Consider the following 65,217-nt stretch of genomic DNA (forward strand, 5'->3'; position numbering starts at 1 on the left):
CCCTTTAAGTCCAAAACATTCGGCCACATGTTGGTTTGGACGCTGGGGGGGCCCTAGTTGTGTAAACAGCCCGGGGTCCATTGGACACTTAATCCGCCACTGACTATAGCTGTGAATTGACCCTAACTCCACTTAGTGGCCAAGAAAAGTTGTCACGCAAGCCCTGTGTTAAAGGATTGTGAAACAAGTTATAACATATTTACAGGATAGGTAAGGATAGGTCTGCTTAGGGGTCCATCCGAGAACAGGGTCCGGTCTCCCTCCTGCCTCATCAATTTTATATGGAGCTAACTGAGATATAGCCTGATGGTGTCCTTAGTGCCCCTTCAACTCCTGTCACAGTTTAGTCCTCTCCTCCCCTCACACCCTCATATAATGGTCCCATCATATTCTATACCACCCTCATATTGTGCCCTAGCCCCCTCCCGATACTGGGGCACATTTACTTACCTGTCCCGTCGTGATCCCCGAGGTGCATTCTCCGACAAGGATTCGGAGCTGCCGCAATTCACTAAAATCGTGCGTCCAATTTCCTGCATGTGTCGTTTCCCCGCTCAGGTCCGCTGGAGTTTACCTTCTTCTTCCCGGTGCATGTAAGTGCATGGCTTGCGACACAATTTTGAATGTTAAATCCTGCTCGTTGTCCGTATCCGTGGGATCGTCCGACGGACCGCCCCCGATTTGTGTTGCGTGAAAGCCGGCGCCGATGCACCAAAATCAGTTTGTGTGCGACAAAAAGCCCTTCAGATATTCCGATGATAGTGCGATCCGCGGACCCATTGTGTTTCCCTCTTATAATGTTCCCCCTTTCGGCTTTCCTTCATATTTTGCCCTCCTAGCAGCTCCCCCTTATATTGTTCCCTCCTCAGGAAAAAAATACCAGGATACCTTTCCCTTTTCCCCCGCTGCAGCTTTCCTTAGCTTTTCCTCTAATGCAATTACAACTTCATATATAGTGATGATGTACAGGGCCGGTTCTAGACAAAGTGGGCAAAACTAAAAGTGGGGCCCAAAAATAAAACTATTTTATGGCTGGTCACAGTCTTTAAGAGGCTCCATTTAGTAGGGTAAAACAAACTGTAATATGGGAGAATATGGGAATATGGAAGTCAACATCTTGCAAAGAGTTTGTATGTTCTCTCTGTGTTTGTGTGTGTTTCCTCCGGGTCCTCTGGTTTCCTCCCACACTCCAAAAACGTACTGGTAGGTTGAATAAACTGTGAGCCCCATGGGGACAGGGACTGATATGGCAAGTTCTGTGTAGCGCCGCGTAATCTGTGTGCGATATATAAATAAAGGAATTATTCATTATAACTAATATGATAGAAGATAAATATGAAAGATGATAGAGATTTCTAGATCATATATACAGTAAAAAGTAGAAGATCCAGAGCAGCACAGCTAGCAGTGGGTGCAGAAGCCAGTGATCCCTTGGCCAGGGTCTCCAATATAGGTTTAGTGAAGAGGCAGCACTCCTTGTAGTGGTGAAAGGGGTGAAGATTGATAAAGGTGTAACGGTACACCGAAACGTCGCTTTTTATGGAATAAAGCTTCACCCCTTTCATCACTACAAGGAGTGCTGCCTCTTCACTGAACCTGATATATACAGTAGATAGATATGAGAGATAATGTTGTTTATGATTTTTACTGTTTAGATCAGTTCTAGGGAAAGGGGGGTATTTGAGTTTAGGGTTTTTTTATTATAATTTTTTTTTTTTTTAACTTTTTTTTATTTTTAGTATTTTTCAGACTCCCTAGGGTACTTTAACCCTAGGGTGTCTGCACGATCCTATATGTGTATTTTACTACTCATACATTACAATGTGCTGATGTGAGACCCGAGGCTACCATGGCGACGGATCGCCGCTCCCCGATGACGTCACGGGGAGCGGCGGTCCTCGAAAAGATGGCGGCGCCCATGCGCCGCCATCCTTTTTGAAGCTGCTGGCGGCGATCAGCAGTATGCAGCAAAAACTTACCGGCTATGGAGAGGACTCGGCCCGCGAGCCCTCTCCATGCACCCGCGACCGACCCGTGACGTGCTATTACGTCACGGGTCGTGAACAGGTTAAAAATATATCACACACAAAATAAAAAGCTCATATTCTGTCCAAATCTAATTTTTCCAGAAATCACCATGTAAACAAGAATAACTGTTTGCAACTTTGCAGCAAACACCAATAGACTTACCGTATATTCCGGCGTATAAGACGACTTTTGAAGACAGAAAAATCTTCTGTCTTCTCTGGGGTCGTCTTATACGCCGGTAATCGCGCCCGCCATCGGGTTGCGCTGCATGGAGAGGGCTCACGGGCTGAGCCCTCTCCATAGCCGGTAAGCCTTTGCTGCATATTGCAGCAAAGGCTTACCGGTAACACCCGCGATCGGTGCTAGCACCGATCGCTGGTGTTTTCACAGCCTCAAAAAGATAGCGGCGCATGGTCCATCTCCATGGTAGCCTCAGGTCTTCCGAAGACCCGAGGCTATTTCGTTTTAACCCCTTCATTACAATGTGCTGATAGCACATTGTAATGAATGAGGAAAATCCCCATATACTGCTGTAGTATGGCAGTATATGGTAGGATCGATCAGACAACCTAGGGTTAAAGTACCCTAGGGAGTCTGAAAAATAGTATAAATAAAAATTAAAAAAAGTTTAAAAAAAAATTATAATAAAAAAACCTAAAATTTCCCCCCTTTCCCTAGAACTGACGTAAATATAAATAAACAGTAAAAATCATAAACACATCAGGTATCGACGCGTCCAAAAATGCCCTATCTATCAAAATATAACGGTTTTTCAATGCATTTAACCCCGTAATGGAAAATAGCGCCCAAAGTCGAAAATGGCACTTTTTTGCCATTTTGAAAAATATAAAAAAAATCTATAAAAGTGATCAAAAGGTCGTACAGTCCTAAAAATGATATCATTGAAAATATTATCAAATTTTGCAAAAAATGACACCACCCACAGCTCCGTACACCAAAGTATACAAAAGTTATTAGCGCCAGAATTTGGCAAAATCAAAAAAATAATTTTTGTACAGAAGGTTTTAATTTTTGTAAATGTATGAAAACATTATAAAACCTATACAAATTTGGTATCCCCTTAATCGTAACGACCCAAAGAATAAAGTAGACATGTCATTTGGGGCACTCAGTGAAAGACGTAATATCCAAGCCCACAAGAAAATGGCGCAAATGCATTATTTCACCATTTTCATTGCATTTGGAATTTTTTTCCCGCTTCTGAGTACATGACATGGAATATTTGATAAAATAAAAATTTAAGGTACAGTATGGTAACATTTACAGTAAAATGGACGATGGTAATGTTGTTGTTAAAAAAAAGGACCATGTTAAATTCAAATCTGTTTTTTTTTTTTTTTTTACCGGTGTTTTGTATGCGTTGGAAAAGGGGTAGTCTTATACGGCGAATATATCTTAAACTCTATATTTTAAACAGGAAAGTAAGGGGGTCGTCTTCTTTGCCGGAATATATGGTACGTCTTTTTCTGGCCTTATATACTATGATACTATGACCTATCAGTGTATGCTCCCTTACACAACGGTAACCCAAAAAAATAACTATACATCCATAAACCAAGCTAATGAAATAATAAAAGTCACTTTTATATGTGCGTCATTGTATTATCCACACAATAACAGAACCCTTCATGCTTCATAAGAATTTGAGTGAGGTGTAAATAATGGAGGATAAAACTTTATTCCGGAACATGTCTGTGTAACTTTATGGACAAGTTCTGGGTCTTGGTGTTAGTATGTAGCGTCATTAGGCGAAGAAGATCGAATGTTCATCGTATCGGTCAATTTTCAGCAAAAAAAAAACTATCACGAAATAAAAGGCAATAAGAGAGTTTGTTCTTAGATAGTTCGGGATAAAAACATGAATATTAGTTGATAAAATCCCTTATCAGAATGTAGTAATATATAAAGTGAATATTTCCATTATCTGTGAGGTGCAGCAGCTCCTGTGTGCAGCATTCTCAGAATTCTCCCTGCAGCCTGCAGAATCTGGAGATGGGGGAGACACTTCAGAGGGCTGTATCTCTGGCTCTGTGACACATGGAACCTCACTCCTTTTTTCCTAAGAAGGAGACAGTCTCTTCTTTTAAATGAATCTTGTTTCTAAGCGTCAGATACGGAGATAATAACTGTTAAAATGCAGTCGGGAATGATTTTTATATATAAAAATCACACCTGATATTTTCACTTTAAACCTGAATATCTTTGGATCCATGGCACCTAGAAACACAATTTTAGATTCATTTGACGAGATTCTCCTCTTTCAGGGAGAGGGGCCCTGGGAAAATGCCCACTTTGCCTACCCATAGTGCTGGCCCTGATGATGTCCCGGAACCTACCTCTAACCTCCCGGAACAGTAGGACAAAGCCCAAAATTCGGCACTGTCTCGTTGGATCTACAGTGGATTCTCAGAATCAGTAGTGCCCCAAGCAGTCATTATGACAAATAAAAGGTTTATTCGCCTTTAATTTATCCTGCAGATTTTCAGGTAACATAGCAAAACCTGGCGCAATCGAAACACAGTATCGGATCTATATTCTGTATCAATACAGATCTTACTGCTGACTCCGCATTTATATCCAAACTTTTAACGGTATATGTTATGTTTAGCTGTACAGGCAGTGCCGGGTTACATACAAGATAGGTTCCGTAGGTTTGTTAGTTTAATTTGTATGTAAGTTGGAACTGTATATTTTATAATTGGGACCAAAAAAAATTGTCTGGAGGTACAGAGACAATTGGATTTTCTAAATTTTTTGCTGTAATGGGACCAAGGATTATCAATAAACACTTTACAGCTGATCATTGCAGTCTGGGGTTATAGTAAAGCATTCAGAGAACTTCACCAGAGGTCACATTTGTCCGTCTTTAAGTAGGGGTCGTCTGTAAGTCGGGTGTTCTTATGTAGGGGACCGTCTGTAATCATCAAACAGAATGTTTTCATGAGCTCATTTTAAGTTTCATAAGGTGATCGGCTTCTTTTTCATATTCGGCACAGTCTCAGTACAAAAGGGATCAGTAGTGCGGGGGCAAAAGTCCAGTCATTGACCATGAACCTTATTCAGAGTTATGACAACACTATCTCCAGGGCTGGGGGAATCGATAATTGTTGGACCTTGAAATAATTACATAGTAACAGCCTCGTGTTGATAGAAATCAAAATTACAAATATTTTACATGTGGAATTTGTAACACCTCGCAGCGCTCACCCCCTCCTCTTCTCCCGGGTGCCGAGGTGTACCCGCCGTACTACAGTACAGTAGTTAATATGTGATTATTAATTATAATTCATACAAGATTTATTTTCTTTTGCGGCTTGTTTGGGGCCCTATGGAAATCTGCTGTATTGTGGAGATAGCAGTATGTGTATATTGCTGGATAGGTTCAAACCTTCTGGATACACCCAGGATGACTAAAATAAAAATTTTGATAGCCACACAATAAATGTCTGTTTCATTGAAAAGTGGCCATTAAATGAAACCTGTCATTAAGGTGTTAATTTTTACCTGGTTCCAACAGTCTATTTCAGGCAATTCAAAAATGCCTTGACTTGTCAGTATTATGAATAAATCCAGAGCCTTTTAATCAATTATTTTACCTTACCTGGCTTCCTGCCCCTGGCTCCCTCTGTGTGGTGAGTCCCATGGAGGGGCAAACGGCATGAGTGGTCTTCACCTCAATCCCTGCTCTCCTCCTCCGCACAGGGGGAGTATGGAAGAGGCTGAGGGATGTGGAGGGAGATTCATGAGCTGAGAGGAAGGGAAGATAACTTGTGACGTTTGAACTTCCAGTTTTCACAATTAACATGCCATAGGCTATTGGGACCTATCTTCAAGTAAAAATTACCTCCATGCTGACAGGTTGCCTTTATTGGTGTCTGTCCATGTAGACAACTTAACCCCTATTTACATGACATCAGCTTGTATGTGCCTGTGTCTCCTCATGCATCTTTCTCTACTCCACATCATCCCCGCACTCCCTCCCGCCCCCGCTCCCCTGCCTGCTTAATGCACATGACAGGAAATGGTGAGGGAGGAGGGAAGCCCAGGGACTCACCACATGCTGCTGGCAGGGAGCCAGGTTATGTGAATTAAACTAATATAGTAGTACTAGTACTGAAACAATTCAGAATGCTGACAAAGGCATTTTTAAAATCAGCATAGCATAGGCTACTGGAACCTGTCACCAGCTTAAAATCACATTCCTGCTGACAGGTGCCCTTTAAAGTCAACAACAGTAAAGAATTGCGAGAGGGAAGTGTTTTGATTTATTAGAGTTTGTTGAACAGTTTAAGGTTTTACAGTTAAGCTTAACCCCACTAATATCACACAACTCCTAACCGTCCCGCTGTCCCAGGTGTCCTGCATGGTCCTGCCTCCTGGCCCCACCACTTTGCCATGTCTGACAGTAAGCTAATGGCAGTGAGCTGACTGTCTCTGGGAGTGATGTGCAGCAGTGGTTATGATGTGCCCGTCCAGCTCTCTCAGGAGCTGCGCTGCTCGCAGAGTGACACCCATCCCCGCCATAGGTACATGACACTGGGTGGCTGAACTGGTTGCCAGTGTTACTTTACTTCCTCACAGATCACTCCTATTTTTATTTAGGAAAAAAGAGGGAGGTGTAACTTATGTGTCATGTGTCAGTGAGCGGACAGCAGGTGATCAGCACTAGTAATGAGACATGAGCCCATTTATACACAGTCATTCCTCCACACGTTACACTTTCTGGCCCCGCCCTCTCCCTAGTGATTATATAGATGAGACAGTGAAGGTCCCGCCCTCTCCCTAGTGATTATGTAGATGAGACAGTGCAGGTCCCGCCCTCTCCCTAGTGATTATGTAGATGAGACAGTGCAGGTCCCGCCCTCTCCCTAGTGATTATGTAGATGAGACAGTGCAGGTCCTGCCCTCTCCCTAGTGATTATGTAATGAGACAGTGTATGCCCCGCCCTCCGCCATAGTGATTATGTAGATGAGACAGTGTAGGCCCCGCCCTCTCCCTAGTGACAGCTTTGACTGTTATTGTCGTCCCTGAAGCAAATCGCACGTCGGGTTGTTCCTCCAGCTGGTCACGTGACGTGACGCCCTGCGCAGTGTATGGCTGGCGGCAGGACAGGGGCGGGGCCTGGCTGTGGTGTGAGCGGTGCGCGCTCTCCTTGCTGTCAGCTGCCGCCGCTGCTGCTCCCTGGACACAATGGCCTCCGTCACCCGGCTGCTGGAGTGGGTTTTCTTCTTCTACTTCTTCTCGCACATCCCCATCACCCTGCTGGTGGATCTGCAGGCCGTGCTACCCGCCAGCTGGTACCCGCAGGAGGTCAGTAACCGCCTCTGCACATTGTCATTGATTCTAGTGCGTGATAGTGACTCCTGTTCACACATAGCTGCGTTTTCAGTGTGATGAATTGTTTTGGAGTCACAAGGACTGGAAATGCAGGTTATGTATAAGGCAGAGTGTCCGGGGCCTCTCGCCTGGGTCACCTCTTAGGGTGTGTTCACATGCTGAACATTTTTCCCATTGACAGCCAGTCTACATGTGAAGGGATTGTGCACTGATTGTTGCAAAAAGTTATCAATGAATAAATGATTGAATTCTTCACATTAATTAACCAAGATGTTGGCGTCTTCATTCCGCTGCCTGGAGCCTATTTTGAATATTTCTATAAACTTTTCCGTCCGTCCAAACTCTCTCCCATCACATAAGGGACTGGACCAGAACTACAATGATTAAAGGGACATGCTGAAGGCAGTTTAGTATTTCTAGGCTCAGTCCAGGAATTGTACTTTCATCTGCATCTTGCTTTTCCGTTCTGTAGCTCCCAGAACCACAAGCCACTATGAATGGTGAGATTCTTATCTTTAATATGACACCAGAAGCATGTTTCTAGGTCCTGTAGAACCAGAGATTGGGGTGTATGTAGGGACACTCCCTCTGGAGCCCCTTTTTTTATGGGTAAACCAATGAGATTTAACCTAAAAAGGGAGTTTGAGAAAGGGGGGGACTAGTAGATTGATAAGATAAAATCTGGTGCCACGTCCCCATTAAGAGGTTGTGCACATTAATGCCAGATCTGATTTCTAATCTCCAGAAAAATGCCCAATATATTCTCTTTAATATCTGAATGCTTTACATTTGCTTAAATTTTTGTTATGAATGTTATTATATTAACACTTCCTAATTCTTATTTTTTTTTATAGCTTCTTGATTTGATGAAATGGTACTGTGTTACCTTTAAAGACCACCTGATGCTGGACCCTCCACCCTGGTTTAAGAGCTTTGTGTATTGTGAAGCCATTGTGCAGCTTCCATTCTTCCCCATAGCTACCTACGCGTTCTTTAAAGGTGAGATATGAGCAGTCTCACACATTGTGGATCTTTTTTGGGATAACATTGGGTTTCCTTCCCTACATCCAGAGAGGAGTTGCAGCAGCTCTGCTATTGATGCATTATACTCCGTTTACTTAGTGCAGGGGAAAACAACTAACCATTCAGTGGATGCTTTCCATATGCGCCACATTTACATTCATTCAGATTTTCTGTTGGAAAAATTGTGGATGAACTCAAAAATAATAATTCACAGATGGAAGCAGGGTTAAGCTGCAGATTCCTGGAGTGATTAGCCCTTTACAAATCCTGAGCAGGTGAACATATAATAATTTATCATATGCTTGTCAAACCTTGTGTATATGGGAGAGGGGTAAGGAGATAAAGCTTTTGTCTGAAATCATGAGGTCGCATTAATGCCTGTACAAGCGTCATAGAAGCTTGTGCAGGCGGTTTACTCTAAGGTAGATAAATCTGCCTGAAAGTTGTCAACTCTCTATCTCAGCCCTGGCCAAGAGCTGCAGACGCTTGCTGCCCTGATAGGTCATGTATCCAGAGCAGTGTTTTTCAGTATTACCTGCTGATGCTCCAGTCACATGACCTTTCTGTCCATTATGCAGTTCCTGAAAAATGTAAATCCGAATTGGGGCACCTCGAGTGTGTCCTTAGTGCACAGCTATTTCTACCTTTACCACTACCCTCTCTGTCACGCTGAAGTGATTTGGGCAGTGCTCCGGGTGCTGAGGACCTGAGCCTGGGTGCATCAACTGCTTCATTATTTTACAGATTAAAATGGGAATATTTCACAAAAGCCATAATGGATAATAATAGAAATAATAAAGGAATGTTGGTATCACTGGGCATTTCTCTACAACATGCTGCCAGCATATTATAACACTCGGTGGAGGTGGTGAATGGAGCTGACCGCAGTCCCCTGTACAGCCCAATGGGCGGGAGCATGGTCACATTGTATAGTGTTAGGAAATTGCTGGGGGAGTGTGTGATATCCTTGTGCTCTCCCCATGGCTTATTCCTACTCCGCTCTTGAACCCCAGGAATGATGTTCAGCGTTTGACCTGCTGAAGCTTGTAAGACTCATTATTTCTCCTTCTGCTCCTTCCATGTTCAGGGGGACAGCGCTGGATCAGGATTCCTGCCATTGTCTACTCATCTCATGTAGCCACGACAGTGTTGCCTATTCTCGCTCATCTTCTTTATGGCGATTTCCCAAAAACAAACCAGGTGGATTCTCCAAACCAGCAGGAGCGTCTGACTCTGGTCTCTGTCTATGCCCCGTACCTGGTGATCCCTATTCTCATCCTGCTCACCATGCTGTTCAGTCCACAGTATAGGAAAGAAGAAAAGCGCAAGAGAAAGTAAATGCACAACCAGATTCTACAAGACGTCTTAACACAAACTAATTTTAGAGAATTATGGACAGTGATGATGAAAAAGAAATATCAATGAGTGTTTGATTACATTTTAATTTTTTTATGTTTTTAGTTTTTTTACGTTTTTTAAAGCATTTTAACAATGCCAGTGAACAAGAAGATGAATACTGTCGAGTGAAATTTGCCTTATCCATGGAAACGTCTCCTAAAAAAATTGTTTGATAAAGGTCTTCCTGCTTTTGTTGGGATCTGATCCTATTTGTGGCCCAGAGTATATTGCTCCGGAGATGGGGTATGATGTTGTCCAAACATCACCCTAACCCGGCATCTAGGATTCCTGGAAAACCCCTTTTAAGTATCTTTTCTTTTACTTTGTGATGTTTTCTTTCTGTGCCAAAGTCTTCTCCAGTAGGATAACAAGTGAAGGCTAAAGATAATAATAAGTGATAATAAGTAATGATTGTTCAATGACCTTCCTGTATTCCTATCTCTAACGGGCTCATTACATAGCCCAATTACTAGGCCAGCGAGAGGGAATTAGCTCAATCCTGACATCTGACCCGTGTTAAGTATTTAAGAGATCCAATATAGGGCAAAGCCAGATATACAGTATCTGTCTGTGAAGACCTCTGTGTGAATGAGTTTCCTTTATATCTAGAGGAACTGTAAAGACAATGTGGATTTTGCAGCCCTCTTTCCTTGGGTGCTGATGTTGTGGGACCACCTGTGTAGGGATATTTTTTATTTACTGAATACTGTACTGCAGATTAGAAATGTTCTTTTCTGTTTACAAATATTGGGAGAATCACAGTTTTACTACATAAATATATTTTTTAAACTCTTGCACATGTAATTCTTGAAAGTTCCTGGGCAGAGCCGTACACAATAGTGAGGACAGCAATGCAACTTTCTTCACTGGTTTTCCTTATCCCATCCTGGAAAACTTATTGCTAGAATCCCCTAGTGGAGCATCCATGGCAATAAGTCTCCACACATCTGCGGGTGACTTGGACAAACTGAGTGTTTGTTTTTTTTTGTTTTTTTTTTACAGTCCAAAGTCCGGCTCACCATTGACCACAACTCTCTGGATATGATCCTTCAGCCAGTTTTCAATCAAATTGCAAATGATTCCTGCTAAACCAATAGACCTTATTTTACCCATCAGGTCCAATCTAAGCTCAATAAAACTAGTGTGTACAAGGCTCCTGGAACACACCAGTAGTTCTTAAAGAGGACCTGTCACCCATAAAAAAAAAAAAAAAAAAATAATCACTAGGAGCCACTTACTAAAGTAGGCAGCTCCTAGCGCTATCTCAGATGCAGCACCTTCCCCGGACTGCCTCCTCATGAATTGTACTTTTGTACGGTTGTACTTCACAGCAGTGTTTGCTGGCATTATGGGAGGTTTCCGATAACGCTAGCAGTGTAACACTGCTGCATCTGAGATGGCGCTAGGAGCTGCTTACTTTGGTAACCAGCTCCTAGTGCTTTTTTTATGGGTTCTGTTACTGCTTTTCCTATTTGCCAAGTGACTGCCGCAAGGCAAATGTTATGCCAATATTTAACCCCTTAGTGAGCACTCATACAGGTTTCAACGTCGGTCACTTAGAGGCCAACGGGTTCCTACTAAGGTCTGCATGGGCAGGGAAGAGCAGTGGGGACCCTGCTCTAACAGTTCCAATCCGACTGTTAACCTGTTCAATCACGAGGTCAGTGTTGTGTACCTGCATTAGTATGAACTACAAAGTCCAGCTCAGCTCAGCTCCCCAGATGCATATACAAGAAAGGCTGGTTATCAAGTGAGTGACACCGCCTACCTGACTCTTTAGCACAGAATGACAATCCACAGCCAAAAAGTTTAGGAACAAGATCTGGAGTTTTGTAAAGATTGGCATCAAAAAAAGATACTATTCTGATGCCATATATGCAGTAGATATACACATATACTCACATCAACTTACATTTAGACCATCGTCCAGCCGAATTATGTTAACATGAAAAAATGAGAACACAGTATAAACTCCAACACAAAAAAATCTTATATTAATGAAATTTTATAAAATAAAATAACGTACCAAAGGCACTCAATTATAAGATACAACCAAAGCTCGCACACTTTTACAACCAAGTTAATGCAGAATAAACAAAGCAAAATGTGAACCCTGTGGACTCTTCTGCGGAGCGGGCATGCTCCGTCTATATGCCAGCATTCTCATCCGCCCGTTACTGTAATAATCACTGTCGTGGTCAGTCTGTGAATCATGGACCACAAAGTGTCCTGTTTCATGGACTGACCACAGTGTCCAGAATGGGACTATGATATATGATGCAAGAAATCCCTTCTGCTATGATCTGTAATCGTGATTTCACTGGGGGAGAAAGGAACTCCTGGTATCATATATCACTACAATGCTTGGAGTCCTGTCCTGGACACTGGTCACTCCGTGAAATCCGGCCACTGCAGGTCCATGACTCAAGGACCAATCATGAAATTCGAATCTGCCCTCACTAAAAGCTAACACGAGTCAGTATAAGGAATACATACAAATCCGTATAAAGTCTGCACACTGTGATAGAAAATATAAGTGAAAACCAACTGTTTAACCACAGTCTAGTCATAATCACTTCAAAAGCAGATAATTATAGGTATAAAAAAGAAACTGTGGAATTATGCAAAAATATGAATAACACGCATAATGATGTACATGACACCGGGGAATGTAATGTTGGTCCACTTTATGACTTATGTGCACATGGCACTTCATAGTTCAGTTGGATTCAACCTTTGAAATGTAGATAATACATGTAATTGAATAATTAATCTGCATTTTGGGGACTGTTGGGTCCCGGGCAATTTTTGTGTTTAATATGTGGCCTCTTGCTGTGTTTCCGGCTGTAGCTAGATAATGGATAATGTAAGAAAATACAGAAGTTGTATGTATGTACCCCACAAGGAACGTAGGTCAGGTTTAGGCAGTCCTGCTATGTATATTATACCTGTATGATTCTATGTACCAGAAACATTGTTAGGGTTATGTGCATCATCCTGGTACCTAACACATGCCATGCTACATACCTATTCAAATAGCGATGGTCTTATCATAGAGATAATGGGGAAGATTTCTCAATGCTTCTACGCCAGTTTTCTGAAATAATTCTAATTCCGCAGTGCAAGAATTTGCAATTAAAATAGTAAATACGCCACACCACGTGGGCACGGCGGCAAGTGAAGGGGTCTGCCTTCTTTTGAAAAGCCACCAAACTTTCGTTTGCTGGTTTTACACAAAACTACACCAGGTCACACCTGGCACAGTTTTGCCTGACAGCCGCGCACCTCCCGCTGGATGCATCAAGAGGACGTATCTGGCGAGACAAAGGGGGCATGGCCGCATTCATATGCCTATGATAAATCTCACCCAATGTGTAGCTGTTTTACAGATGGCCACGATAGCAGGCGATAGTCTTCTGCTGGAAAAGCAATGAACTACAAATTTAAAAACCTGCTCAGATTTGGGGGCAGTGGACTGTCTCGGTCTATAACATGTTCCAATTAGGGAAATATACATAAAATGTTTTCAGTCATTTTGTATAATAATTCAGAGGTTTCGGACTCCCATGATAATCCAAGGAGCGGAGTATAAAATAAAGCCATTCTTTTATATACTTTGTATAGTCAAAAAGCACAATTCTGCGACATATATGAGATTTTTCAGAGGTGTAGTGTTAGATACACACTGGTTCTTACAGGAGGTCCAAGGCCTGGAGTCTGAACAGTCTTTTAATAATGGAGTCCCAGTTATAAAAAAAAAATTAAATAAATTGCAATATTGAAATGATCTGGGGGATGCAGTCAGTACCAAATACGGATCCTGTAGAGAATTTCTGAAGCATTACTTCTGTAGGATGAATTGGTCTATAAATTCATTCTGCTCTGCTTCCACTTTGCACAGTGCCTCATATTCTATTCGATACCTGAAAATTAAGTTAGTTAAGTAAAGTTAGGAAAATACCGAAATAAGTTCACATTCAGCTGATTTGAGGCAGAAACGTCTTAAACCTAAAATCCTATTCCCATTACCTGGACCTCTGGTAGGTGTATGGATGACTACAAGCATCCATTAAAGGGATTGAGCTTTTACCCCACTAAACTACCAGCCGTCTCAGGTAGGATATGAAATGTCCTTTCTAGAATTCTCTCTTTAATGTGAAATCTCACATGAAAAGAAACAAACCAGGCTGCTGTGCTAAGGGGCTAATGTTAATATTTAATGTTAGATTGTATGATACTTACAATCCTTCTCCATATCTGGGAGAAGTCAGAGTGTATTGCACCATAACAGACCAAACACGTTATCTCATGACTTGCCCTTTGAGCTTTGCTTTGGGTCACAGTTTGAAGAGCAGCAGTGGTGGAAAGGGATCAATAAGGTACTTTAATTTTTTGAAACCCATAATGAGGCCACTAAAAAAGATTTTTTTTGTCATACTGTAATATCCCTTTAAAAAGGGTTGTACCAAGTTTGATTCACATTCGCTATTCACAAGGGTGGCCGTCTCCACCACCGTAATAGACACAGTGCACTGTATCTGACACTCCAAAAGCAATGAAGGGGGTGGCAGGAGGCATGCTCAAGTAGTGAGATTATTGTGGGGTCCCAGACGTCAGACCCTCACCGATTACATTGCTATCCTCTATCCTGTAGAGAGGGGATAACAAACTTGGTACAACCCTTTAAGGATGTGGATTATGCCCCCTTGATTCCGGTACTAAGCATGCACACTGGTTAGGATTGTCTGCATCTACATTACCATCAGGGAAGGAGACTAAGCATCTTCTAGGCACCTGTGTGATCAATGAAATGTCTGACCATCTTATCACTGATCATTGATTTCCAACTATTGATAAAGTTATTTTTGTGACAGAAGGAAGATTCTGATGTCAAGTTTCAGAAGCTCTGAACAAGAACATATTCAGCTTCTATCAATAAGTTTAATGATCATTGAATCAACCAATGACTACAACCGATGAGAACTGCCAGAGACAATCCCAGACTGACTCATTTAGCAATAATCAATGAAAGCAGCTTAGCTGCCTAGTGGATGTCTGATCATCTTGTTATAATAGAAGTTCAGACGGCTACTTTGTCTCCCCCTGGTGCCAGCACAGTGCAGTGCTGCTTGCCCATGGTGGCTCATACATGCAGATAGGTCAGAGCTTGTATGGAGGGTTAGAAAATGCAAGAATCTAAATAAATGATCCAGGAAAAACACTAAATTACAGTTAAAGGGATATTCTCGGCGAACATGCAGTTTTCATCCCAACCAGCAGGAGAAACCTTTAAAGGAGCACTCCAGTGATAGCTGATGAATAGAATTATACTTTGTGCAGGGTCTATAGGGAGGAGCATGTTGCTAGTTTCTAACAAGGTTTTAGGAATACAATAGGAGTCATGCTCCTACCTTCAGGACCCGCACAAGATATAAGTTGATTGAATTTGCTTTGACGAAGTGTTTCTTTAAAGAGAACCCGTCATGCAAAATAACCCCCCTAAACTAAATATATTTTCATAAACTGCCATTAGACAGCATTGCCTCTATCCCTTCATTGTCCCTCTACAGGCCTGTAAACCTAAGCAATGAGGTCCTAAAGCTGTATGCAAATGACCTGTGAAATGTCCAATGAAGCATTAGCATATTCAAGCTGTCCACTCTATTCATGAGTGGGAGGCACAGCCACACCCCCAGTGCTTGACTGACAGCCTGTATAATGATGTGAGGCTGTATAATGATGTGCTTGCTGGTGACCACGCCCCCTGCAGCCTGTGTGTGCATGTGTGTGTGAGATACAGCAGCTCCAGGCAGCCATGTTACAGCAGAACATGTCAGATTCATGTGTAGCTGATGTCTGTGTCTCTCACCTGTATATTAGGAGGATGCAGCATGTCAGCAGATGACATACACACACTAGCCATGCTTTACTATACATTACACACAGACATGAGCAGGGGGAGGAGAGGGGAGGGGTAACAGGGGTGACATCACTGCCTCTGACCATGTGACCAGCCTCATTTACATAATAAAAAATAGATGATTTTACAATGATTAATGTATGAAATAACTAGATAAAGGCTGGGATGGGATCCTTGTGAGCTGCTCCAACAGGTAGTAGTGACAGGACTAGTGGCAGAGACCTGATGACAGGTGTCCTTTAAAGGGACGATCCACTTTAAGCAAATAATAGATATGGTTTGTGTAAGAAAAATTTATACAATTTTCCAATACACTTTCTATATCATTTCCTCTCTGCTTGCTGTCATTCATTGGGAAGCTTTTATGCTGACTTCCAGTGGATAGAAATATGTCCCTGGTCTTGTAATGGACACGCAGACTGTTAGCATCACGTGACTCTGATTACTCTCCGTGATTCAAACAGAATCCTGCGTGCCAGTTTTCTTACCACTGGAAGTAAACCTAGAGGCTTTCTATAGAATGACAGCAAGCAGAGATGTAGAAAAAAGTGAATAATTGATACAGAAGGTGTAATGGAAAATTGTAGATTTTTTCTCACACAAACATTTGGAGCTGTGGCCTTACCTTTCTAATTGCATCTTCTTCTCTGCTATTAGCGCCTGTAGCTGCTGTTGCTGTGCTTCTCGCTGCTTAGCAATTGATTTTAACAGATTACGAGCTCCAATGGCCTGGAGGTCAAGAAAACACAAGACAATGGTCTTTGTTGTTATTAGGGAATACAAAATAAATCTGATCACTAAGTTTTAGGGTTATTTGATGTCTCATATCTGATGAAATTTCTGCGACAACACTTTATATAGTAAAGGAAGAGTAGTGCAAGTACCGTATATAACTGGGAAAACTTATTGACTCGAGTATAACCCTAGGGTGGGAAACGCATTGGTCACAGCCTCCCCGAGTAAAGAAGTGCCCTGCAGCAGAGCCCCTGGTAATAAAGTGCCCTGCAGCAGAGCCCCTGTTAATAAAGTGCCCTGCAGCAGAGCCCCTGTTAATAAAGTGCCCTGCAGCAGAGCCCCTGTTAATAAAGTGCCCTGCAGCAGAGCCCCTGGTAATAAAGTGCCCTGCAGCAGAGCCCCTGGTAATAAAGTGCCCTGCAGCAGAGCCCCTGGTAATAAAGTGCCCTGCAGCAGAGCCCCTGGTAATAAAGTGCCCTGCAGCAGAGCCCCTGGTAATAAAGTGCCCTGCAGCAGAGCCCCTGGTAATAAAGTGCCCTGCAGCAGAGCCCCTGGTAATAAAGTGCCCTGCAGCAGAGCCCCTGGTAATAAAGTGCCCTGCAGCAGAGCCCCTGGTAATAAAGTGCCCTGCAGCAGAGCCCCTGGTAATAAAGTGCCCTGCAGCAGAGCCCCTGGTAATAAAGTGCCCTGCAACAGTGCCCCTGGTAATAAAGTGCCCTGCAGCAGAGCCCCTGGTAATAAAGTGCCCTGCAGCAGAGCCCCTGGTAATAAAGTGCCCTGCAGCAGAGCCCCTGGTAATAAAGTGCCCTGCAGCAGAGCCCCTGGTAATAAAGTGCCCTGCAGCAATGCCCCTGGTAATAAAGTGCCCTGCAGCAGAGCCCCTGGTAATAAAGTGCCCTGCAGCAGAGCCCCTGGTAATAAAGTGCCCTGCAGCAGAGCCCCTGGTAATAAAGTGCCCTGCAGCAGAGCCCCTGGTAATAAAGTGCCCTGCAGCAGAGCCCCTGGTAATAAAGTGCCCTGCAGCAGATCCCCTGGTAATAAAGTGCCCTGCAGCAGAGCCCCTGGTAATAAAGTGCCCTGCAGCAGAGCCCCTGGTAATAAAGTGCCCTGCAGCAGAGCCCCTGGTAATAAAGTGCCCTGCAGCAGAGCCCCTGGTAATAAAGTGCCCTGCAGCAGAGCCCCTAGTGATAAAATGCCCTGCAGCAGAGCCCCTAGTGTTAAATGGCCTGCAGCAGAGTCCCTAGTGATAAAATGCCCTGCAGCAGAACCCCTAGTGATAAAATGCCCTGCAGCAGAGCCCCTAGTGATAAAATGTCCTGCAACAGTGCCCCTGGTGATAAAATGCCCTGCAGCAGAGCCCCTGGTAATAAAATGCCCTGCAGCAGAACCCCTAGTGATAAATGCCCTGCAGCAGAGCCCCTAGTGTTAAATGGCCTGCAGCAGAGCCCCTAGTGATAAAATGCCCTGCAGCAGAGCCCCTAGTGTTAAATGGCCTGCAGCAGAGCCCCTAGTGATAAAATGCCCTGCAGCAGAGCCCCTAGTGATAAAATGCCCTGCAACAGTGCCCCTGGTGATAAAATGCCCTGCAGCAGAGCCCCTGGTAATAAAATGCCCTGCAGCAGAACCCCTAGTGATAAAATGCCCTGCAGCAGAGCCCCTAGTGATAAAATGCCCTGCAGCAGAACCCCTAGTGATAAAATGCCCTGCAGCAGAACCCCTAGTGATAAAATGCCCTGCAACAGAGCCCCTAGTGATAAAATGCCCTGCAACAGAGCCCCTAGTGATAAAATGCCCCGCAACAGAGCCCCTAGTGATAAAATATCCTGCAACAGAGCCCCTAGTAATAAAATGCCCCGCAGCAGAGCCCCTAGAGATAAAATGCTCTGCAGAAGAGCCCCCAGCAATTCCAGTTGCTCCCTGTGGCTTCTCTTCCATTCAGCTCTTCGTCTGTAACAAAGCGGGTAGAGACGCGTCCATGCGCTATGCCTGCCGGCACACACTAGAACATCAGCAGCGACACCACCGCATCATAGTGTGCGCTGGCGGGCATAGCGCATGGACCCGTCTCTACTTGTTTTGTTACAGATGAAGTGCTGAATGGAAGAGAAGCAGTCGGGAGCATCGGGCAGAGCCGGAAGGTGAGTATGGAAGTTTATTTTTTTTTGTAGACTCGTATATAAGCTGAGGTGGTGTCTTTCAGCATATCTTTGGTGCGGAAGAGCTTGGCTTATACACGAGTATATACAGTATATGGATGTGCATGGTGTTAAAAGACCGCATTTGTAATTCTGCATCTTCATTAAAGAAATTACTAATTACATATTTGAGCATGTTTCCAATGTGGAGTATGTTTTTATTTTAAATCTAAACAAGTGTTGCCCTGATGTCACATAATAGATCTTACCTTCATTTTTTCATTCTCGGTTTCTTTAGCCAGTTGATCCACTAGCTCTATTAAACCGCCAACTATTTTCTGAAAATCATCTATTTCTGAAATGCAAAATAAAAAATTATAGATATTTTATATTCTATAAAATTATACAATGTTATCAGGATAATAAAGGTATCCATTCTAAGTAGATACAGCTCATATTTAAGGGATTCTCAAAGAAAGACAATCAGTCTTAAAGGGAACCTGTCACCAGGGACCTCATTTTCACTAAAGACAGGTTATAGAAGCCCATCACACCTGCAGTGCAAATGTCTTTCTGCCTTTTCTAAGCATTTGCATTACAATATAATTGTGTGTTATAACTTACCTTGCACCCTGACAAACTCCACTGTGTAGTCCCAGGGGTTGAGCTTTGTTTGGATGCTTTTAAAAAAACAACATGTACTTCAGGCTACCCCCTTCTTTGAGCTCCTGTACAGCTCCTTCCACCCCCACTGGTGTCTATTAACTAGGCTGTGACCTCTGAAGGAGCAGGATGGGGGAGCTGTACAGGAGTACAAAGGTGGGGGGTGAGAACTGAGCAGTATTTGCAGCCTGTTTTTAGTGAAAATGAGGTCCCTGGTAACAGGTTCCCTTTAAGATAGAGATTGCTATATACCCAATGCTGCTGATATTAGCATAGGTGGGAGCATAATGCTCTCTACACTCTTATGGCCATGCCACCATATTGCAGCTTAGACCCAGTTCACATCTCTGTTAGGCCTTCTGTTATTTCCTTCAGTTTTTGTGAGCAAATACTCCTACACACAATAGGTGCATTTTTTTTTTCAATATACCTTACCTCCTTATATTTGCTCAACCACAACTGGTTTTGACTCACAATAACTGAAGACCTAACAGAGGTGTGAACTAGGTCTAAGTCTGCATCCGGCTCTGAACAATATAATGAAATCAGCTGATTGATGCAGAGCCCAGGTATAGGATCCCTATTGGTCTCCACATAATGAACTGTTCATGGGTAGTCGGTAATTGTCAGTGTTTGTAGCACAACTGCCAAATCACACCTCAGTTATTTCATCAGTTACTTTCAGCTAAAACCAAGAGTGATGATAAGCCAGAAGGGAAATATTTGCACCTGTTCCTTGTGATCCATTACTAATGCACTACAGGATGTTATCGGCACATGCCTCTACCCTTGTGATCGGAGTCAAAAGACTTGAACACACAACACACTGCATTTAGAAACACAATCCAACTGGCCCAATCGCATGTGGATGGAAGCAGCACATGTTTTGCATGTAAACAATACAGATCACAAAGAGATTCTTACCAATTGAATATGTGATTGCGCTTCTATACGTAATCCAACTGAAACATGCAATACTTCTGAAATGTACATGTACACATTGTTTTTCTATATTATGATAATGGTTCAGATAACGACCTATGACTACTCAGAATTAAAGCCATCCTTTTAAGTTGCTATTAGAAACTGCGTTATTGCTTGTCATTATACTGGCCAACAAAGAGAACATTGTTTTGCCTACATAATAATACTACCCAAACTAGTCCGGTTGTTGAAAATCCTCAGAAGTGAACAGAATAAGCCCTCATGCACACACCCATTTATTACCCACTGTTTCAGTGGCTAGAACACAATCCTATAGCTTTCTATGGGCTAAGGTATTCAGCCTTGGTTTCTATGGCCCCATGAATGAAACAACGAGCCGGCCCGGCATACTCTTATTATTGTTATTGGCAGGCTTGTGGTACAAACCTGCAGATGACACTCGGGACTGTAGTTTGCAGATGTGAACTGCACAAGAGGACTAAGGGTCAGTTAACATCTTAATTATTTCATCAGTTATTTTGAGACAAAATTGGGAGGGATGGAACACACAGAACAGGTAACAATACTTTTTGCTACACCTGATCTCTGTGTAATGTCCACTCCTGGTTTTTTATTCACAATAATGGATTCAAAAACTGATGAAATAATGACCCTTAGGTCTTCAAAGGTTTACCACCTCAGGCGACTGGTGTTTCCATTCACAGAAAGTAACCAGAGTTCTTAAAAATAATTAGAAAATGTAACCTACTTTCTACAAACTCTCGGCATTCCTCTTTTAGTTCTGTGGTTTGCTGGGAGACATCCGGATCCAAGATGCGTAGCTTGTTGAGGTCGTCAAAGTGTAACCCAGCTTCAGAGAGCGAGTCTTTAGCCATTGCTTCTGTGTAAAAGGCAAAATATAAAATTATTGAAAGTGAATTTCAGTCGAAACCATTTTACTTCTACAGATACATTGTAGCAAACTATTATGTCAAGGGAAAGATCACAGAGGATAGTCTAGGCCGCATACGTCTCTATTAGGACTTGGTAAATGTTCAGCCACTGAATGCAAACACAACAAGCTTTACAGATCTTGTTATAAGGAACTGAAATGTAAATATATGGAAACTTTTATTTTACTCTGTCTAGTGTGAACCATTACAAGTAAACGCCTTCCAGGCTGCTCTCAGCAGTTGTAGATTTTATATCTTATGTAAACAGATATGCCTGGGAACGAGTGGCAACACAGTCAGCTGTATCCACCTCGGCTCCACAACAGTCATTATCAGTGGGTAAAGATATTCTACCAAGTGATTTTTGTTTTGTTCATTTTGAAAAAATTTAGATAAATATGGCCGTTGGCACACGATCGTAGAAAGTCAGTGAAAAAACGTGCACTGGACAGATTTCAGAGACCAACCATAGTGCAGAGTGCATCATAGTGATATATGATACCAGGAAATACAAGTCGCAGGAAAGAAGAGACTCCTTGTATTATACTGTGATGCTCGGATTCTTCCCCTCTGCACTATAGCCTGTCCTAGAAATCTTTTTTCACTGACCAACCAGCGAAAAGGTTTATCTGGGGCTATGTTTATATCTGCATGAAAAGCTCTGTCCGACGATCTATCAAAGATCACCCAGAAAATGCCATAAATGACAAACAGCAGATCGGAAGCCCTACTAGCCTCATTATAGTCAATAGGGGAGTTTGGGCTCCATTGGTGTCCGTCACTTTAAACATACAGGGACCCCCAAGGTCTAAGCCACTAAATATTAGCGGAAATCTACCATCAATATCAAGCATGATAAACCAGAGACAATTATTCAAAGATTTAGACACTGTGACTGTGGTAATCTTCTTATATTTGTTATACATAGCCTCCTTCCTTCTTTAAAAAAAAAAATCAACTTTAAGGGCACCTACCACCACGATTCTACCTATAAAGGTAGATTGGGTGGTAGGTGGATGTAAGGGACGTGAGGATAGCCCTTTTTAGAGCTAATCCTCACGTCCCCGCTAACTTTTAATAAACTTTATTCCCTTAATATGTAAATTTAGTTATGCAGCTACTGGGGCGTGGAGTAGCCGGGCACGAGGCTATACGGCGCGGCTACTCCACGCCCCAGTAGCCACGTTTCTCCTCCTACCCTGTTGTGTGCGGGTAGGCGGAGTTCTGCGCATGCGCAGTAGCTCCGGCCTCAGAGCTGTGGCTGCTCAGCCGCGGACCTGCGTTCTGCGCATGCTCCATACTCCACGCCCCAGTAGCCGCATAAGTAAATTTACATATTAAGGGAATAAAGTTTATTAAAAGTTAGCGGGGACGTGAGGATTAGCTCTAAAAAGGGCTAATCCTCACGTCCCTTACATCCACCTACCACCTGATCTACCTTTATAGGTAGAATAGTGGTGGTAGGTTCCCTTTAAACTGTACCAGGCGCACTTCAATCTCCCGCTGTGTGCTCTGCTGCAAAGATTATCTCCGGCAGAGGGAGAAGTTCTGAGGGACCATGGGGAAGAGGAGACAGTGTAACAACCTGTGAATCTGCAGCATAGAGGGGCTCTGGTTACACCCCCAGAACCCCTATGGCTCATTAGGGTAATTTTAGATTATGTTGATTTTAGATAGAAGAAGGCCATGGATAACAAATATAAGAAGATTACCACAGTCACAGTGCCTGGATCTATGAGTAATAAGTGTCCCTGATTTATCATGATGGTTTCCGATGGTAGATTTCCTTCACTAAGAAAGTGTGCAATTATTTGATGTAAAGCTGTCTGACTGTCTGCATCAAATACATACACTAGGGGGATGATTTGCCACAGTTTTCTGCTGTCACTGCTTCTGAAATTATAGCAAAATATTGTGCAGTGGAAGAATTTGCTAATTAAAATAGCGAATACGCCACGTAGAGGGGCACAGCGGGTGGTGGAGGGGCCCGGCATGGGGCATTACCCTTTACAGTCTCCATATCACTATTTCTCATCTATCTCGGTTGTGATGGCTGGACACTAGCTGCTATGATGTCGCCCATACACTGCACACTGAAAGGGGAGGAAAAAACTGCTCCATGCTCATACTTGGAAAACTTTGGGGTCAAATACAAAACTCACTACTATCTCCAGCAGTCTAGTGATGGGAATACACCTTGGAGAAACAAACTATAAGTTACATTGGTTCTTAAAGACAAACAAAGCTATGGACGTCCCTTATAAGAAAACTCTAGTGTCTGAGAAGGCTGATAACAGAGAACACTAACTCCATTATCGAGTAACAGCATTACCTGCCCTCACAGCTGTCCACGGACCTTTCACTTCCCTCCTCCGACCCCGGCTGCCACGGAGACAGCCGGCTATTGTTTACTGACGTCACTTCCGGGAACACACTCCTGGTACCATAGAGACGATGCGGAAGTAGCTTCGCTCGGCGGCCATCTTGTGTGAGGGCGCTGTGCCCGTGTTATGTGTAGTCATATTTATGTGAAGTCGAGGCTGCTGGTAACCCTAATGTGTAGGGCAAAAATGAGATAACACAACCGTAAATATAATAGCTATGTTACAAACGTGAGGCGTCACCACAATGCACAGGTGCCTCACAGGATTCTGGGACTTGTAGTTTCTTCGTAGTCACTTAATGAAGGCGATGGGCAGGGCAACGCGGAAGGAGAGACTACATGTCCCAGAGAGCAGCGAAGCCAGTGACTTCCCTGTCCTGTGGTGTGAAGTGCAGTTACTGGGGAAACTGCCACCGGAAGTGACCTCATTCTGCTGGAAGAGAAGGGAGAAGTGAGGGAAGAGGTGTGAGCTGCAAGCGGCGCCCGGACCCTGCTGACAGGTGAGACCCGGGGCTGTCACTGCCACAGGAAGGGGACCGGGAGCAAGTGCACAGTGCAGGGAGACACACACATAGGAGGGCAGGAGATGAGACTTGTGGTACACACACACACAGGAGGGGCAGGAGATGGGACTTGTGGTACATACACACACACACACAGGAGGGGCAGGAGATGGGACTTGTGGTACATACATACACACACAGGAGGGGCAGGAGATGGGACTTGTGGTACATACATACACACACAGGAGGGGCAGGAGATGAGACTTGTGGTACATACACACACACACAGGAGGGGCAGGAGATGGGACTTGTGGTACATACACACACAGGAGGGGCAGGAGATGGGACTTGTGGTACATACACACACAGGAGGGGCAGGAGATGGGACTTGTGGTACATACACACACAGGAGGGGCAGGAGATGGGACTTGTGGTACATACACACACAGGAGGGGCAGGAGATGAGACTTGTGGTACATACACACACAGGAGGGGCAGGAGATGAGACATGTGGTACATACACACACAGAGGAGGGGCAGGAGATGAGACATGTGGTACATACACACACACAGGAGGGGCAGGAGATGAGACTTGTGGTACATACACACACACAGGAGGGGCAGGAGATGAGACTTGTGGTACATACACACACAGGAGGGGCAGGAGATGAGACTTGTGGTACATACACACACAGGAGGGGCAGGAGATGAGACTTGTGGTACATACACACACACAGGAGGGGCAGGAGTTGGGACTTGTGGTACATACACACACAGGAGGGGCAGGAGATGGGACTTGTGGTACATACACACACACAGGAGGGGCAGGAGATGGGACTTGTGGTACATACACACACACTGGAGGGGCAGGAGATGAAACTTGTGGTACATACACACACACACTGGAGGGGCAGGAGATGAGACTTGTGGTTCATACACACGCACAGGAGGGGCAGGAGATGAGACTTGTGGTTCATAAACACGCACAGGAGGGGCAGGAGATGAGACTTGTGGTACATATACACGCACAGGAGGGGCAGGAGATGAGACTTGTGGTACATACACACGCACAGGAGTGGCAGGAGATGAGACTTGTGGTACATACACACACAGGCGCAGCGGGAGATGAGACTTGTGGTACATACACACGCACAGGAGGGGCAGGAGATGAGACTTGTGGTACATACACACGCACAGGAGGGGCAGGAGATGAGACTTGTGGTACATACACACACACAGGACGGGCAGGAGATGAGACTTGTGGTACATACATGCACACACAGGAGGGGCAGGAGATGGGACTTGTGGTGCATACACACGCACAGGAGGGGCAGGAGATGAGACTTGTGGTACATACACACGCACAGGAGGGGCAGGAGATGAGACTTGTGGTACATACACACGCACAGGACGGGCAGGAGATGGGACTTGTGGTACATACACACACACAGGAGGGGCAGGAGATGAGACTTGTGGTACATACACACACACAGGAGGGGCAGGAGATGAGACTTGTGGTACATACACACACACAGGAGGGCAGGAGATGAGACTTGCACACACACACTCTGCTTTTGCAATCTTATATCTCTGAGTTGTGGTGAAGATATTATTATGACAGAACCAAGTCCTTCATTAGTTCCTTCATAGTTCCTACACTTATAATTGATCCTGTGGCCATTGTTGATCATCCGGACCTCTCGGCAGTGCAGCCTTAGGCTTTGGGCCTGTCACTGCAATCTATTATGATATTTTATACACTGATTTTTTGGAAATGTCTTCTGCTATGTGAGATTAATAATTTTCATATATTAGCTTGTGTCTCCTCTCGTTCCACAGGCCTAGTTATCGTTATAATCTTCTGCTTTCCCAGCTACTCTTGTAGAGACATTCTCTAATCCTTCATTTGTTTGGTGTCCTCTTAGTCATCCATATAAAATCGTAGGAAACCGGATGAAGGATCGTCTGAACTGAGATTTAGAAGGATTAATTTTAGCACAAGGCCCATCCCATAGGACTATAAAGGAAATGAGCTCACAGTGAAAGCCAGTGATATGGCTGCATGTCTACCTCTCTTTCCTGCCGGATTCACGGAGGGAGAGTGTTTATCCTTACATGGAATAGAGAAAAGATAAATCTAGGGAAGTAGTGAACTGCGCAGAACTATAAGTTTTGAAACCAAGACTTGTAGATTGACTCTCCCTCTGTTGCTTTTGGCATTTTCACAGTCCTGAAGAATAATCTGCCTAATTTTTCCATTTTCTCTGCTTTATCTTATTCTCTGTTCTGCAGTCAGTCCCATGATGTCTCAGCACAGCATCACAGAAGCATTTCTTCTAGCTGGGTGTACACTATAAATATACAGTTATTGAGGCCGTGATGTGAGCCTCTAATTTATAACATATCTGATTCCTAAAGGTAACTGTGGTGGGAGGTTCTTTTCCTCACTCCTGTTGACATCCATTGTGGTACAGGCAAAATACAGGAAGATCTGATCTATTGCTTCCAGGCCTCCATCCCAAGGTCTTAGAGATAGCAAGGAAAAGAACATTGACACATGTAACACCATAATGGAGCACATAGGAAGGTTTTTATGGAGTGTCCCTTTTAATGATAGTAACTGTCGCCCCTTTATCTTCGTTTCAGAGTTGCGGATAAGTTAGCAGGCTTTCCCTTCCTGCTAACTTGGTTGTGTCCTCCACGTGCACCCTCCCACCACGGCGGCACACGTGAAGCCCACCGTTTGCAGAGTCATCGTTTATTTGCAACGCGAGATGTCTGGCGACACTTGCCTGACGGCTATGTGCCCCGCTTCAGGGGCCAAACCAAAAACCTACAGCTTTAAAGGGGGAAGCCTTGGGAACAAATATGTGCGGCTGAATGTGGGAGGATCTTTGTACTACACCACAGTGCAGGTCCTGACCAGGCATGACACTATGCTGAAGGCTATGTTCAGTGGACGAATGGAGGTGCTGACGGACAAGGAAGGTGAGAGAACCTCTAGTTTACAGATAACGTTTCACATCTAGATAGAACATTTACAAAAAAACGGTCCCTACAAAATGGTATCTCAGGGACCATAAATTACAATGGCAGTAATCACAATTAGAATTAATCTTATTAAAATAAAATTTTATTATAATAAACTTAATTATCTAAACCTGAGAAGATTTAAAATGCACAAACAGTATTGATGGTCCTGCTCCATGCTGCAGCTTCATAGGCTGTTAGTGTTTTCAGGAGCACTTTCCCCTTCCCCTCCCCTGTGTGCTAAGCTCTCTGATGCTGTGAGATTACAGCTGGTAGAGGGGGTTGGGGGGTGGAGAGTGCAGAAGGGGATGGGGAGATTGTCTCCTGCACAGTGTAACAGCTTGTGAGGCTGCAACATGGGAGGGAGCTCTCAGAGCCTTTCTGACTCATAATTTTTAAAATGCACCAAAATAGAAAACCCGTTAGGTATGGGCATGTAAACAAGATACCATAGGGTAAGATAGAATAATACCAAAAAGAAAAAGTTTCATGGAACACAGAAACATATAATTATACATAAATATACTTTATTTCAATCAATGTAGATGTAAAAACCAAACATAATACAGCATACATGAACGGACAACAATGGATTAAAATTGTGTGCATACCAAATAGCGGTAGTAACCAGCCAATACAAAAATACCCCACTGTGTATCAGTAATAGGTAGTAAAAGGTAAGCAGTAAAATAAAACAATTATCTAAAAATGTACATTACAAAGCTGTAAACCGATGGCTGTAATACTATACCAAAGAGAGGACCACAAACAGACAATGCCCCAATGGCCCCAATAAATACTGGAGACCAATATAAGTAGGTGTCCCTGGGTTCTCATGCTAGATTTTGATGGTAGATTTCATTTAACAGGCAAATATCTAACTCGTATGGTGCCCCAATGGGGCATTGTCTGTGTGTGGTCCTCTCTTTGGTATAGTATTACAGCCATCGGTTTACAGCTTTGTAATGTACATTTTTAGATAATTCACTCTTGGGTATTGTTTCATTTTACTGCTTACCTTTTACTACCTATTACTGATACACAGTGGGGTATTTTTGTATTGGCTGGTTACTACCGCTATTTGGTATACACACAATTTTAATCCATTGTTGTCCGTTCATGTATGCTGTATTATGTTTGGTTTTTACATCTACATTGATTGAAATAAAGTATATTTATGTATAATTGTATGTTTCTGTGTTCCTTGAACCTTTTTCCTTTTGGTATTATCATAATTTTTAAAGTTAATTTTAGAAGGAAACAGGCAATGAATTACAAATATGATGGTAGATTTCCATTAACCCCTTCGCAACTGCCCAGCGTACATATATGACGATCGATCGTGAAGGGCATCTCTTCATACATGGCAGGTGTCAACTAACTGCTGGGAACTGACACATTCTGAGTTGACCACATTCGTGACAAGCAGCATATATAGAATACATTGCAATACGGTTGTATTGCAGTATATTTTCTAAGTGATCAGACCCCCTAGGGTTCAAGTACCCTAGGGAGGCTATTATAATGGTTTCAAAAAGTTTAAAAATATATGAATAAAAAAATAAAAATTTTCAAATCACCCCCTTTCCTTAAAACTCAAATAAATATAAACAAGTAAATTCATAAACCCCATGAATCCCATTACGGTCAGAAGTGCTGAAATTTATGAATCGTCACTTTTTCAATGTTTTGCTTCCTAAAAGAATTTTAATAAAAAGTGATCATATTGTCGTACAGAATTGTAGCAATGAAAATGTCATCGCAGCCCTCAAAAAGTTTTAAATCTATAAGGATGTGCAGCTGAATTTTGTACTTTACCCCGCAAAGAGTTAAGGGAGGGAGGGGTTTAGAGACCTCCAATCGGGGAAAAACTCCATACAGTGAATGTCACGTGAGGTGATGGGTAATAAATACTGGAGACCATTATAAGTAGGTGTCCCTGGGTTCTCATGCTTGATTTTGATGGTAGATTTCATTTAACTGGCAAATATCTAACTCGTATGGTGTCCATCCTAAATAAATGCATGAATGCCAATTATAAACCACAACAACAATCAATACAAAAGCATAAAAAACAAACAAACTGTCAAATCAACAGTGAGATATGAAACGGAGTGGAAGGGACTGAGCCGTAAATTAATTCATAAGCAAATCGTAGAACATAATGGATTAAAATCCAGCAACCCAGTGTAAGTGATGGAAAGTAACAGAGATCGGTGATCAACAGGCTGTGACCACATCCATCACAAGTACGCCATGTCACAAACCCAGCGGTGTACCATCCAGGAGGCGAGTCGAGCCTCTTGCCTCAGGAAGGACCACATGCGGTAAGATCAGGTGTGAAGTCACTTGCTATTAAACAGGACCTGCCACCTAAAAATGACTCTCCCGGTGTCAGTAGGGGTATGAGACAATGCATGGAGGACCCATTTACTAAAAGATTTACCTGGTATATTACTTCTGGATGAGGTGGAGGGGGCGCAATGTTATAAAACTCGCCTCAGGCAGCAGAGAGTTTAGGTTCTTCCTGCACCCACCCCTTCACCACGTCCAGCATGTGTTTCACACTCAAGTTCATCCCCAGACAATTACTAGGTTACAATTCCCCAGATGAAGCTTTGTGCAGACTATTATTATGTAGAATAATATCCTGTAGGGACGTTCTTTAATATGTAGTACTTTTTTTTTTTTCTTCTTCTTAGGCTGGATTCTCATTGACCGCTGTGGGAAGCATTTTGGGAGCATTTTAAACTATCTCAGAGACGACACGATTGCGCTTCCAAAGAACAGACATGAGATCAAGGAATTGATGGCGGAGGCCAAATATTACCTCATTCAGGGCTTAGTAGAGAAGTGCCAGGCAGCGTTACAGGTGAGAAGATGCTCTACCTCGCCCTTTCACTCTGTCATCTTTACTTTGATTTCTTTTCTGACATGTTTTACGATAACTTCTACTCTTCAGCGCGTTTGATACATCTACTCAGACCAAAGAAAGATGTTCCAGAAAGTTTGACGCCGAGCTGCTCTCTGAAGTTCATCATAGCTAATAGACAATGCAGGGTTAGGATTGATTCATGTTTTATTAGAGATCAGGATTAGTGTCTTTTTTTCAGAACATGAGGTGAATGACTAATCGTGGGACGTTGATTCAGTGATGGGATAGCTTACCAGAGGCACCAGTAAGGGAATGAAGTAACAAGACAACACAGATGTATAGACATGTGTTATATCACATACCAGGCACAGGAATCTGACCAGCGACTGAAGTCCCTTTGTTACACATTATAACATAATGTTGAAGGATAGCGCTAGAAGAAAATATTGATTTGTGTAGTTTGGAGTGGTAACTCCGATTGCCAGGCTTACAAATTCCAGATTACACCGGACTACATTTTTCTGGCTGAATAAACATACACCTTGTGTATTTTTGAGTAGTATTTTTTAGCAGTGAAGGATCACATCATTTGCAGTCAAGAGGTCAACTGCAGGAAATCCATTACTATCCTGTCTTTCATTAATAAACAGATGGGCAATTCCAAATGTAAATTCCAGTAACAATGATAAAATTTACAGTTCCGACTTGCATACAAACTCAATCTAAGATTAGGAGAGGCAGCAGAGCTGAGTGTGTCATTGTGTCTTATATCTGTCACATCTCTCTTTTTTAATGTCAGATACTAGTAGACTGTTCAGAAGCTAAATGAAAGTGTAGATAAACCCTGTACCCTGATAATCTAAGCACATTGTCAGCACACAGCATCTCCTAGTACAGAGGAATCATGTAGTGTCTTCTCAGATAGTGCCCACCCACACTGCTGAATCTTACACTGACCATCACTGATGGGATCAGTGTAAACTTGCCTGTAGAAGTGTCTGATGCTTTTGCGACCTATGGTGGGACTAACATTTTATACATTTTAGGAATAGAAAACGTTGGGGCAGATTTAAAATGACTTTCTAATATTAAACTTTTGCTGAGTTGTATTAGACAGTAGTAACTCATTTCTGTCATAGCCCTTTTCCAATTTTACTATTAGTTTTGTTATATCTGGGGCTTTTTATTTGAGGGGGAAGTCTTTCTTCATAATGGCTTTGTTCCATACGCCTTGCAAAGTTCTAGGGTCATAGCGGTGGAATACTGGCAGTTATAGCAAGTGATGGGCATAACATCTATGATGCTCTGGAGGGTGTGAACCATTAGCAATGTGGCATTGCCTGTGTGCCCAAAATACTTGTATATGTTGTGACCACAACAGTGATCGGTGCCTGGACCTATTATTATTATTAATAATAATAATAATAATAATAATACTTCCTGTATTTATGTAGCACACACAGATTATGCAGCGTTGCACAGAGCCGCCAAATCTGTCCCTGTCCCCAATCGGGCTCACAATCTAATCAACCTACCAGTATGTTTTGGAGTGTGGGAGGAAACCGGAGGACCCGGAGGAAACCCACGCAAACACGGAGAGAACATACAAAATGTTTGCCAATGTTGACCCTGGGACTTGAACACAGGTTCCCAGCGCTGCAAGGCTGTGAAGCTAAACACTAAGCCACCGTGCTGCCCATTACAGTTGTTAGCAGTGAGCGTTACCTATATAATAAAGCAGACACCCCACTCGTATTATTTTGGGGTGCCAGCTGCTCTCAATGTTTTGACACTCTCTACCTTAAGGCATTTTCAATGCATAACATAGCAACTTCAGGGAAAAGGTTTAGTAAGTGCTAACATGACTTTTCTTCTCACCACTCCTAGATAATTTCTGATCACTAACAGGAGATCTATTATTATAAGTTTGATCCCCTGGGAGTGTTAAACTTTGAGAAATGTTCTCCATACAATTTTCATCCATAGAGAATGACTGCACAGAGCACCAGCTGTCTGCAGCCAGCCCAATCTTCAAACCTATTTCTGTCCCTTTTATAATCCAGGACATCATAGGGTGGAGGGGCAGACACGACTGCAAACAATGCACCAGATTTTCTCTTCTAATTGTCTTCATTTTTCCATCTTTCAGGATAAGAATGAGTCATATGAAGCCGTGTGTAATATCCCTATCATCACGTCTCAGAAAGAAGAAGAGAAGCTGATTGAATCATCTGCCAAGGTGCCTACTCCACTGATGTATTGTTCAAGTCGGCTCTTACATTAGGCATCCGCTGGTCTCCAGCATAGTAATAGTGTTATTCTAAGCCCCATTTTATCATGGAACTGAGCCTGATGCTACAGACACTTGTAGAATAATATGGCACTAACTAACTTATTTCACTGAAGTAGCCTAACAATTAAATGTTTTCGCTGCAAGATGATGGATTGTATGACATGACCACCAGGAAGTAGAGGCGCCAATGTCAAAGTATAACCTCAGACCGAGTCATTGGGTCACATTTATTAAAGCATTTTTTAAGTGCACTAGAAAGAACATGCAAACTGCTTGCACATGTGTTTATAAAGTGTCTGCATCGGTTTTTTGTCGCTGCTGCACTGTGTTCCTAAAGGGGCTGTTAGTGCTTTATTGGAGTTTGCACCACATTTATTACTGACGTGCGCCACAATTCTGCAGCATAAACAAAGTACACCAAAAAAAACATGGTGCACACTTCCCGAACAGTGCCGGGGGCGCCAGATGAAGACCGTGCACTAGTTTTAATGAATCTGGCGCCCTCTGCACACTCCACGGGCAACTGCACATGTATTGCCTTGGAGCACTAATGCTTTGGGTGAACCAGACACAAGCAGAGCAAGGTAAGAAGAAAAGGCACACTTTCTGCCTAAGTAATGGTTGACAACAAAGAAAACTAGGGTATGTTTATTGACGAACGTTTGATCCATATTGGTCCAATTTAAATATATAGCGACTTGGTTATAGAGCAGTGTATGTGGTTGTTGGTGCCATAAAACATGCACAATGAGAAAATATTGTAATACCGGAGTACAAATTTTAAGATCTTGGATTAAGAGTCTTTGACCATGTTGTACTGGAGAGTGTTTTGTGCCTTCAGGATTAAAATATGTGAATTTGGTACTTATGAAAATGTTTTGTGGCAGAATCTACAAGAAATAAGCGATGCCTTAGAGTGACTTTTTTCTGTCAAATTGAATATAACGTTCAGCAAGTGCCAGTGATTCCACCTCCAGACCTGGTAAGATCTAGACAAAGGTCTGTTTGAGGGAATTGTTAAAGGGGCTGTTCAGTTTCAGCAAATAATTTGATAATGTTTGTGTAATAAAAAGTTATACAATTTTCCAATATACTTTCTGCATCAATTCCTCGTGGTTTTCTAGATCTCTGCTTGCTGTCATTCTATAGTTGGCTTCATTGTTTACTTCTTGTTAATATCAACCGATCCCTGGTCATATGATGTTACACAGGTGCTCATCTCTAATTCCTGTAATATAACGAGCGGTGCACCTGTATGACATCACACGACCAGGGATGTAACAGGTCGTGCACCTGTGTGAAATCACATGATCCGGGAGCGGTTTATATCCACAGGAAATAAAAAATGGAGTTTCCTTTGGAATGACGGCAAGCAGAGATAACATAAGTATAACATGAGGAAAAGTACACAAAGTATATTGAAAAACTGTATAACTTTTTATAAATTTTTTGCTCAAAGTGGACTACCATCTGGTAGAATACAGGCAGTCCCCGGGTTACGTACAAGATAGGGTCCGGAGGTTTGTTCTTAAGTTGAATTTGTATGCAAGTAGAAACTATATACTTTATAATTGTAGATCCAGACCAAATTTTTTTTGGCCCCAGTGACAATTGGAGTTTAAACATTTTTTGCTGTAATGGGACCAAGGATTATCAATAAAGCTTCATTACAGACACCTTACAGCCGATCATTGCAGTCTGGGACTATAGTAAAGCATTCAGAGAGCTTCACCAGAGGTCACAGGGGTCTGTCTGTAACTATGCATTGTCTGTAAGTCAGGTGTCCTTAAGTAGGGGACCGCCTGTACTTTAAAAATTGTCCATATTATCAGAGGTAATGTAATTTATGTGTTTCCCAACAGCCTGTGGTCAAGCTCTTGTATAACAGAAGCAACAACAAATACTCTTACACCAGGTAAGTTACTACTGCTATCAACATTCAGCTTAAAATCGAAGGACTTGCCGAGAGGTGTTATAGTGTAATTTTTTTTTTCTTCAATCTTTATCTGCAAGTCATCATAGTCGTCTTTTCCTTTTGGATTATCTTTATGTGTCGATTCTTTCAGCACAAATGTAATAATATCAAAAGTAGAAGCATGTTAATTATTGATCCATATGATTTGATTTTCACTGAATGTTTTTGTATCCATTTCAACCTGATTATGTAAGGCCAGTTTTGTTACCTTGAAAGCAAACACATTTATCCAGGATCTTAAAAGGGGTATTCTCATCTGGGCATTGACAATTGAATCTACCTATGTGAAGAAAATTTCCCAGAAATGTAGTCATACGGTCTCTTAGAAATGAGATGGGTTTTCCTTGGATATGACCACCTCTGCTGGAGTGATGGCACAAAGATACAAATACTTTTTGCATATGAAATGACCAGGAGTTGCTCGATGTCCACAGCCATCCTGTGGTAATGGATCTAGGTGAGCGATCAGGCCTCAATAGGGCATGGCTGGCCACCACTGTCGGGGTGCAGGGGGTGGTCTTATCCAGGGACAGCAATTATATATTACAATACATTCAATTGAAGAAATGTATCTATGTGGCACAAAAATTAAATGTGAATGTCTAGATGGGAATTATCCCTTTAATATGTAGCGTTAGATAATTCTGAAACGTAAACTCATCCTGACAGTTAAAGGGGAATTCTGTCAGTGCATTTTGGGATGCTAAACCACACACAGTTCCTTTATGGACCGGTGGTTTAGTGTCCTAAATCTCCCTGTTTGCAGCCAGTGTAATGAACTCTTCATTGAAGCGAAAAGGAGGTCAGTATGGGATTGTGGTTTAGTGTCAAATTGACCTGTACGAGAGCTTTTTGTGGGCTCCGTTTACAAAAAAACCCCAAATTTATACCACTTGGCTTAATGTGAGCCCAATGAAGCACCTTGGACTTGCATTTAGGGGAGTGTTGTATGTTTTGTTTTATATTAAGCCTGCAAAAAAGCTCTCATGCAGGTAGATTTTGGACACTAAACCACTGGTTCATACTGACCTGTAGTTTGTTTAGGATCCTAAATCAACCTGACAGGTTCTCATTAAGATGCCCGATATACAACCAAGTTGTAAATCTTCATTAATATGATGTATTTGTTTTCTTCTTTAAATGACTGCGACTATCACAGCAACTCTGACGATAACCTCCTTAAGAATATAGAGCTGTTCGACAAGCTTTCCCTCCGCTTTAACGGGCGAGTCTTATTCATGAAGGATGTGATCGGAGATGAGATCTGCTGCTGGTCCTTCTACGGTCAGGGACGAAAGCTTGCAGAGGTCTGCTGCACCTCCATTGTTTATGCCACCGAAAAGAAGCAGACGAAGGTAAGATCTTCTAAAAACCTTCACATCTCCCCCCAGGGGCGTAAATAGGAGAGACGGGGCTCCACAGTAGACTTCTGAATGGGGCCTCACTACCCCCTATATAAATAAATAAATATATATATCTATATCTCACACACAGTATATACACACATACATACAGTACCATTCACACGAAAGTATCACATATGCACACACACGCATAAATACAATATCATATATAGTATATACACACCACACACAAATACAGCATATTCACACCCAATACAGACAATAGCCCTGATGCCTGTGCCCCCGGACACTACGGCCCCATAGCAGCTGCTATGGATGCTAGCCCTGCAGTTTCTCCCCTGTCTCCACCATTGGAATCTGCAGCAGCTACACAGATCAGTGCAAGAAAAATGCTGTAAAATATAAAAAATAATTATAATGTAATTGTTTTTTAAAACTTCTACATGAAGTGCTATCTTTGAATGTTATTTAACCAAAAACAGAAGTAAATACAACAGAAATGGAGATATGTATTTCATTTATACAAATATACAGTAAGGAGAAATTCAAGGAAAATAAGGGCACTACTGGCAGACCTCGATTTAGGATATCGGCCTCCGATTCGGGGAGCATACAGGCACAGTTTTCAGAGTGTGTTTTGCAGGGAAACAATTAGATGGTTCTCTGACTTCGATAAATAGTCAAGAAAGTCTTCAATCTTTGCGAACAGAGTAAGTAGAAAAAAGTCGTCACTCACCGTTTTTCTTAAAACTTACCTGCATCTTGCCAAGATGAAGCGCTAGGACAGCGTGAAACGACTCGTCCCTCTCACTCTCACCTTTTTCCCTGCTGTCGCATATCTCTCCCCGTGTAACAGAACAATTTTGTAACGATGTGAAATAAAAGAAAAAGAAGTTTTAAGAAAAATGGTGAGTGCCGACTTTTTTCTACTTGTTTTTGGCAGAAAATGACTGAACAGAATGGCGCTGTATGAACATACCCTAAGCCTCTGTATACATCAACAAATGCAGACTTGATTTTATAAGGGTATATTCTTATACCCTTTACCGTAACTTGGCCACAACCACAATTTTGCCCTAAGACGGTGATGGCTAACCTATGGCACTAGTGCCAGAGGTGGCACTCAGAGCCCTTTCTGTGGGCACTCAGGCCATCACCAGAGATGACTCCAGGTATCTTCCTGCAGTCCCAGACAGCCCAGGACTTGCTGTGCACAGAGCTATTTTAAAGTGACAGCTCTACCAGGGACTATTTTCTGCTTTATTGGTGTCCTCAGGGGCTGGTATCAATGAAAACTGTGACAGAGAAGGGAGTATAAATCACAAATTAAATTTCTGTGTTGGCACTTTGCCATAAATAAGCGGGTTTTTGTTGTAGTTTGGGCACTCGGTCTCTAAAAGGTTTGCCATCACTGCCCTAAGACCTTGTATATGAGTATACAGATTTTGTGCATAGGTCTTGCAGCTGTTTGTCTTTTTTCGTAGTTTTATGTGCAGTCTATAACATGTGTTTCTCGCTCACTGATCAGGTGGAGTTTCCAGAGGCAAGGATTTATGAAGAAACATTGAATGTGCTGCTTTATGAGACCCCTCGAGTGCCAGACAACTCTCTACTGGAAGCTACAAGCCGCACGCGCAGCCAGGCGTCTCACAGCGAAGATGATGATGGGTTTGAACTCCGAGACAGAGTTCGTCGTATTCATGTGAAGAGATACAGCACATATGATGACAGACAGCTCGGGCACCAGTCTGCTTACAGAGATTGAGCCTCATAAAAGTTTTCTAAGAACGCGGTGAAGTTTTCTTTACCTAGTGACTTTTCTAGACCAAAGAGGTCTTGTAGGAAAAAAAAAAAATCTAGTCCCCACTTTATAACTTTGAAGACCCATAGGCATGAAGTTAGGAGTCCTCCTGTCTTAAGACTTGAATGGATGACTATAATTTTTTTTTTTCTGGTAATTTCCCTTATAAGCCAAAGATGTTTTACTAAGGCGCTTGATTCTGTCAATTATCCACTACCTTCGGCACCCCATGACACTGATTGGGGCGTCACTCATGCTTTTAAGCAACACGTCCACTAATCTTTTCAATAGTGAAATGTGTTGAAATATCTCTGCTTTTTAAGTTGGACCCCTGCAGAACACTAAAATACCACAAACTGGTAAATATTTTTGCCACTATAAAATCACCAAGACCATAGGGCATTTTCTATGACTTGGATTTTCATCAGCTTCTTCATTGGGCCGAAATTATTCTGCAACCCCTTAAAGGAAACCTACCACTTGAAGTGGCAGGTATAAGAGGGAACTACCGAGCACCAGCTCAGGGTGAGCTGGTGCCGGAGCTTATTTTTGTTAGTGTTTTAAACCGCAGTATCGCGGTTTAAAACACTTTTTAAACTGTATGGCCAAAGCTGCTTCGGTGCAGGGAGGTACGCGCTCGGCGCACCATGCGCGCGACGGTGCACGCGGCTACATAGGAAGTGAAGGAGAGCGCGTACCTCCCTGCGCCGAAGCAGCTTCGGCCATAAAGTTTAAAAAGTGTTTTAAACCGCGATACTGCGGTTTAAAACACTAACAAAACTAAGCTCCGGCACCAGCTCACCCTGAGCTGGTGCTCGGTAGTTCCCCCTTATACCTGCCACTTCAAGTGGTAGGTTTCCTTTAATATTTTGCTATTAATACCACTGAATATACTATACTAATGTGTAGTACAAGACACAGCCACTACATAATGAATGGCAATGTCTGATATAGAGACTACCATACCATATCCCCTTTAAACAGAAAAGGGTGCTGGGAGTTAGACTTCTGACAGTAGATTAGGGACTTTTCCCAAGTACAGTCCACAACTATTTAAGCAGGAAATCCTCGGTAAAGGGCACCCATCAGCAGGAATGTTATTATAAGTTGGTGACAGGTTCCAGTAGCCTATGCCTATTTTAATTTTAAAAATACCTTTGTCAGCATTCTGAATCATTTCAGTAGTTTATATAAGTTTATGTCACATTACCTGGATCTCTGCCAGTAGCATGTGGTGAGTCCCAGGGATTGGGGGGAACTGCAGCCTGTGTCTGTCATCCTCAGGGGGATGGTGAGGAGGAGAGGAAGAATGAATGAGGAGACACAGGCTGCAGTTGCCCCTCCTTGGCACTACTGGCAGGTAGTATGAATGAGGCCTAAGTAATATAAGTTGACTCTCACTGCACTGATTGTTTTAGGGTGTTTTTTTTTCTTTCTCTCCTTTGGTCAGCTTAAAGCATGGTAGTGTTAAAGTCCCTGATAAAAGGCAATGATGTGTAAATTCTTCATTTTGCAGTATCGAGGATACAAAATGGATACCTGAAATGCAGCCAACAGATGAGTTTTGTTTAGTTTATACAAGGTGCCATTTGCTATTGAAAATTAATTATTGTGGCTGAATGATGGGTATGAATGAGAGAAGCTTTCATTGAGAAGACCACTATGTTAATAGAGAACCCGCCCCTTCTTCTGGCACGTCTGTTTTAGTAAATGCTTTGATTTCCTGTGATAAAACAATTCTTCATCATCCTTTTAGTAATTTATGAGTAGATAACCAAGTGGGTGTGTCCCTTCTCAGTCTGATATGGTCACCAATGACTGAATAGTATCGGTCTGTGCTTGGTAACGCCTACTTGACTACCTATTTGTAAATTCTAAGTAGAGCAATAAGAAAATATACTTATATACTTGTGAAAAGTTAGTTTCAATTTTGGAATGTCCATATTTACTAAAACAGACATGTTGGGAGAGGTAGTAGGTTCCCTTTAACTCCCTACTAGAGATGAATGGATCCGAACTTTAGGTTTGGCATCCTGTGTTCAGCAGCTCTGCGTAACCCAGATCATGTGTTGCTTGATGGGCGGCCAAGCCAGGACACCGAACCTAAAGTTCAGGGCCGCTCGTCTCTACTCTCTATAAAAATGCCAGGTGCCAGATGCCACTTCTCTGCCATGTTGTGTAGTTGCCTTCTTTGGGTTTGATTTCTAATTTATATTTTAGTATAGAGTGTAAATCAGTAGTAAAAGGTTTTTTTCTTTTCTTGTTTCATTTAATATTTATTATAATCTGCAAACTATGGCACAGATCGTAACCTGAGGATTGTTGGCACACTTGGCCGGATGGTGCAGTGCGTTTTGGATAGAAGACTTGGTATAATGAAACTGCAGGGATAAGGATATTTCTATTTGTCATTTTTAATGTGGGAATATTTCTAACTTTTAGTTTTTATGTCGGCACTTTTTAATGTTTTATAGACTCGTAGATCTAGTGGATTGGTCCCGGGTTATTTATTTATAATGCTACCTAATAATTAGTTTTAATCTTGGAAAACTGCCTTAAAGAATGTGTAATCATAATGATCACCTATACAGAAAAGATGGACAATAGGTTCATGATCACTAGGGGTCCTACTGCCGAAACCACTACGTAACTTGAGGGTGGAGCGTTTCTCGGACATAAGGAATACTGCGCCATTCAGTTTTTATCGGGCATTTGAAGACATGGACAGGACAGCGCTTGGCTGTCCCTATGGATAGTGGGAGTAACTGTGGGTAGATTTCCAGCAATCCGGCTGAGGATAGATGAAAAGTTGGGGAAACCCCTAAGAGTGCAAATGTCTACTCATCCTAAGACTTTAGTAATGTTTTGGAAGGTATTACAGTGAGTAACCTGTTTTTAAGCAAAAAAAAAGTAGTATTAAAAGTATTATTTAAGGGGTTTTCCAAAATTTTAAAAAAACATTACTGCTTTCTTCCAAAAAGCACTCAAAATGTGTCCATTGGTTGTAGCCAGTATTTGCAATTCGCCTTTATTGAAGTGACTGGGACAGAGCAACTACAAGCTCTGCTATATAAGTAGATATTTTTTATGTAATGCAGGAAATCCCTTTGTCTTACACAATGGGTTTTGTTTCTTATTTTTCAAGGCTTTTTCTTACCCGCAAGCAGATCTGCTTTAAATAATTATTTTTGTAATTGTCTTTCTGCAATTCCCAAATGACCGTTAAAGGGCATATAAATGCAAGAAAATAAAAAAATACTATGCAAGTTATGTCTATGAAGGATTTGTCCAGACGTTGAAAAACTTGGGTGCTTTCTTCCAAAACCAGCGCCACACCTGACCATGGTTTGTGTTTGTATTGCAACTCTGCTCCATTCGTCTCTATGCAGCTGAGATGCAATACCAGCACAAACCATGGTCAAGTGTGGCGCTGTTTTTGAGAGAAAGTAGCCACGATTTTCAATCTCCAGACAACTCCTTTAAAAGGAACCTGTCATCAGAAATCGGTCTAATAAACCACTAGGAGTATGTTGTCAAGCAGCTGAGCAGCTTCCAGATGTTTATTTCATTACCTGTCATCATCAAGAAAATCACCTTTGAAGTGAGATGTAGATTGGTTTTATGAAGTCAAGGAGGCGGAGAGTTTAACACTGAAGTCGAGCTTTCCCTGCCTTAACCCCTTACCGACATGTGACGTAATAGTACGTCACATGTCGGTTCCCGGTACATGGAGAGGGCTCGAGGGCCGAGCCCTCTCCATAAGCGGTAAGTCTTTGCTGCATATTGCAGCAAAGGCTTACCGGTAACACCCGCGATCGGTGCCGGCACCGATCGCGGGTGTTTTACCGCTGATCGCCGCTGGCAAAGGTGCCGGTGGCTTCAAAAGGACGGCGGCGCGCATGCGCCGCCATCTTTCCGTGGATCGTCGCTCCCCGTGACGTCATCGGGGAGCGGCGATCCATCGCCATGGTAACTTCGGGTCTCATGAAGACCCGAAGCTACTTCGGGTTAACCCATTCATTACCATGTGCTGTCAGCACATGGTAATGTATGAGTAGTAAAATCCCCATATACTGCCATACTGTAGTATGGCAGTATATGATAGGATCGATCAGACAACCTAGGGTTAAAGTACCCTAGGGAGTCTGAAAAATAATAAAAATTAAAAAAAAGTTAAAATAAAAAAATTATAATAAAAAAACATAAAAATTCAAATCACCCCCCTTTCCCTAGAATTGATATAAATATAAATAAACAGTAAAAATCATAAACACATTAGGGATTGCCGCGTCCGAAAATGCCCGATCTATCAAAATATGATAACGGTTTTTCACTGCGTTTAACCCCGTAACGGAAAATCGCGGCCAAAGTCGAAAATGGCACTTTTTTGCCATTTAAAATTTTTTTTTAAATTCTATAAAAAGTGATCAAAAGGTCGTACAGTCCTAAAAATGATAACATACAACGTCATCAAAATCCGCAAAAAACGACACCACCCACAACTCCATACACCAAAGTGTGAAAAAGTAATTAGCCCCAGAAGATGGCAAAATTCCCTAAAAAAATTTTGTACAGGAGGTTTTAATTTTTTTTAAATGTATGAAAAAATTATAAAACCTATACCAATTTGGTATCCCCATAATCGTACTGACCCAAAGAATAAAGTAGACATGTTATTTGGGGTGCACAGTGAAATCCGTAAAATCCAAGCCCACAAGAATACGGCACAAATGCGTTTTTTTACCAATTTCACTGCATTTGGAATTTTTTTCCCGGTACATGGCATGAAATATTAAATACCACCATTTTGAAGTGTAATTTGTTACGCAGAAAATAAGCCATCACACAGCTCTGTACATGGAAAAATAAAAAAGTTACAGATTTTTGAATGTGGGGAGTGAAAAATGAAAACGCAAAATCGAAAAAGGGCCGCGGCGGGAAGGGGTTAAAATCCCCTCTCAACTGTAATTGATAGTCCTGCGTCCAGGGACATAATTGATCAGATCTCCCTTAAGTCTGGCACATGGTGTCGATCACATGGAAGGAGGCGTTCAGAGGCAGGGAGAGCTTCACTTAAACTCTCCGCTTCCCTGACTTTATACATCTAATTTCAAAGTTGATTTACTGGATGATTACCCCAAGCTGGGTCATGAAAGAAACATGATCTAGAAACTGTTCAACTGCTTAAAAACATACTGGTAGTGGTTTATTAGCCCAATTTCTGCTGACCGGTTCCCTTTAAGAGCTGCGCTCTTCCTCATGCAATATTGTCAGGTTTTAATTCGCCCATCATTTTACAATGTGTCCAGATTGTATGTTATACAGCTCCTTTCTGCCAGGAAATTCTTGAGTGCTTGCTTTTTAAATGATAGTTTATAAATTGGTTTCAAAATGCTACAATATGTAAATTCAGTTTTTATTCCAGTATTTTGCATTTGTGATCTTTGTTAATATTCACAAGGAAGAGTCTCATTAGGCTTGACATTTAATCGCGCAGTGAGAGGTATTTCTTTGATGCAGAACTATTAAGGATTTGGTTGTAGTCTGTTACCAGGGCGACACATATTTCTGTATACAACCTGTAGACACAACACAGTAGGAGAATTTTTTTTTTTTTTAAGACTTTTTATCTTGTTTCCTTTTCCCTTTATTTGGGACAGCTTTTAAGCATGGAAAGTGAATTACAGGGAGCAGGTCTCGCTGGTTTTGCTTTTTTTAAAAAAAAAAAAGCGAAGTATCTGATTTAGTGTAATTTAAGCCATCGTTGTATATAGCAGGCGTTTTTATTATATATTAGCCATCATTCTCATTCAATTTTTTCATGTTGTACAAATGGAAAAAAATATATATAATGTAAACATTTACAAAACTGTAGTGCAGGCAGAATTTGGGAAGAAATTGAATTAAAGGACATCTACCATTATATTACCTGATGTTAGATGTGTACCTACCTCCCTGTCCTGTGTCCTTTTCCAGCCATATACTTTTGTTTTATACCTTAGAACCACCTGTTTTGGGAAAAAATTAGAGTTTTTAAAATGCAGAGCACCTCAAGACTCTGCCGCAGACTATATTATTCAGGCTTTGGTGCTTCCTGGCACCGCCTACAGAACGGAGACCCGGTGACATCAGCTGTCTCTGGAAATCTCGCACATGCGCAAGAATACTTTTCTTTGCGCTGCTGACAGAGAGAGGTTTCCAAAGAGAGACGGTGATGCCAGCATGTTTTTAAAACTCTAAATTTTGCCCAAAATAGGCTGTAGATGGCTGGTAAACAACAGTGGGTGGTACACATCTACCATCAGGTAAGTACCGCTGAAGGGGTGACGTTCTCTCTTCTTTTCTTTTGCCCCCTTGAGTTCCTCTTACTTTTGTCTCCTCTGCTGCTGACTTGTCGTTTATGCCAATCCATGGCCTCAACAGTCACATGTGCAGTGAACACATCATCAGGAGCAGAAGTGCCGGGGAGCCAATGGGTGCCCTCTGGTGCGGGGGAGTACATATTTTAATATTATTTATTCCCCCCCCCCCCTAAACGCTACCTATACTCTGACTTTCTACAGAAGCAGAGAGCCTCTTTGTCACCTTCTACATCTGACTTATTTCTGGTTCAAAGATGAGCTATTTTGCAATTCGGAGTCTTGTTGATGATTCTACTCAGTTATTGACGGTCTTGCCTGTAAATGCATACATTAGGAAATAGCTGCCATTACGTGAGTAGGCCTGCCTACTGGACTCCTAGGCCTAGCATGGGCAAGAATTAAAATGTTCTTCCCTTCTATCTGTTGCAGATGCATGGCAATATGCACCAGATTGTGTTTCTCTACCTTTTTGCACCCTACCCACTTCCATATAATTTACAGACATTGTTCTAAAAAGCCTGTGAATTGGTCACTTGAAAAGGAGTGTGTGATACACGAAGAAGGGGCTAAGCTAAATTGAGTCATTTTTGCCTCGTGCACACATATACTAATCGTGGGGCTTGTTTTCACTTTGCGTCTCCTCTGTGTGTGAAGTCCAGTCACCCCGATGACGGGAACAAAGGACAGTCCAAGCTGCTAAATCTGGCAGAGATGGGATTAGGCGTCTCCTCCTCTACAGGGGCCTCCATGGCCACGTGTATAATCCAAGGACGTGTGCATGAGCTCTAATTCAGGTAAATGCTTTAGTACACAGACCTGATATCACTAACACTCGCCATATGCGGTTTTCCCACTAGAGGGCGTCAGGATACAGAGTAGACCTCTCTATAGACAATGCCTTTAGAATATTAGGCAGCAAATTTCTGCAAGGCCCTTAGAGAGCCCATTAAATGCAGCCGTGAATGAAGATAGGATGTATCAAACCCAGATTGTATTGTCAGTTGTACTAGTAACCTGTACAGGCAGCTTGAGACAGACAGCAGATACTTTCTATAGATATCAGTGCAAATGTCTAACAAGAAATCTGGTGCCTGTGATCTGTTTTGTGGCCTTTTGTGGATTTGTTCTGAAATTCCCACATCAATTTTCCCACTTCACTTCATGTCGCCTAGCAGTTTTCGAGCAGAAATAGTATTCACAATCATGTCCATTGTTAATAACATTTCATTATTTTGAATCCAAGTATCCAATATACAGACAGTTTTGCTTTTGGTGTCTTCTAACTTATTTAACCATAGAATTTATTTCTGTAATAATAGGAATTTTGACTAGAAAATAAAACACTAACTTTTTAATGACAATAAAAAAAAATGTTATAACAAATGATGTCTACGTCGTCTTTATTTTATGAAAAATTGTGTGTCATTAGGAACATAATAGACCACAGTTTTAGTATTATCTTTGGTATTTATAGTGCATGTTTTACTTTTTTTTTTTTTTTTTTACAGTTTATATTGTATAAGGATGAGCTTTACATGAAAAGTGAATAAACTTAGGAGCACTGGGAGTCTTAAAGTTAAAAACGAGACGGCGCACCATTGGCCTATACAATATTAAAATGCGACAGATTTTGTCTGATGCTGGCAGAGGGATATGTGACTTTAGACTGTCCAGTCCGTTTCCTATTAGGCAACATTTACTTCATGTTGTAGCTGTCCGTTATAGGGTTATATTGAGTAGGCTTCCTGATGTGTCCTTGCAATGAAGAGCTAGGACATATCCAAATCTCCTACAGTATACACTGGGAGCATTCCCACGTTTTGTCAATGGATTAAAAAATTATCTAATATAGGACTGTCTAGTCATACTTTGCACCTCCTATTAGTTGATGTAGGCCAGATTTTGGCATGTCACCAATTAAGTACCGTATATACTCGAGTATAAGCCGTCCCGAGTATAAGCAGAGACCCCTAATTTTACCATCAAAAACTGGGAAAACCTATTGACTCGAGTATAAGCCGAGGTTGGGAAATGCATTGGTCACAGACCCCCCCCCCCCAGAAGTATACAGCCCTGCCCCCAGTAGTATACAGCCCTGCCCCCAGTAGTATACAGCCCTGCCCCCAGTAATATCCAGCCAGCCCAGCATTAAAAGAAAATAATAAACTTATATACTCACCCTCCGGTGGCTCCGACCTGCAGCGCTGCTCCCCCGATGTCCGCGCGGGTCCACTTCTGGCTTCGGCGCCCGTCTTCTTTCTTCACTAACTTTTGCCCTGAGGAAAAACATGGCGGCGCCCTGAGGAAAAACATGGCGGCGCCCGGCACGAAGTTAGTGAAGACAGAAGACGGGCACCGAAGCCAGAAGAGGGACCCGCGCGGACATCGGGGGAGCAGCGCTGCAGGTCGGGGCCACCGGAGGGTGAGTATATAAGTTTATTATTTTTTAAAGATTTTTTATGACTGTATGACTCGTGTATAAGCCGAGGGGACGTTTTTCAGCACATTTTTTTGTGCTGAAAAACTCGGCTTATACACGCGTATATACGGTAAATCTATTTCTAAAGAGGCTATTGATGAGAAATTCTCTCTACAAGTTCAGTAACACGCCCTCCAATGAAATCAAGCCATAGAAGTCCATAAATTAGGTTACATGTAATAATAATGAGATGTGACAAAGAAAAAGTTTTGAAAATCTGAAGAGGAGAGGTGCAAAAGCTAAAGACCGTCATGACACCATCTAAAATCTATCAGTAATTAGAAAGCAATCTTTACACTTGGTGATAAATAATAATAAAAAGGTGTTTCATTACCAGTGAGCCACACAAAGATCTCATGATTGATAAAACCAGTGGCCTGTCTCGAGACCTTCACAACCTTATTGTTGCAAAACATACTGATGGCATTGGTTACAGAACAATTTATAACCTGCTGAAGGCTCCAATGAGAAAGAACATAAATTCACCAGGTTATCCCCACATGATTTCAGATGGAGGCGTGAAAAGGATTACATTGGGTATGGAAAGTATTCTGCATGGATTAACAATAGAACTTTGTACATGCAAATCTCTCTTCAGCTGTTGCAATGTGTTTCGAAACGCATACATTAAACACAATGTGTGACCGCACCCGATATCGGGCACTAACAAGTCCTGCACCGGTGGGCTATACAAAAACCCAGGACCGAAGCACGGATGGAGTAGGCGTCCCACTACCGTGTTTCCCCGAAAATAGGACATGTCCCGAAAATAAGACCTACTGCCGTTTTCAGTAGGTTTTCAAATATAAGGCCTCCCCCGAAAGTAAGACCCCCCCCCCCCCGCGCGCGCGCGCGACCCGCCCCCCCCCCCCTGCTCACCGCTTGCTCACCGCTTGCTCCCCGCATGTCTGGCACCTTAGCCGCAGCCACCGCTACAGTGACCCGCCGCTGGAGATGTTCAGGTAGCTGCCGCATCTCCCATAAAGTTCCCCAGTGTCTGTGTGCCTGCTGCTGTAAGGGGGAGCTGACACTGCTTAGCGATAGCTGCCGATGAGTGACACGGCAGGGCTATGCAATATAGTGGCAGCTCCCCCTTCCTCCCCTCTGCGTAACCCGAGTGACTGCCCGGGAAAGTTGAACTGCCGGCAGTGTCACACTGTAACGGAGCTGCTCCCACGCGGCGGCTGCCCGCAATAGCCGCGGCTGCCCGCAATAGCCGCGGCAGCCGCGGCTATTGCGGGCAGCCGCCGCGTGGGAGCAGCTCCGTTACAGTGTGACACTGCACGGGGAAAAGCACTGCCGGCAGCCCTCAGTGAATGGCGCGGCAGTGATCTGTTCAGTATCTGTGTCACAGCCGCTCCAGCCTCCAGGTTCAGCGCCGGGGCAGCGGTGACACAGATGACAGATTTATCGCTGGAGCAGTGGGAAGGGACATGGTGGGCACTGCCATACCTGGTGGAGGTGCTCTGTGCCTGCTGCATCTGCAAGAAATCCGCTGCTCCTGTGTCACCTGTCCAGCAGCGGTGTGTGAAAATGACCACCGCAGCACTGAAGAAGCCCACCATATGAGGTCCCTGCATGCAAAGGTGAGTTGGGACATTGGACAATTTAATGTAATTGATGTAATTAAACAGAATGTGAAGGGGTAGGTAGGAGTTACAGGAAGATGTCAATTGTTCGAGTAATGTTATTGGTTAGCGCCCTCTAGTGACCGGAAGTAGCAACAGGAGGTATCCAATTGAGTTAATTGAGTTAAATGAGGTAATTGAGGTAATTGACAGTGTCAATCTGTGAGACATCTGACGGTTTTCCTGTCAGTTTTAAGACACTTTTGTTTTCTGGTCCCTAAGTGTTAAAATCAGGCTGGTGACAATCCTTATTGTTTGTGACCTTCTGGGATCTTTTGAGTGTGAATCTTTTGTGGGGTACCCGCTTTTTTGGTGAAAGGTCTGTTCCCTACTGTTTTTCGGTAAAGTACGAGAATTTTGAGAAGATGAGTGCCAGAAGAAAAAGTTATTCTGTCGAGTACAAGAAAGGATTCGTTGAAGACTCGCAGGGCAAAAACCGTACTACTTTCTGCAAAGAGAAAATGATAGATATCCGATTAGTCCGAAAATGGCGAGCGGATTACAATAAATTCAGTCAACAAGTGGATAACGGAAATGCTAAGAAACGCAAGTGTGGATCAGGTCGGCAACCATTATTTTCTGAGCTAGAAGATCTCATTTGTGAATGGGTTGCTGACAGAAGAGCAAAGGCTTTGGTTGTGAGTAGGGCCCAGATTCAAGAATTCGCTCTTGCAACGGCACCACAGTTCGACATAGCCCCCGAAGAATTCAAAGCATCGAAACACTGGCTGGATAGTTTCCTTCAGCGGAGTGAGTTGTCTTTAAGACGATCCACAACACTTTTTAAGCTGGAAGATGAAGAAATAATAAAACGTGCATTTGCATTCAAGTCCTTTATTGATGAGATTGACTTTTCTAAATATAATCTTGCCAACATTATTGCTATGGATGAAACTGCAGTTTTTATGGGTCAAGTGTCTCAAACAACAATTGATCAGCGGGGTGCATCCTCAATCTATATTCCTTCCACTGGTTACGAAAGTGCACGAGTTACCTGTATTTTAGCAATTCGTGTGGATGGCACTAAAGTCACACCTTTAATTATTACGAAGGGCAAGAAGGATAAAATCGAACGTGTTTCAGGCGTTTTTATCCTTGAAACTGAAAAGGCCTGGGGCACGCAAGCAGTTATAAGGAAGTGGGTCGATTTAATGTTTCCCCTTGTTATGCGAGGGAGCCAAAGAGGTCTGCTAATCTGGGATGCCGCCAGCACACACCGTGCAAAAGACATGAAGAAATTTCTTCATGAAAGAAGAATAGATTCCATAATGATTCCAGCAGGAATGACGGCCTATCTCCAGACACTTGACATTGCAATAAATAAGCCATTCAAGGACAATTTGCGCATGGAAATGAATGACTACATTGAAAATAGAATGGAACGAAACCAGCGTGGAAACTTCGTGAAGCCTAAACTACAAGAGGTTGTGACATGGGTGAAAAATTCATGGGATAGAATTACTGACGGATGCATTGCAAATGCCCTACGAGCAGGCTATCTTGACAAGAAGTCCTCCTTTAAAGAAAGTGCCATTGCTAAACATGAGAGACTTGGGCCATTGATTCTAAAAGAAATGGAGTCAAAAGAAATGGAATTACAAGGAAGTCACCACGAAATTCAGGATTTGGAAGGTTATGATGATGTTCCAGAAGACGATGATATGACTGTATATGAATAATACTGATAGTGGTAACAAAGTCTTGATGGAATTCCAAGTTTGGACAGTTATAAGGATGTACCACAAGTTAATAAGACTTTAAGTAAAAAAAGCTTGTTTTTTGTTCATAACTACTGGGACCAGTAAATGAACCATATATGTACATGGAAAGAAATTCTTTTGTGGCTGGTTATGCTAATGTATGTGATTATATGTCTACAGTTTATTAATAAATGTTAATTTTTGTTCAACAAGAAATGTCAATTCTTGTTCATGAAAAAATAAGACATCCCCTGAAAATAAGACCTAGTGCCTCTTTAGGAGCAAAAATTAATATAAGACACTGTCTTATTTTCGGGGAAACAGGGTAGCAACCTACCCCTACTCCATAATAAGCAGGCCCAGTACTGACATTACAAAGGTGTCTATGCTAGCGAGGGCAACATAGGCCGAACTGATGAATTCTGCTTACCACATGTCTGCATTAACTCTTACGTTACTGCAGATAAGTAAAATGCTTTTTACCAAACAGCCTTCATCTGCCTGTACGACAGATACCAGTCCAAAACAAAACCTCTCACTTTCTCACTCTATATAAATGAAATGATAGGTACTCTGCCACTCCATTCTTTTCTATCTCCTAGAGCAGGAATCGGATAACTATGGCTTGCGAGCCAGATGTGGATCTTTTGATTGCCACCTCTGGCTCGCAGACAGGGCTCCTATCTGTCAATAGGATGGATGCGTGTGCGGCGCTCCAACGGGCTGCTCGCGGTGTATATATTGGTAGTTTTTGGCTGGTCTGATCCCCATTGGTGGCTGTGATGAGTGGCACGGTCCTCAGACTACATTTCCCATCACTCTCAACCCTAGTCCTACCGCCTGCTTCACTGACTCGGCACCTACATCTAGCCGCGACAAGCACCATTTCCATCTGCCGGCAGGACACTCCAGAACCCCCTGGCTGCTCTGCAGTAGCACATAACTGCAGAAATAAAGGTGATTATTATGGCAGGCATGAATCCTAGACCCACCATTCACCTGAGGATGTGTCATTATACACAGTGTTGTGAAATCACCTCAGCAGATTATAATTTATACAGTGTCTCCGCCCAAAAAAGCCTCCCTGAAACCCCCCAAAAAATACAACATAATATACGACCTCCCCCAAAAGTAAGGCCTTTATTCCGGGGGAGCCTTGGGTGAGGCCTGTTGGAAGGGTCTTATTTACGGAAAAGTGGTAAGGCTACCTGGAAAGCAAATATTATCTGCTGCTAAATCAGCGGCAGATAAAATCAGCTGGATTCAAATTTTTTCTGTGGTTCTGCATATTCATGAGGGGACTGGACTAGGAAGAAGTGACTGCTGCATGAAGCCTGACAGTCACCGCGGACCTATGGCGCCGGAGAGATGGACCGGGGCAGAAGCTGCGCCTCGGACCACCCCGAAGCGTTCCCCCCTATTTTCCAAATCAGCCAGATACAAAAAAGCAGCAGCAGTCTGCCATTAGTGAGCTGGGATAGATGGATGGAACAGCCTACAGCCGCCCCACTACCTGACCATCTATAGACAGTCAAGTACTGGTTTGTACCCAGCTCTTCCCGGCACCTCTATGAGGGTGGGTACCGGGGTAATAGTATTGGCATTAGTGTGAATTTCCCCCAAAAAAGGCGAACACTAAGGCCGGTGGCACACATGGTGTTTTGAACCCGTTTTTGGTCCTTTTTTTAAGCAGTCCGTTAAAAAACACATGCATTTTCGAATAATGCATGGGTTTTTGAAAACGCATCCGTTTTTGACCCGTTTTAATTAAGATAATTGGTAACATCGGTCAAAAACAGATGCGGTTTTTAACAGATTGCTTTAACGGCCCAAAAACGGGTTCAAAACGCCACCTGTGTTGCCGGCCTAAGGCTAGCTCTTAGTAATGAGCACTGTCAACTAGACAGCACCACTACCATGGCAAACTTTGAAGAGTGTCGGAAAAAAACAGACTATTATTAACAAATAGAAAATTTTATTGAAACAAAAACGCTCTGTAAGGTGCTTAGAGTAGGTGTATATTAGTGCCAGCATAAGCGCAAGTTAAAAAAAAAAAAAACGCTGTAAAATAAATCAGACAAACACAAAGAAAAAAAACAGACAGGAACATAGATGCAGCTCAATTTTAACGTTTTTGCTCAATTTTATGTTTTGAGGTATCTGAGAATTTCCTTTGCAAAAACATTGCAAAAAGGCAGAAATTGAGCAGATGTTAAACATACGTGCAAATTGTGCAGTCTATTCTCACAAAGCATACACAGCTGATACTGACATCGGAAGGCATTTAGCAATACACTTGTGGACTCTGAGATGAGTGGAGAGTGCAGGAAGAAGATTTCATGGAGGACGGGTGAGGGGACAAGAAGAAGATAAGGGATGAAAAACACAGAAGCACTTCACAACAACATGGCCAGCCATCCGCCCAAAGATACATGCAGAACTTATGCCAGAATTCCTGAATCTAGCGCCCTCTGCACACTACACAGGCAACTGCACATAGTGCACACTGCATTGTTCTTAGTAAATGTGCCCCAATGTGTGCACAGGTCTCCAGACTTGCCCTACACATCCCCCGCAACACACAGCACTATCCAAAAACAACATGCAGGTAGAATTGCTGGCCTCGGACAGCCGGCCTGTGCTCTGTAATCCTGCGTAGAGTAGGTATATTTTAGCGCCAGCATAAGCACAAGGGAAAAAAAACAACACACAGAAAGATAGATGCAGAGCAGGAGAGAAAACCAAGCTTGTGGTGGAAAAACAACAGCACAAAAAAAACCCTGCAAAAATATGAGCAAGTAAAAAATGTGCAAGAAAAAAACGCAGTTGATAAATCTGGTGTTGCACACTCAAGTAAGTTGATGTATGCCTTTGTGGTGTATTTTTTCCACCATTGCGTGACTTTAGAGTTATTTCTTTAAAAAACGCATATACAACGTTTGCGCAAAATTTGCGACAATTATACGCCAAGAAGCTACATAGGACTAATTATAAATCTTTCCCAGAGTGCCTGAACTACAATCAACACTCACTTATTTCTCATAAAGTGCCGACATATCAGTCGCTTATTTAAGCTGCTCCGCTTTAAACCGTATAAGTGCACTGAGGTCGCCAATACATTGAAAGAAGGAGGGGAAATTTGGACTATCATAGTAGCTTCCATCCAGAATGACAGGAAAAATTGAGGGGCTCACAGTAGGAAACCAGCCCTGTCCACACCTCCCTAATCCTGTGGTCTTGAGCATCAAGAATGTGTTGTAGCTTGGAGTGCAAGAGGAAGTCATGAGTCCTGTCTGGTCAACACTGTGCAGGGGCAACCGCCTGGATGCCCACAGAGAGGGCTCTGAGTGCAGCCTCTGGCACCTGTGCCATTGGTTCGCCACCAATGCTATACAGGATATGCTAAATGGATATTCCAAATTAGACTATGGAATAGAAAAAGTCTAAAAATATACATAACCCAAAAATAACTACAGACCCCATAACAGAACCTCTAAGTAAATAAAGACTACACTATACATTACAGAAATGAATCTTCAGAGCACAGACTACTGAATAATTACATAACCCAGAATAACAATTAAACCCCAGAATAAACACATACCCCTGTAAAACACAGATCCCAGATCGGGCCCTAAAAAACTACAAGTGCTTCAAAAAAACAGATCCCCTAAACTAATACAGATCCTAAATACAGACACTAATAGACAACAGTACTATCATCCTCCTCTCACTGGTTTGAGGACAGGGGTCAAGAAAGGAAGAGATGTTCTTACAGAGACTTTGTCAACTAAAGCCGCCTTGTAGGCGTGTGGAGACTTATACCCATTAGGCTTATAGCTCCCACAAGGAAAACCACACCTCTTTTTGCTACCTTGAAAGGCAACACCAATCAAGCAGCTTTGTCTACAGTTGGGAATCTGTTCCTTCTGGAATAGATATAATGGTTTGGTTTAATCCCACATCATGTCATTAGGCTTCCTGAAAGTCATACTTGTTGTTAAAGAAAGTCTACCATTTGTTTTTATGCATTGTGAGCCAAACATACTTTGAAATGCTGTAGCGACACTGATGCAGAAACATATCTTGTTTAATCCCTGAGCTGAGTGGTTTTGCTAAAAAAACAATTATAAAATTCAGGACCTTGGGAAAGCTGGGTGCAGGCTGTCTGTCGTACATAAACACATTTCTTCCACATAGACAGGAGCTGCCTAAACTGTCCAGACAGGAATAATGAATCTGAATTGGATGACTCATACACAGCAGCTTGAGGATGGTGCAGCGATTGATGACTTCTGCCTGTCACGGACAACATAGTGATTATGTATTCTTGGCTTATGCTGGACAGGACAAGGCTAGAGCAGTGCATAATTAGGGTGAGAAGAGCACCAGGGCAGCTACAAGAGCTACAGGGCCTCATTATCAAAATTTTATAACAGTTTTTTCAGCAATACCACTCAGGTCAGGAATTAAACATGATATGTTTCAGCATCAGTGTAGCTACAGCATTCTCAAGGTATGTTTGGTTCATAATGCATAAAAGCAAATGGTAGATTTCTTTTAAGAGGGCTGCTTTTCAAGATAGGACAAGGGAAACAATGCCTCTTTTTTGCTATCATTGGCAAACTCTCTGTAAGAAGAACTCTTATTTCCTGACCCTAGTCAATAGCCTCTACTTAGCAAACCAGGTCCCTACACTGTACGGAAGAGATGCAACCTTGTTGAAACAGCGCTGTCTACAGTTGGGAATATGTTCCTTCAGTAGATATACTGGTTTGGTTTAATCCCACACCATGTTATTAGGTTCATGAAAGTCATGCTTGGTGTTAAGGGGACTGCATTACAAGGTATCAAAAATAGGGAATGATTGCCTTGGCTTGAGGACATGCACGGATGGAAACAGCCTGGAGCAAGGAAGGTGCAGAAAGAGTTAATTCAGAGAGCTCCTTCAATTTTTCTTGCTAGGGGGTTCCTGTAAGTAGTTGCATGTTCCACTCTACTCCTCATTCCAGGCCTGGTTATCAGTAACAATGTAAGTTTTTATTTAGGTTTCCTATGTAATGTGAACAAAAAGTGGCAACATCATACATTTCCCAATCACTCATTATTTGAGTCCCAGTATCTCCTACATCCTCTTACATTCCTTATGCTCAAAAGTCATAAGGAATAGATCTTTACCATCACCACATCACAATCAGAGTGAGGTCCAGCACCAAATGTATATCCATCTTCTTGGAACCCAAGACAAGTATCAACAATGAATAAGAATAAAGATTTTATATAAATATTAAAATGGCTGAAAACCAGACAATGCTATGGAAATGATCAAATGATGAAAAGAAACTAATTTCTCTCCCACTCAAATTCTAGCTGTGTCTGACAGAATCTAATAAACAATGCATTCTGCCCAGATTTGCAATAACGGCATGTGGGTAATAAAAAGTTTTTTAAGCGCCTGAAGGTAAAGTCATTTATAATATTTACTTAGCGCCATCTTATTCAATATTCCCATAGAGAAAACAGATTGTGCTTGTCTTTCGTAGCCAGGGAAGACACAAAACAAAGTAAACATTGGAAAAACTTTTAAGTAACCATATAATAAAGTTTTACAGACGCAGAGGGCAAATAAAACATCCAGTAAACAAGTCTTTAGTGCGTCATAAGCCTTATATGTAATATATTATTCTGAGATGCACTCATAGGAGAAGCAGGTGCTCCAAAAGGGGTACTATCCCATGGTAATATCAAGTACATCCTGATGTGTTTTATCATCAACAAAATGAAAGGGGAACGTAAAGATATTCAACATTCCTGTGTAAATTACCGAACGATGCACCACAAACAAGGACCTTGCACCATCTATAAAAGCCCCCCTCCAGTGGTGTAACTGGAAGCTGATGGGCCCCAGTACAAAGTCTGCGCTAGGCCCTGACTAAAATGTATGGTTTAGAGTACTAGTCTCTTGGGCCCGGTTTTGACCTTCTCAAGTTTCGACCCCCTGCCCCTGTCTTTTTCCTTCTCTGGATGACTACAGCAGTCATGTAGTTGTATGATCCATTCATTATAGTTTCAGGGATGCACCACCACTAATTCAAGTCTCAAAGGTTTTTACACTCAACAACTGTAGGAACCCCATTTCCACTCCAACTCCACCCCATTTTACCAGCATTCAACAGTGCACCAATTCATGATCCTGATCAAGGGTCAATATTTCATCAATAATGCCCATCCTTTTGCTTTTTTAGATTAGGGATGTAAAACGACTCATTGAAGACAGTTTGCCATTAAAGGCCACAGGGGGATTTAGGGAAATATGCAAATACTTTTTAGGTTTTTAATTATTCATTTATGGTGACAATGTCGCCAACAATGTCCTCTGTTGGCAGGTTTTCCCATTTCATACTAGTATCCACAGAGTCAATATAAAAGCCTTTCAATACTGAGATTTTTGTCTAAAGAGAGAATGTTGTTACAAAACAGTATAAAGCCACCATGCTGATGATCCAGGTTATGGCAAGGTAAAGAGAAATAGCAGGGGGGCTTTTTGTCACATTTCATTGCTTTCAATCATCTTAGGAATATGCATCCATTCTGCTAAGACCTTCATAGAGCAGCTCTGTATAAGACCGCAGATTGAATATAGAGAGACCTAATAAGTAGATTGTTACATTATTGGATCCTCATAGAAAAGTCTTTAAAATCCAATTTTAAGGGGAAAGAGCCACCAGGAAGCCAAAATAAAATGCTCATCTGAATTGTTGAGTTTGCTGCCAATATAGGTCTTCTGCACTCAAGTTCATAAATTCTGAGATATCGGATACAAGATTGAAGAAATTGTACCGTATACACCAATAGAGCCCATGGGGTCTACAATTGTCCCCCAAAAACCCCCACTGTGATCCAACTTGTCAGGGTACTGTTAATGATGGGGAAGAAGGTCACCCAAACATCATTTCTGTTTGACAATGTTTACAGATATTTCATACAGGAAATTTAGAATTTCTTTGAAAGGTTATAAAGGTAATGGACATTCTGGGCTTTTCTTACTGCATTATTATCACTACCACAGACTACTACCAAGGCTTACAAGAAACGGAAATATTGGGTTCATGCAACTAGATTGTAGAAACATAAAGGGAGGCATTCAACAATTGTGGCGCAGGGGTTTGTTACACTAATTGTGCTATACTTTGCAACGGGATGCAAGATTGTGGCACAACAGATTAATGAATTGGTGCCCACGTCTGAAAATGATCTGCACTAACTCCACATTCATGAAGGTGATTAAGAGCTCCTTAGACCATCTTTTTGTAGCTCTATGTGTGCGCCAAAAAATGTGTTGGAAAACTAGGTGAGCAGGAAAAGTGTCGGATTACCAAGTAGAGCCCAAATAATGCACCAAAATAAAGAAAAATTCCAGTAACATTGTGGTGCCGACAATTAATAAATATGGTGCAGGCGCAGCAAGGAAAAAAAATGCCAGTTTTCCATCTGAAAGTTAATACATGCAGTCTCTAGGTCAGTGGTGGCGAACCTATGGCACGGGTGCCACAGGTGGCACTCAGAGCCCTCTATATGGGCACTCTTGCCAACACCCCAGGGTAGAGTTTGCCAAACAGGACTCAAGGCCTCTTGCAGTCCCAGGCAGCCCAGGACCCTAGAACGAGCTACAATGATAATCCAAATTTCTTCTCCTTCTTTCTTATGTATTGGTGTCCTCAGGGGCCTATACAATTTAAACTTGTAAAAGAGCAGGGAGTAATAAGCTACTGCTTAAATTGTCACATTGGCACTTTGCGAAAAATAGGCAGGTTTTGGTTGTAGTTTGGGCACTCGGTGTCTAAAAGGTTTGCCATCACTGTTCTAGGTTATGTACAGGATAGGTTCAGTAGGTCTGTCCCTAAATTGAATTTGTATGTAAGTTATAATTGTAATCCCAGACAATTGTTTTTGTGACAATTGGATTTTAAAAATGTTGGGTTGTCATCAGAACCAGGATTACCAATAAAGCTTAATTACAGACACCTATGATAACTCTTATAGCTGTTTATTGTCACCTATGGCTAAAGTACAGTAAATTACCAACATCCAGAGGTCCATATGTAACTAGGGGTCGTCTATAAGTCGGGTGTTCTTAAGTAGGGGACCGCCTGTAATGCATGTTCTCGAAAGAGTTTAGATTTTGAAATCTAATGTTTTAGATTAAGTGGTGACATGATGTTACAAAGCTGAGATCCCGGCCACCCCTTTAAGTCTTTTGTAAATCATGATGATTGTGGCAGTGGAGCACAATGTTCTTGGTGTGTGCTACACAATGACTAATGCATTTGTCATTGATGTACAGATTCATTTTGTGAAAAGTCACACAATTAGTAAAATCAATAAAACGGCACAGAAGTCTTATGAGTCATAAGGATATGTTCACCTGTGTGTTATCTCTATGACTATATGATATAAAATTAAGGCAACATTAGGCTTGGCAACACTGTCCTAATACACAGCACCTTTCAATTTTCTTTTCTTGGTAGAGATGAATGGAGCAGAATGAACATGTGCTGCCATCTGCTCCATTCATCTCCTTGAGCGACGAAGGGTCCGACATTGGTACCTTGGTAACACTTGATTATAGTGGGAAAACCCCTTTAAGTGTACAAGAACTGCCATGGCCCTCACAGTACTGCACAGAAGGCAGCTATTGGGGCACATTAACTTACCCATCCGCGGAGTTTACCGAAAGTGCATTGTCCAACGATAATGCAATGTGCCGCGATTCACGTGTGCCCGTTATCCTGCATGTGTCGCTTCTCTGCTCAGGTCCGACTGAGTTCTTCACCTTCTTCTTCATGGTACATGTAAGTGCATTGTCTTGTGACACAATTTGAAAGTTAAATCCCATGCTTAGTCCAAATCAGTCGGATCATCCGACGGCACGCCCCCTAATTTGTGTTGCATGAAAGCCAGTGCAGCTGCACCACAAAATTATCGCGTGTGACACAATCCCAGTGCATACACCTGTTAAATACCTGTCCAAGCTGCACAATCCCAAAAATGGCGAACAGTCAGACAAAAGTGCAATCTGGGACCCTTAGTAAATAAGCCCCATTATCTTGCCATTGCAATACCCCTATATGCTGCTCTTTGGATCATACAATCACCAAAATCACTTATACCCGGCAACAGCTATTTCCAGACAGGGCACCGCACATGCACTTGAAAGGTGAGTGCCGGGACATGATGACGATGCTTGTTGCTGTATGTTCTCCCCCAAAAGGCCCCATGTGCTGGTGTGGGACACTGACCATCCCCCTAGAATAAGGGCCGTAGTCGAGTTCCTGGTGTAGGGAGGATGCAGGGGAGGCCTCTAGGACACGTGCTGCGACTGTTCTCCTCCACAGCTGCCAATCCGTCTGAAGTCCACAAGTTGCCATTAGGTGAGCAGGCGAGTAGGCTACCGGGTCCCATCCAGCTGGAAATAGGATAGGAAACAGGGAAAAAAAGGAGGAAATTGCCAACTACAGGCGGTCCCCTACTTAAGGACACCCGACTTACAGACAACCCATAGTTACAGACGGACCCCTCTGCCCCATGTGACCTCTGGTGAAGCTCTCTGGATGCTTTACTATAGTCCCAGACTGCAATGATCAGCTGTAAGATGTCTGTAATGAAGCTTTATTGATAATTCTTGGTCCAATTACACCAAAAATTTTGAAACTCCAATTGCCACTGGGGTAAAAGAAAAAAAATTGTCTAAAACTTCCATTAAAAAATACAGTTTCGACTTACATACAAATTCAACTTAAGAACAAACCTCCAGACCCTATCTTGTATGTAACCCGGGGACTGCCTGTATAGGTTGTGTACAGGTGCAGGAATACCTCCACCAGGGCACTCCGCTGAAGGGTTCACGTCCAAGGCTTCACAGTCCTCCATGCCGACTTAACTTGGAGGTGCATGATAGATCCCATTTCAGGGCTTGTACACCAGATTTTAGGTGCACAGGCAGCATCACAATATGTGTACATATATATATATATATATATATATATATATATATATATATATATATATATATACTCACCGGCCACTTTATTAGGTACACCATGCTAGTAACGGGTTGGACCCCCTTTTGCCTTCAGAACTGCCTCAATTCTTCGTGGCATAGATTAAACAAGGTGCTGGAAGCATTCCTCAGAGATTTTGGTCCATATTGACATGATGGCATCACACAGTTGCCGCAGATTTGTCGGCTGCACATCCATGATGCGAATCTCCCGTTCCACCACATCCCAAAGATGCTCTATTGGATTGAGATCTGGTGACTGTGGAGGCCATTTGAGTACAGTGAACTCATTGTCATGTTCAAGAAACCAGTCTGAGTTGATTTCAGCTTTATGACGCATTATCCTGCTGAAAGTAGCCATCAGATGTTGGGTACATTGCGGTCATAAAGGGATGGACATGGTCAGCAACAATACTCAGGTAGGCTGTGGCGTTGCAACAATTCTCAATTGGTACCAAGGGGCCCAAAGAGTGCCAAGAAAATATTCCCCACACCATGACACCACCACCACCAGCCTGAACCGTTGATACAAGGCAGGATGGATCCATGCTTTCAGGTTGTTGATGCCAAATTCTGACCCTACCATCCGAATGTCGCAGCAGAAATCGAGACTCATCAGACCAGGCAACGTTTTTCCAATCATCTACTGTCCAATTTCGATGAGCTTGTGCAAATTGTAGCCTCAGTTTCCTGATCTTAGCTGAAAGGAGTGGCACACGGCGTGGTCTTCTGCTGCTGTAGCCCATCTGCCTCAAAGTTTGACGTACTGTGCGTTCAGAGATGCTCTTCTGCCTACCTTGGTTGTAACGGGTGGCGATTTGAGTCACTGTTGCCTTTCTATGAGCTCGAACCAGTCTGCCCATTCTACTCTGACCTCTGGCATTAACAAGGCATTTCCGCCCACAGAACTGCCGCTCACTGGATGTTTTTTCTTTTTCGGACCATTCTCTGTAAACCCTAGAGATGGTTGTGCGTGAAAATCCCAGTAGATCAGCAGTTTCTGAAATACTCAGCCAAGCCCTTCTGGCACCAACAACCATGCCACGTTCAAAGGCACTCAAATCACCTTTCTTCCCCATACTGATGCTCGGTTTGAACTGCAGCAGATTGTCTTGACCATGTCTACATGCCTAAATGCACTGAGTTGCCGGCATGTGATTGGCTGATTAGAAATTAAGTGTTAACGAGCAGTTGAACAGGTGTACCTAATAAAGTGGCCGGTGAGTGTATATATATATATATATATATATATATATATATATATATATATACACTCACGGTGAAACCTCTCCGGAAGACCACCTCTCTGAGAAGACCCCCTACCTAAAAAAATGTAATTTTTTTTTTATTTAATCATTGACTTTTTTTTATTTTTTTGCCATTATACTCTATGGAAACTGTCTCCAATCTGCAGAACAACCCCTTTCCTGTACAAAGAGATCTGCTGAAAGAGGTTTCCCCTGTATATACACTGGGCTGTGTGTACAGGATCTGATCCATTCATTAGAGCTGATGAGCCTGAGCTCTGTCTTTATTTTTGGCCTCAAACTTTCATACACACACAATTCTACTATATCCAAACTTTCAAACACAAACAGCTCTGCTAAATACCATTCCTGGTATGTAATTGGATGACCCGAAGCATGTGATCAGTCACATGCTTATGACATCGGGGCAGGTTTTGGAGCTTTTTACTTGCTGCTGGGAGTTTTTACTGGTCCTGAGAGTGCATGTGCTGGTGACTAGTGATGGGAATTTTGGCTCTTTTTAGTGAGCTGGCTCATTAAGCTCCACTCACTAAGGAGAGCCGACTCTTCTGGCTCCTGAACGGTTCCCTATTACATGTATAATAGGGAGCCACAGGCCAGTCAATCATCCCATTCCACACCACTTTTAACCCGATTGCATTGGGTTAAAGGGGGCGTGGTAAGATTAGGGTTAGGGACGGGCTTCATGAACAAGAGACGGCTCTTACAGCCGACTCGTTCGTGAACAACACATCACTACTGGTAACCCCTGCACCCACCCTTCTCTCCTCTACTCCGGCTAGCTATGGATTCACCAGGCAACCACCCAACCCAGATAGCCAGAGATATAAGGTACTGGTAGCTTCCTGCCTGTAGGCTGACAAACGGCTGCAGAAAGGTAATAAGTGTAAATTAGAGAATTGCTTATTTTGGCTTAGTGCAGAGCTCGGCAAAAGTTTTTATACTTTACAGTTAAGCTTTAAAGCACTAGCCAATGTTCTTGACATTATAAATGGTAATGTTGTTTTGTTTCACCTCTGCCCACTATTTAGCTTTCAAGAGGATGCCACATGCTTTCACTTTAAATCATCCCTCCTCTTGGATACAATCTCAGTGGCGTTAGGTGTGTCTTAGCACTCAATTTATAGAGCCTGCACCCATTATGACTTTACTTTCTGCTACACCCTGAGCTGTAACATCAGCACAAGGAATGCAACCTGTAATAGTCAGTCACAAACTGGCCTGTATCTTTACAGCCCACTTTAACATGAGATTGCCCTTCCTTTAAAGGATACCTGTCATCAGGTCTGTGTCACTAGTCCTGTCACCTCTATCTGTTGGAGCAGCTCACAAGGATCCCATCCCAGCCTTTATCTAGTCATTTCATACATTAATCATTGCAAAATCATCTTTTCTTTATTATGTAAATGAGACTGGTCACATGGTCAGAGGCAGTGATGTCACTCCTGTTACCCCTCCCCTCTCCTCCCCCTGCTCATGTCTGTGTGTAATGTATAGTAAAGCATTGCTAGTGTCTGTGCTGCATCTGCTGACATGCTCTTCTTCCTAATACACAGACATCAGCTACACGAGTACCTGACATGTTCTGCTATAACACGGCTGCCTGGAGCTGTTGTATCTCTCCTATACACACACAGGCTGCAGGGGGCGCCAGCACCAGGAAGCACATCATTATACAGCCTCACATCATTATACAGGCTGTCAGTCATGCACTGGGGGTGTGGCTGTGCCTCCCACTCAGGCAACGTTTTTCCAATCATCTACTGTCCAATTTCGATGAGCTTGTGCAAATTGTAGCCTCAGTTTCCTGATCTTAGCTGAAAGGAGTGGCACACGGCGTGGTCTTCTGCTGCTGTAGCCCATCTGCCTCAAAGTTTGACGTACTGTGCGTTCAGAGATGCTCTTCTGCCTACCTTGGTTGTAACGGGTGGCGATTTGAGTCACTGTTGCCTTTCTATGAGCTCGAACCAGTCTGCCCATTCTACTCTGACCTCTGGCATTAACAAGGCATTTCCGCCCACAGAACTGCCGCTCACTGGATGTTTTTTCTTTTTCGGACCATTCTCTGTAAACCCTAGAGATGGTTGTGCGTGAAAATCCCAGTAGATCAGCAGTTTCTGAAATACTCAGCCAAGCCCTTCTGGCACCAACAACCATGCCACGTTCAAAGGCACTCAAATCACCTTTCTTCCCCATACTGATGCTCGGTTTGAACTGCAGCAGATTGTCTTGACCATGTCTACATGCCTAAATGCACTGAGTTGCCGGCATGTGATTGGCTGATTAGAAATTAAGTGTTAACGAGCAGTTGAACAGGTGTACCTAATAAAGTGGCCGGTGAGTGTATATATATATATATATATATATATATATATATATACACTCACGGTGAAACCTCTCCGGAAGACCACCTCTCTGAGAAGACCCCCTACCTAAAAAAATGTAATTTTTTTTTTATTTAATCATTGACTTTTTTTTATTTTTTTGCCATTATACTCTATGGAAACTGTCTCCAATCTGCAGAACAACCCCTTTCCTGTACAAAGAGATCTGCTGAAAGAGGTTTCCCCTGTATATACACTGGGCTGTGTGTACAGGATCTGATCCATTCATTAGAGCTGATGAGCCTGAGCTCTGTCTTTATTTTTGGCCTCAAACTTTCATACACACACAATTCTACTATATCCAAACTTTCAAACACAAACAGCTCTGCTAAATACCATTCCTGGTATGTAATTGGATGACCCGAAGCATGTGATCAGTCACATGCTTATGACATCGGGGCAGGTTTTGGAGCTTTTTACTTGCTGCTGGGAGTTTTTACTGGTCCTGAGAGTGCATGTGCTGGTGACTAGTGATGGGAATTTTGGCTCTTTTTAGTGAGCTGGCTCATTAAGCTCCACTCACTAAGGAGAGCCGACTCTTCTGGCTCCTGAACGGTTCCCTATTACATGTATAATAGGGAGCCACAGGCCAGTCAATCATCCCATTCCACACCACTTTTAACCCGATTGCATTGGGTTAAAGGGGGCGTGGTAAGATCAGGGTTAGGGACGGGCTTCATGAACAAGAGACGGCTCTTACAGCCGACTCGTTCGTGAACAACACATCACTACTGGTAACCCCTGCACCCACCCTTCTCTCCTCTACTCCGGCTAGCTATGGATTCACCAGGCAACCACCCAACCCAGATAGCCAGAGATATAAGGTACTGGTAGCTTCCTGCCTGTAGGCTGACAAACGGCTGCAGAAAGGTAATAAGTGTAAATTAGAGAATTGCTTATTTTGGCTTAGTGCAGAGCTCGGCAAAAGTTTTTATACTTTACAGTTAAGCTTTAAAGCACTAGCCAATGTTCTTGACATTATAAATGGTAATGTTGTTTTGTTTCACCTCTGCCCACTATTTAGCTTTCAAGAGGATGCCACATGCTTTCACTTTAAATCATCCCTCCTCTTGGATACAATCTCAGTGGCGTTAGGTGTGTCTTAGCACTCAATTTATAGAGCCTGCACCCATTATGACTTTACTTTCTGCTACACCCTGAGCTGTAACATCAGCACAAGGAATGCAACCTGTAATAGTCAGTCACAAACTGGCCTGTATCTTTACAGCCCACTTTAACATGAGATTGCCCTTCCTTTAAAGGATACCTGTCATCAGGTCTGTGTCACTAGTCCTGTCACCTCTATCTGTTGGAGCAGCTCACAAGGATCCCATCCCAGCCTTTATCTAGTCATTTCATACATTAATCATTGCAAAATCATCTTTTCTTTATTATGTAAATGAGACTGGTCACATGGTCAGAGGCAGTGATGTCACTCCTGTTACCCCTCCCCTCTCCTCCCCCTGCTCATGTCTGTGTGTAATGTATAGTAAAGCATTGCTAGTGTCTGTGCTGCATCTGCTGACATGCTCTTCTTCCTAATACACAGACATCAGCTACACGAGTACCTGACATGTTCTGCTATAACACGGCTGCCTGGAGCTGTTGTATCTCTCCTATACACACACAGGCTGCAGGGGGCGCCAGCACCAGGAAGCACATCATTATACAGCCTCACATCATTATACAGGCTGTCAGTCATGCACTGGGGGTGTGGCTGTGCCTCCCACTCATGAATAAGCCGGACAGCTTGAATATGCTAATGACTCATTGGACATTTCACAGGTCATTTGCATGCAGCTTTAGGACCTCATTGCTTCGGTTTACAGGCATGTAGAGGGACAATGAAGGGATAGAGGCAATGCTCTTTAATGGCAGTTTATGAAAATATATTTAGTTTATGGGGGTTATTTTGCCTGACGGGTTCTCTTTAAAGCTTCCCTGACCCCCCAAGCAGGAAGGCCCCGCAAGGTT

At 42.7% G+C, this 65,217-nt stretch overlaps 3 protein-coding genes across 4 annotated transcripts; 2 read left to right on the forward strand and 1 right to left on the reverse strand.

Moving 5' to 3' along the window:
- The first annotated feature begins 7,137 nt into the window (after positions 1-7,137).
- On the forward strand, positions 7,138-10,601 carry TMEM97 (transmembrane protein 97). Its single transcript, XM_072138181.1, has 3 exons — positions 7,138-7,360; positions 8,242-8,386; positions 9,498-10,601. The coding sequence occupies exons 1-3, from the start codon at positions 7,241-7,243 to the stop codon at positions 9,746-9,748; spliced, it is 516 nt and encodes a 171-aa protein (XP_071994282.1). The 5' UTR covers positions 7,138-7,240; the 3' UTR covers positions 9,749-10,601.
- A 1,196-nt stretch (positions 10,602-11,797) lies between these two features.
- On the reverse strand, positions 11,798-23,912 carry IFT20 (intraflagellar transport 20). Of its 2 annotated transcripts, none has more exons than XM_072138183.1 (5): positions 23,471-23,912; positions 20,955-21,083; positions 18,868-18,953; positions 16,354-16,457; positions 11,798-13,731 (listed from the first exon to the last, which is right to left on the reverse strand). In XM_072138183.1, exons 2-5 carry the CDS (start codon positions 21,079-21,081, stop codon positions 13,650-13,652), a joined length of 399 nt encoding a protein of 132 aa, XP_071994284.1. In that variant the 5' UTR covers positions 21,082-21,083; positions 23,471-23,912; the 3' UTR covers positions 11,798-13,649. The 2 variants fall into 2 exon arrangements, with proteins under 2 accessions (XP_071994284.1, XP_071994283.1); XM_072138182.1 differs by having other exon boundaries at positions 20,955-21,086; positions 23,471-23,907.
- Positions 23,583-37,349, forward strand: TNFAIP1 (TNF alpha induced protein 1). The gene is made up of 7 exons (XM_072138180.1): positions 23,583-24,021; positions 26,671-27,012; positions 29,757-29,926; positions 32,079-32,168; positions 34,085-34,137; positions 35,357-35,552; positions 37,090-37,349. The coding sequence occupies exons 2-7, from the start codon at positions 26,799-26,801 to the stop codon at positions 37,324-37,326; spliced, it is 960 nt and encodes a 319-aa protein (XP_071994281.1). The 5' UTR covers positions 23,583-24,021; positions 26,671-26,798; the 3' UTR covers positions 37,327-37,349.
- Positions 37,350-65,217: the final 27,868 nt, after the last annotated feature.

The sequence above is a fragment of the Engystomops pustulosus genome, chromosome 2 (genome assembly GCF_040894005.1).
Source record: "Engystomops pustulosus chromosome 2, aEngPut4.maternal, whole genome shotgun sequence".
In the NCBI taxonomy this organism is placed as follows: Eukaryota; Metazoa; Chordata; class Amphibia; order Anura; family Leptodactylidae; genus Engystomops; species Engystomops pustulosus.

Coding starts and splice junctions, on each gene's coding strand:
- TMEM97 (XM_072138181.1), top strand. CDS start 7,241: ATGGCCTCCGTCACCCGGCTGCTGGAGTGGGTTTTCTTCTTCTACTTC. Junction 7,361..8,241: donor CCAGCTGGTACCCGCAGGAG/GTCAGTAACCGC, acceptor TTTTTTTTATAG/CTTCTTGATTTGATGAAATG. Junction 8,387..9,497: donor TACCTACGCGTTCTTTAAAG/GTGAGATATGAG, acceptor TTCCATGTTCAG/GGGGACAGCGCTGGATCAGG.
- TNFAIP1 (XM_072138180.1), top strand. CDS start 26,799: ATGTCTGGCGACACTTGCCTGACGGCTATGTGCCCCGCTTCAGGGGCC. Junction 29,927..32,078: donor AGTGCCAGGCAGCGTTACAG/GTGAGAAGATGC, acceptor TCCATCTTTCAG/GATAAGAATGAGTCATATGA. Junction 32,169..34,084: donor TGATTGAATCATCTGCCAAG/GTGCCTACTCCA, acceptor GTTTCCCAACAG/CCTGTGGTCAAGCTCTTGTA.
- IFT20 (XM_072138183.1), bottom strand. CDS start 21,081: ATGGCTAAAGACTCGCTCTCTGAAGCTGGGTTACACTTTGACGACCTC. Junction 18,954..20,954: donor ATGCCGAGAGTTTGTAGAAA/GTAGGTTACATT, acceptor TTTGCATTTCAG/AAATAGATGATTTTCAGAAA. Junction 16,458..18,867: donor CCGAGAATGAAAAAATGAAG/GTAAGATCTATT, acceptor CTTGACCTCCAG/GCCATTGGAGCTCGTAATCT.